Source organism: Carettochelys insculpta, chromosome 1 (assembly GCF_033958435.1).
Source record: "Carettochelys insculpta isolate YL-2023 chromosome 1, ASM3395843v1, whole genome shotgun sequence".
NCBI lineage: Eukaryota > Metazoa > Chordata > Testudines > Carettochelyidae > Carettochelys > Carettochelys insculpta.
In genome coordinates this window covers 10,742,078-10,811,920 of record NC_134137.1, presented here as the reverse complement: position 1 = coordinate 10,811,920, position 69,843 = coordinate 10,742,078, and the positions used below count along the sequence as shown (strand labels likewise).

Genomic DNA, 69,843 nt, shown 5'->3' with positions numbered 1-69,843 from the left:
GAGTTAGGGTGCAGCAGAGGGCTCAATGTTAAAATGTGGGGCTGAGGAGGGAGAGATGATTTGGGAGGGGGCTCAGGGCTGGGGCAGTGGATTGGGGTTCAAGGTGCTCACCTGGGGCAGCTCCTGGCTGTTGTTGGGGAATGGGTGGCTCTGCGTGGTCCGTGCTGGTCCATGCTCACCTGCAAGCATCACCTCCCACAGCTCCCCTTGGCCATGATTGCCAGCAAATGGGAGCTGTGGAAAGCGGGAGGGGGAGCCTCTACGGAAGGGCAGTGCAGGAACAGAGCTTCTTGGTAATTGAGGTGAGCCAGCTCCTGCCCTTTAGGGGGTGCAGGGGGGTGAGAAATGGCAGTGTGCATAGCTGTGGGCTTCTCCAGGAAGGGTTGGCCCAGAACATAGGGGCTTTACAGACTTCAGCCCAGAGCCCCAGGCTAAGGGGTCCCTGTTACCCTGGGTTCCTGGGGTGCAGCTCCTAAAGGCCCTTTCTTAGACCTGGGGTGAGATGCTCCCTCTGGCCCCAGGAGGGAGCTGCCAAAGCCAGGGGAGAGGAGCGCTCCTCCGTTCCCAGCAGGCCAGCAGGGAACTGCCAGGAGAAAGATGTTCTAACTATCCTTTGGACTGACCTTCTGTATAACTCAGGGCACAGACCTTCTTCCAGGGACCCTGCTCTAAGCAGTTCGTCCCAGTGGTTAATCACCCGCACTTGTAAAGAGGAGTGCCTAATTTCCAATTTGAATTTGTCTGGCTTTAACTTCCAGCTTATGATTGTCGTTCTGCCAATGGATTAAAAAGTCCTCTGCTACCTGGACTTTCCAACCCATGAAGATATAAACCCTTAGTCAAGGCATCTCTTGATAAGCTGCACAGATTGTGCGCTCTTTACTTCTCTCACTTTCAGGCGTTTTCCCAACCCTCACATCATTTTTCAGGTTCTTTTCTGCACCTCTCTGATTTTTCAACATTTCTTTAAAATGTGGACACCAGAACCAGCTGGCAGTGTTCTAGTGTCAGTCTTCCTAGTGCTGTATACACCAGTAGAGTCACTGTCCTGATCCACATACTAATACCCTGTGCAAACAGACAAAGATCACGTTAATCCTGTTTGTTCCAGGGTGGACCACGATGCTAAGCCGTGCTGGGAAGTACCCCTACTCTGTCTTTGCCGGAAGCTGGACGTGGCTCCCAGGGGATGGGTCACTCATTGGTTGCCTTTTCTGCTCATTCGCTCTGAAGCACCTGCCACGGGCCACAGTCAGAAGACAGGACACTGGGTTAGATGGACCCAGTGTGGCTGTTCTGATATTCCTGTTTCTCATAATGGCATCCAAATCCACATTCCTTGTGTTGGGTGTTTCTGTGGACAAAAGTTCTCATTTGTGTGCTGCTGTCTCAGCAGTATCCCACCCTTAATGACAATGCTGAACTGTAAAAACAACAAGAAGTCCTGTGGCACTTTATAGACTAATGAATATTTTGGAGCATAAGCTGTCAGATGATGAAGCAGGTCTTTTCCCACGAAAGTTGATGCTCCAAAGTATCTGTTAGTCTATAAGGTGCCATAGGACTTCTCGCTGGTTTTGTGGATATGGACTAACACAGATACCTCTCTGATACCCCCCCCCACCACTTTACAACACTGCAGTGCTGAGTTGTTAGCAGACCTCAGATAGAGTTTACCTTTATCACCCGGTACCCCTACCCTTTCTGACTTCCTCAAGAGGCTGTAACCAGTGTTCTGAACATTCCCGTGGCATAAACCGTCCCAGAACATATCAGGAACGGAAATGAATCCCACGTCTTCTCAGCCATGACATCCCAGACCCCTTGTGCAAGGAAAACGTTTACTTCCATTTCACTCATCCCGGCACAGAGGCCTTTCTAACGAGTAGGTCTTGCCTCCTCTCCATCCTGTCCATTCGTATAACCCTTCACAGTCGCCTACCCGCTGGCCGTCCTTCCTCATGTCTCCGGCAGTGCTGTGCCTGGGTGTGACGTTGTAACGTCAGGGCAGACACTGCGGGAGTATTTATAATTCGTCTCCACTAGACCTCCTGGGATCTCTGCACCAGATGGAAGTCTCTGGTGACTCTGCCCTCTCCAGCCCTGCCCCTCTATGGCACTGATGGCAAAATGGTATTGACTGTAAATTCTCTCTCACCAGAGCCGTCCTGTCCATAGGACAGGTGGGGCAGCTGCCCCAGTCCCACACTTTCGGGGGCTCTGCAGCAGCTGCCCCACCTGTCTTATGGATGGCGGGGAGGGTTACCTGGGGCAGGGAACAGGTGGTGTGGGCAGGCAGAGCGGCAGCAGCCCCAGGGGATCGCCTCTCCTTGGCCTCCCCGCCTCCACATTCACCACGTGGCACGCTGCAGCACCCTCCCAGCCGACTGATTCCCACTTCTCCGTGGGCAGCTGGGAGGCCTCCGGCTGACCACAGAGAAACAGGGCTCAGTGCGCCAGAAGGGCGCAGCAGAGCATGGCGTGGTGAGTGCGAGGCAGGAGGGAGGTGGAGACTTGACTTCCTGTAGCTGGAGCTGCCCTCCACCACCTCCCCTGGTAATCTCTGGTCAGCCTGGTTAAGCAGGGTGCCTAGGGTCAGTGTGGGGGCGGAATGGGGAAGGGGTGAGGCCTGCTGCAAGGCAGGGGGCTGTCTGGGCCATTCACTTCTCAGGATGCCTGTGGTTCTCACGCTCCTGCTTTGGTGTGCTAGACCCTTGGTACAGAAGGAACTAGGACAGGGTGGGGCAAACTAAGCTAGCTGTTCCCATTAGGGGGTGGTGGTGTTGGCTGCATCTTTCTGTGTTACTTTTCCCTGGGGAAAATCTCTCTCCTGAATGTCTGTCAGGAAGGAGCCACGCACTACAGCAGGACCCACCTGAGCTCCTGTCAGCCGATGGCCGGGTAATGAGCGGTCTGTGAGCCTATTTTACATTTGAGTCTTTAGCTGCTAGAACGGCCCATCCCTTCGCAGCGGGCAGCCAAGATGTCTGACGGATGCCCCTGAGGTTCACCCGAGTCTTTAACTGCTAGGACAGACTGTCCCTTCACAGTGGGCAGCCAGTGAGGCTGACGGGTGCCCCAGGAGTCTGCTCCGTGGAGGCAGCACGACTCAGTGCCCAGCTGTTACTGCACCTTACCACTGACCAGGCTGAATAGAGCCAAACCAGCTAAGGTTCCATGTTTGTGTTTGGTCGAGTTACGGCAACTAGAAGGAGTCAGGCAGAAACTTAAACATGGTTACTATTTATTACAAAGCAGAAATGAAAATCTTAATGGTTACAGAATTATATAAAGTCTTAATGGTTACAGTTGCAGGAAAAGTTAGATAAAATCTTAATGGTTACACTGTAATTGCTCTATTTGCTTAGCTATTATATTAGAATGATACAAATGACATGTTAATTAGAGAAAGTTACCCATTTGAGGACCAGACGCCTCAGACTAAAGAGCTCTTACTATTAAATGTGCACAAAAAACATTGCAGGTATAATTCTCACCCCCGCGTCCTTCGACTCCGGCGTAGCCAAGGTCTTCGCTGAATCCCTTGGGAAGAACTGTACGAGGAAGGGGGGTCCCCTGGGACCTCGGGAGGCAATAACCATACCCGACCGGCAGGCACAGGAAATTGGAGCTCAGTTAGAGTAGGCTGCTGGGCCCCTCTTTATACCCCTTGGGACACGTAGGTTCTTCCTTATCTCAAGGTACCAATTGTTCTGGATCGTCTTTGTGACGCCGGCGCTTACAAGGCAGTTACACTTGTAAGGACAGAGATAACTAAATTCATAGAAATGAGGCAAACTTTCACATGGGCAGTAAAATTCCCCCTCCTGGGGCCAAAGTGTGGGCGGCTCAATTATCAGTACCAGCCAAGGGCAGCTTGAAGCCCCGAGGCCGACAGCGAGCCTGTTAGCCCCCTTATCTGTATTCTTCAGTCCAGCGCCATGCTGACATAGCACACCTGTGTTTGTGAGGCACCAGCAAACAGTGTGCTCTCAAAACATTCCAAGATTGTGCTGTTTCTTTGTGCCGTGTGCTCTGAGGCACTGAAGAGGGGCAGGCAAGACGGAGTAGAGCAGGGAGATTCTGTCTGGCTACAGCTCCCCGTCCAGCAGCCCGGTGTGAAAGGAAGCCCAGCACGTTACTGCTGATGGACCTCGAGCTTGGATCTCCTTGCAGTGTTCTACTGGCTGAGCCCGACAGCGACTCCTTGGAGGCCTGGCACACATCACACTCCATCACATCTACCCCTGCCCCTGCCCCTGCCCCAGAGCTTTCTTCACACACTGGAGGGGCTAAAAAGTGGAAGAGCCAAGAGCCTCCCCTGTGATATTGGCCTTTTGGGCTGGTCTGACCAGGGCCATTCATAGTGGGGGTAGTGGGGGAGGGTGCAGGCCCCAGGTCAATTCACCTGTGTTGGGGCCTTCTTTAACATTTTTATCCAGGTGAAATCTGGTTACAGTGAATTTCAAGGGCAGCTGCTGGTTTCAGGTTAAACATCGATAATGCCCAGCTGTACAGTTATCGTGTTGCAATATTGTGGCTTTTTTTATAACCATAATAAAGTTCATGTCATTAAAAAACCTCACTGATCACAATCAGTGTCACACAGCTTACACTGAAATCCACCTTTCTGGGCTTCCTTGTAGCAAGCTCTGCTATCAGATGATGGGAACCCAGGTTTGACGCTACTTTCTTCTCAATGGACAGCATGGTGAGTCCACCCAGCTTAGTTGCCTGTAGGTAGTTCTTAATGAGTGTTCATCTGGAAAAACCTTTGATCTTCTGAGCCACTGTGATGGGTAATTGTAAGCAGACCCCTGTCCGTCCTTGCTGTGTTTGGGAAGGCACTGTCAAGCGATTTAAGAAACTGAAGGGGTAGTACCTGGACCTCCACTTTCTCCCTTTGTCTCTGGGCCTGCTAGTGGTCGCTCTTGTAAGTGAGCTGGGGCATAGGTGTGTTAACATGCAGAGTTGGGGTGCAGTGGTGTAATATCATGGGTTTTCTGGGGCACACAGAGCATATCAAATCAGGGCAATTTGCTTATAGATAGGGCTACTTACAGCCCAAGGTCGAGGTCCTTCATTATAAGGCAGTGGTTCCCAACCCGTTCAGTAACATGCCACACTTCAATGAGGCAAACAATTCTGCGGTGCACCCATTTTTCTCAGCTCAATTGATTGCTCATAAACCTCACATGTACTTACAGTTCCGGTCTTACTAGAGAAGTTTGCAACACAGTTGTGCGAACAACAAGCCAAACCAGGATCAAATGCGTCAATGTTTCAGATCCACCATGGAACACAGTCTTAGGCAGTGAGCACAGACACATATTTAAAATCTGCTCCAGGGCCTGCTAGGGATGTTGAGTAGATAAGTAACCACTGAAAGCAGCTTCCCTCCCAGCCAGCCCACTGAAGCCTGGATGTGGCATTTAAACGGTGTCACAGCTCCAACAGGCTTCTGCCCTCCCTTTTTCCCCCTTGCCACAGAAGGGAGTGGCGGCGTGCTCCCTTCCAGGTTGTTCAGGCCAGGAAGCAGCATTTCAGCTGCCCCCCCGGCCCCAGCATGAATGGGGTCCTGTGAGGTCATCAATCTCCCCCTCCTCCCCAGCGGGGGCTCTGCAAAGAGCCACAGTGAGGGGAAATGGATGACATTTCACGGCATACTTGGGCACTTCTCGTGGCACACTGGGGTGCCGCGGCACGCTGGTTGAAAACCACTGCTCTAAGGCTCACCGTATCAGTCACAAAGAGCACGTCTATTTGCCATACTGGCTATCAGGAAGTTACATGAGCAACCCCTTCAGACAGTGCAGTTTCTTCTGCCGCATCCAGTACCCCTCCTTACTCAGATGAGAGGCTATGAAAACCAGTCTCACCAAATCTGAGCACATTCTTCCAATCCCAAAGGACCAGCCACTTTCCCAGGTCAATTTAGCCTTCAGATCTTACCTAAAAGAGCACGCTGTGCCAATCCTACTTCATCTAACATCTAAAGATTTATTAACAAGAAAGAACAGCTTGAGCATGAAATGGTTAAAGATATTGCATTACGTACACTAATGTAAGTTTCTTTGTGCAGGCTTGCAGACGAGATGGAACAGACCAATAGCTTGAAAGTCTCCAGAGTACATCCTTCGTTTGGAAGGGTCATCGGTCCTTTTGGGCTACATTCACAGCAAAGATGCTCCTGATGTGATGACCTGGAATGAAGACCAAGATGGAGGAAACCCAGGGCCTTTTTTCTTATCTTGCCCATGTAGAGGGAATTCCTTTGTTCTCACTGTTGGCAGGTACCTCCCAGAATGGAGCTTGTTAAATGAGAAAGTCACCTGTCCAAGTCCTTTTTAGGTAATCAGTCCTCGCCTACTGGCTGGTATGGCTGTTCGCAGTGAAGTCCCTCATACGTGGATTGTCTTCAACTAAGGTCAAGTACTCCGCTTAACTAATTACCCTTTCACAATAGGTGGGCACAGCCTCCTGCTGAGGTCTCCCAGAAGCAAACATTTGACATATAAGTACAGCACCAATACTTGTAACTTCAAATACAAAAATGATCCATGCAAATGAGCAGCATGCACAGAAATGGCCTATCATCAGCTTTCAACAGACACCTCACTTGGTCCACTTTGCACAAGATTCGGTAAAATATAAAACAGTGGTTGTAACAATGTTTGGAATGTTCATCTCAAAATCCGACAACGTCACAACTGGGGGGTGCAGCAGAGCACAGGAACAAAGCGTTCAGGGGACTGGGGGTGCCCTGGAAGAGCTAGGTGGTGCTATGGCTTCCTCACTTGAACCCCAAATCTTTCCCCCTCCCTCCCACCCATTTCCAGTGATCTCCCTCCCCACAAATCTCTCCCCCTTGCTACACACCACTCTCCCTCTAATTTCTCCATCCTCTGACTCCTAATAGAAGAACATACGAACAACTACACTGGGTCAGACCAAAGGTCCTTCTAGCCCAGAATCCTGTTCTGCCGAGAGTGACCAATACCAGGTGCCCCAGAGGGAGTGAACCAAACAGGTAACAATCTCTCTTGCCGTCCATCTCCAGCTTGTGACAAACAGAGGCCACGGACACCATTCCTCACCCATCCTGGCTCATAGCCATTGATGGACCTCACCTCCATGAATTTATCTAGCACTTTTTGAAACCTTGTTATAGTTCTAGCCTTCACAGCCTCCTCTGGCAAGGAGTTCCACAAGTGGGCTGTGTGCTGGGGGAAGAGGAATACTGGTCCCTGCTTAGGAAGGTTTCACACATCTTGTTCCCCCACCCTAAGACTGATTACATTCTCATCAAAATCAGAGTGCCACCACCCAGGAGCCACAAACTGTAGCACCCTGCAGGCATCTCTTGCAAAACTCCTTCTGTCCAATGGGGCTGTGATTGACTTATCCTTCATTACGTTAACGGGCGGTGGGGTGCATTTGTACCATCTATCTCTAGGCCCACCGATGGGGTGGGACACAGAGGGCAACTGCCTGAGGGCTCAGTAATTCAAAAGTGCCCGGGACTCCCTGTCACTGTCACAGGCCCTGTACATCGTTGTTGGAGCACGATGTGGCATGTGAGGTCACCGAGGTAAGGGAGAGGTCCCCCGCACTGCAAACTGTCATCCTCCATATGCCATGTGAGGTCACACTGCTGGAGGCAGAGCCACTCAGGTGAGGGGGAAGGAGAATGCAGGTGGTGCTGCGTCAGTGGCCAAGCCTGGATACTGGATTATGCTAAGATCTTTCTTCGGCCCATGAGTTTAAAGACCTGTTCCCGGATCTGCCTGGTCTTCATGCCATAAATGACTGGGTTTAACATGGGGGGGATGATGAGGTACAAGTCAGCCAGCAAGACTTGGGTGTGTCGAGTAAAGCCCATGTCAAACACGTGCTGGTACATAGAAAGGAGCCCTCCCACGTAGAAGAGCAGGATGACGCAGATATGGGAGCCGCAGGTGCTGAAGGCCTTGAGACGCGCCTCGTGGGACGAAAGCCGTAAGACAGAGCGGAGGATCATGGCGTAAGAGAAGGCGATGCAGATGGAGTCTGCTCCCACTAAGGCCGTGGCCACGACAACGCTGTACCGGTCACTGACTGCCGAATCTGTGCGGGCCAGCTCTACCACGGCCATGTGCTCACAGTATGAATGAGGGATGACATTTGTTTTACAGTAGGTCAAATTGGTTAGGAAGCAGATTAAAGATGTTATGACCCCCACCCCTCTGGCAAGGGACATCAGCCCGATTAAGGCAATCTTTGTGTTGGTTAAGATCGTCTTGTATCTCAAAGGGCTGCAGATAGCCACATAGCGGTCGTACGACATGGCCAAGAGCACCCCCGACTCCATCACAGTGAAGGTGTGAATGAAGAACATCTGGATGAAGCAGGACTCATAGCTGATCTCTTTGGAATCCAGCCAGAGGATGCTCAGCATTTTGGGGACAACGGCAGTGGAGAAGACCAGGTCAATGAGAGCCAGCATGGAGAGGAAATAGTACATGGGCTCGTGGAGGGTCTCATCCTTGTTTACAACGTAGAGCACAGCACCATTTCCTAGCAGAGCAATCACATACATGATGCAGAATGGGATGGCGATCCAGACATGCTGAGATTCCAGGCCGGGGATGCCAGTCAGCAGGAAGGTATCAGGGTTAGGGCAGGACTGATTGAAGGCTGACATGACCTACAGCTGATGCAGAGTCACAGAATTTCTTTCCCTGCAACACAATAAAGAAAGGTCTGGGACTTTTTTGGGGTCTTTGGACATTGTTCAAACTCTACATGAGCTCATTTGTTTTATTCAGAGCATGTTTTCAAAGCCTGGGGCTTAAGTAACTCTCCCAAACTGGAAGCATGCTCTGGAGAGACAGAGTAGTCTGGTGGGAGGCACTGGACAGAGAGTGAGGAGACTTGAGTGCTGTCCCGTGCTCTGCCACTGATCTACTGGGTCACCTTAGGCCTGTCACTTCTCCTGCTCAATGCCTCAACTTCCCCTCCCTTCCTTTGTCTTGTTTACATCCTTTGTAAGTTATTCTGGGCATGGATTCTCTGGCATTCATCTTTGTGTGTACAGCTCCTAGCCTGGTGAGACCTTCATCTCAACGGGTCTCAACAGATGGGGCATGTAGGACACAGAGAGTTCCATGCCCTGCCCTCTTTCCTCAGCCACCTCCTGGAACAAAGTGCAATCGGGAAACAGAGGCACTGTATTTATGTCCTGCCTTATATGCAGAAATAAGGGGAGGAAGATGAGGGCTGAGATCACAGAGTAACGACCTGGAGACAGAAGACAGTGCTGGTGCTCCTTGATCAGCCTGTGTTATTGCACAGCTATTATAGTGCACTCTACCAGGGCTGAATCTAACCTCATATGTATACAGGCAAATGAACCATGATTATTGTCAATTACAGCCAGTGCCTTCAGAGCTGTGAGTTGACATCATTGAGGATGTGAGCAATGAAAAGTTTGAGATCAATCTATCTATCTATCATTTTGGCTGACCTCCTGTATAACACGGAGCATAAAGTTGCTCCCAGCTATCCTGCACTGACAGTTTTCCCATCAGATCTTGTGTGCAGCAAGATGCCCTCTGTTGAAGATCCAAAGGTGTGCTTCAGGAGGAGTGTGAAGAAGATCCCGAACAATGTTGGAGCAAGCACGCATCCTTGTTTGACGCTGCTCCTGATTCTGAAAGCATCCGATAATGCACCGTCATATTGGATGGTTCCTCTCATGTCTTTGTGGAACGACTGGATCATCTTGAGTAACCGTGAAGGACAACCTATCTTGTGGAGCAGTTTGAACAGACCATCCCTGCTGACCAAGTCAAAGGCCTTGGTCAGGTCGATGAAGGCTATGTAGAGTGGCTTCCTCTGCTCCCTGCTCTTCTCCTGCAGCTGCCTTAGAGAGAAGACCATGTCAACGGTAGACCTCTCTGCGCGGAATCTGCACTGCGATTCAGGGTACACCCTCTCAGCAATCTTCTGGAGTCTGCCAAGTATGACATGAGCGAACAGTTTACCAGTGACGCCAAGGCTGAAAGCTAAGTCTAAGGTGCAGGAAGTCCTCATCAGAGACATGCTGTTCACAGACGATGCTGCTGTAGTGTCTCACACAGAAGACCAGCTTCAAAAACTGCTGGATCAGTTCTCCAAAGCATGCAAGGACTTTGGGCTTACCATCAGCCTAAAGAAGACAAACGTACTCAGTCAGGATGTTGCTGAATCCCCATCAATCAACATTGACAACTATACGTTAGAGGTCGTCCACGAGTTCGTTTACGTCGGGTCCGCTATCACTGACACCCTGTCGTTGGACATTGAGCCATATGGAAGGATTGGAAAAGTGGCCACAACTCTGTCCAGACTCAGCAAGAGAGTGTGGAATAACAACAAGCTGTACACTCACACCAAAATGCAAGTCTACAGAGCCTGCATCCTCAGCACCCTCCTTTATGGCAGTGAGACTTGGACCCTGTATGCCCGCCAGGAAAAGAGGCTGAACGTCTTCCACTTGCGCTGCCTCAGGTGCATCCTTGGAATATCATGGAAGGACAGAGTGACCAAAACTGCCATCCTCGAGCAAGCTGGAATCCCAACCATGCACACCCTCCTCAGGCAGTGTCGGCTCCACTGGCTTGGGCACGTCCACAGGATGAATGATGGAAGGATTCCAAAAGACATCCTGTATGGTGAGCTAGCCTCTGGCAAAAGACCTCCCGGACGCCCCCAGTGGTGCTACAAAGGTGTCCGCAAGAAAGACCTCAGAGAGGTAGACATCGAGCTGGACAACTGGGAAGAACTAGCAGACGACCGCAGCAGATGGAGGCAGGGGTTACACAAGGGCCTTCAGAAGGGTGAGATGAGGATCAGACAGCTAGCAGAGGAGAAGCAAGCACACGGAAAGCACACTAAGGACTTGCCAGACACCCACCACATCTGCAAGAGATGCAGCAAGGACTGTCACTCTCGTGTGGGTCTTCATAGTCACAGTTGATGCTGTAAATGAAGTCCTCAATTGAAACTATAAAGGGTGCGATCTGTAGTCTATGCAGACTGAAGGATGCCTACTACTACTACTATCCTGAACTGACCCCAATAGCGTGAAACTGACTAAAGTAACTTCCAGAAAAAAGGCCACTCCTGAACTGAAGACCTTAAGAGATTCAGGACCCAGCACTTCCCTGGTGGTCTGGGTCCCAATGGTTGATCTCTTGCATGTGTGAAAACACATGCCTAATTTCCCATTAGCATTTGTGTGGCTTTAACTTCCAGCCCGTGGCTCTTATTCTGCCAGGAAATTAAAATGTTCTTTTCTACCTGGAATTTTCCCCCCATAAACCTTAGTCAAGTCATCTCTTGATAATCATGCTAAGCTACACAGTCAGAGCTCTCTTTCAGTTTCTCAGTGTCAGGTATTTCCCCAAGCCTCGAATAATTTTTGTTGTTCTTCTCTACACCTCTCTGACTTTTCAACCTCTCTTTTCATCACCCGGCTGGCAGTTTTCCAGTGCTGGACTCACCAGTGCTCTATAGAACCGTAGAGTCGCTCTCCTGCGCCACTCACTCATCCCCCATGTAAACAGCCAAGGATCTCCTATGATCCTGTTTGTTCCAGGAAGGGTAGGGTTGCTAAGCCACGCTCAGCAGTGCCCCTGCTCTGCGTTAGCCATAAGCTGGGAATGGACGACAGGGGATGGGTGACTCACTGGTTGCTTGTTCCATACATTCTTTCTGGGCACTGACCTTGGCCACTGTCAGCATGTCTAGCATGACACTGTGTAGGCGGGTGGTTGGTTTGGCCCATTGCAGCTGCACTTATGGTCCTATCCATCATGACAATGTCCACATTCACATTGCTTGTGTTGGGTGCTTTACTGTATGGAGGTTCCCACCTGTCTGGTGTGTAATGCGGCCCCAGCAGTAATCCTGTCCTGGACTTGATTAGTGACAACACTGAACAATGTTCCCTCTAATCTTTTCCACCCATGGACAGATTTTTCCATCCAGGAGTGGAGTATATTTTTTTATCTGCACCGAGTCATGTGCCAATGTGCACCACCTATAGAAACAAAAAAAAAAGCTGTGGGTGCTCTGCTAATCAGCTGGACAGCATTGTAATTTCTCTTGAGTGTCTGCACAAGTGCTTGGCTTACAGGGAACACACCTCAGGGCCCCCTCGTGCTGAGTTATTAGCCACTTTAAATACAGGGAACAGCATTTTTACCACATGGACAACCAGTGTTCTGAACATTCCCAGCATGCACCTGTTCCAACAAGTGTCAGTGATGGAAATGACAGCACATAACTTCTCAGCAATAAGAAATTCCAAATCCTTGGGTTTATTGCCAGGACAATGAGCACTGAGGTAAAAGCATTGAAAAAACTCGTTAACCTTTCGGTCATCCTGAAATGAAGGCCTTTCTAATGAGCATCTTTCCCTCTGCCACACCCCTTCACAAAACCCTATGCAGTCACTTACCCTCTTGCAGGTCTCCTGGCTGTCCTTCCTCATGTCTGGCAGTGCTGTGCCTGGGTGTGTGTGACTCTGAAATGTCAGGGCAAACACTTTTAATTTTTCCCAGTTACATCTCCTGGGATTGCCGCACCATCTGGGAGTCTCTGGTGACTATGGCTTCTCCAATTGTGCTGTTGACAGATATAGTAAACCCTTGAGATATGTAACAGAGAGGTAGCCATGTTAGGCCGTGCTCCAACAAAACAAAGCAGCAGAAATGACTAACAAAATGATTTATTCAGTGATGAGCTTTTATGGGACAGGCCCACTTCATCTGATCAATTTCATTTCCAGTACAGACTGACATATATAAGTACAAAGTACCAAAAAAAAAATTGCAATAAAAACTGACACATCCAATAGGATTAAAAAAGGGGGTGGGGTGTCAATTGTCCTGTCTAAGAACATAAGAACATAAGAATGGCCATACTGGGTCAGACCAAAGGTCCATCGAGCCCAGCATCCCATCTGCCAACGGTGGCCAATGCCAGGTGCCGCAGAGAAGGAGAACAGAAGACAATGATCAAGTGATTTATCTCCTGCCATCCATCTCCTGCCCTTGTTCTGAAGGCTAGGGCACCATACTTTATCCCTGGCTAATAGCCATTTAAGGACCTAACCTGCAAAAATTTATCAAGCTCTTTTTTAAACCCTAATAGAGTCCTGGCCTTCACAGCCTCCTCGGGCAAGGAGTTCCACAGGTTGACTGTGCGCTGTGTGAAGAAAAATTTCCTTTTATTAGTTTTGAACCTACTACCCATCAATTTCATTTGGTGTCCCCTAGTTCTTGTATTATGGGAAAAGGTAAATAATTTTTCTATATTCACTTTCTCCACACCATTCATGATTTTATATACCTCTATCATATCGCCCCTCAATCGCCTTTTTTCCAAACTGAAAAGTCCCAGTCTCTCTAGCCTCTCCCCATATGGGACCCTTTCCAAGCCCCTAATCATCTTAGTCGCCCTTTTCTGAACCTTTTCTAATGCCAATATATCTTTTTTGAGGTGAGGAGACCACATCTGCACGCAGTACTCGAGATGTGGGCGTACCATAGTTTTATATAGGGGAAGTATGATATCTTTTGTCTTATTATCGATCCCTTTTTTAATAATTCCTAACATCCTATTTGCCTTACTAACTGCCGCTGCACACTGCGTGGATGTCTTCAGAGAACTATCCACTATAACTCCAAGATCCCTTTCCTGATCTGTCGTAGCTAAATTTGACCCCATCATGTAGTACGTGTAATTTGGGTTATTTTTTCCAACATGCATTACCTTACACTTACCCACATTAAATTTCATTTGCCATTTTGCTGCCCAATCACTCAGTTTGCTGAGATCTTTTTGTAGTTCTTCACAATCCCTTTTGCTTTTGACTGTCCTGAACAACTTGGTGTCATCTGCAAACTTTGCCACCTCACTGCTTACCTCATTTTCATTGTCTGAGATAATTACGAGCATCAAAGAAAGGGAAGCAGTCCTTGTAATGAGTGAGGTAACTGATGTCTCTGTTCATACCACATGTTAATGCATCGAATTTAAATATGAACTCTAACTCACAAATCTCTCTCTCTAATCTGTTGTTAAATTCTTTTTGTTCCAGGACGCAAATTGTGGAACTCCTTGCCCGAGGAGGCTGTGAAGGCCAGGACTCTATTAGGGTTTAAAAAAGAGCTTGATAAATTTTTGCAGGTTAGGTCCATAAATGGCTATTAGCCAGGGATAAAGTATGGTGCCCTAGCCTTCATAACAAGGGCAGGAGATGGATGGCAGGAGATAAATCACTTGATCATTGTCTTCTGTTCTCCTTCTCTGGGGCACCTGGCATTGGCCACCGTCGGCAGATGGGATGCTGGGCTTGATGGACCTTTGGTCTGACCCAGTATGGCCATTCTTATGTTCTTATGTTCTTATGTAAATTCACAGGTCTTTAACAGAATGGCCCACTCCATTAAAGTGTTCACTGACCAGCTTATGTGTGTTGAGTTTCTTGATGTCTGCTCTGCTTCCATTTACTCTTCGGCCAAGGTTTTGCCCAGTCTGTCCAATGTACATAGTGTCATGGAATTGTTGGCAGATAATAGCATATATAATGTTGCTGGAAGTTCACGAGAACATGCCTTTGATCTCGTAACTAACACGGTTAGGTCTGGTGATGATATCCCCAGAACAAATACATGGACAAAGTTGGCAGCGGGGTTTGTTGCTTCAGGATTAGTATTACTGTGCTGCAGGCTGTGATTGCTGGTGAGAATCTTTCTCGGGTGAGGAGGTGCTCTATAGGAAAGGACAGGCCTGTCACCTAGGACTGTGTACCCCCAGTGGGGAGAAGCCAGGGGCCGCATGGCTGCTCTCCCACTTCCCCCAGCTGCCCACTCCCCCAACTCCCCCAACTTACGTAAAATTCAATTTATGCAGAGGTTGCCCATGACACAACCCCCACACAAACTGAGGGGTTACTGTATTTTCCGACAGAATCTCTGTCAACAGAACGTGTCCACGCCTAATGGAGGCTCCTCCTGTCAATGCCCTCTGTTGACAGAGCACGTCCACACACCATGACCACTCCTCAGCAGAGCGGGCTCCAGTGACCCAGAAGTGGGGGGGGGGGATGAGGGGTCCCTGCCAGGGGGAACCTTGGGGAGCAGGGTCAGAGGTGTGAGGGGGGCAATGAGAAGGCGGGGAAGCCCTGTCCCTAGGGCACCATGCCATGCCACCCTCTCATAGCCTTGCTGCATGGCGGATGACCTCACGGGAAGGGGCCTGAAGGGCTGGGGGTGAGGAGCTGAAGGGGGTGGGGAATGCCCTGGAGCCAAGGGCCCAACTTCACCAGTCCCTCACCCATGTGTCCCACCTCCTCCACACGGGTCGTGAGGGCCATCAACACCCTCCTGCTGCAGAGGCTCGCCTGCTTGGATTTGAGGCCCTGGGGTTCCCTAGCTGCTTTGGGGCCATCAGCGGAACCCACACCCCCATCCGTGCCCCTGAGCACAGCGTGTCTAAGTTCGTCAGTAGGAAGGGGTTCCATTCAATCATGCTGCAGGCACTGGTGGGCCACCGTGGACACTTCATCAACATGTGTGTCAGGTGGGCTGGCCTGGCTCATGATGCAAGGGTGTTCCTTGACTCTGGCCTTTTCCGGAGGATGGAACTTTCATCCCCCACTGGGACCTGACCATTGGGGAGGTGGACATACCTCTGTGCATGGTGGGAGATGCCGCCTATCCCCTGACACCCTGGATCATGTGGCCCTATACCGGACACCTGGACCCCACTCAGGAATTCATTAATGTGTGACCCAACCGGGTCTGCATGCTTGTGGAGAATGCCTTCAGCCATCTGAAGGCCTGGCTCTGCGGCTTACTGGCGTGCTTGGAGATTGGGGAGGGCAATGTACCCTGAGTTGTGGGGGCATTCTGTGCCCTCCACAATCTTCTGGATGGGAAGGGAGAGGCCTTGCTCCCAGCAGGCGCAGCCCCCATCCACCAGACCCACCGAGACGGGCTGCGGATCCAGGATGCCCTGAGGGAGTGATTTACCCAGGGACCCCAATAACCCTCCCCCTACTCTCGGGCACCCCGTGGGGGTTTCTGGCCTGCTGCCTCACCCCGTCCCCACCTGAGTCCCTCCCTTGGCCCACCCATCCCCCAAGGTTGCTCCCCAATAACAAAGGACATGGAGGTTGTGAACAAATAAACCACAATTTATTAGCAAAACAGGGGGCTCTTTCTCTGGTTTCCTCTCCTGTGTCTTAGGTCAGAGTTGCAGGTGCACGCAGGTGCTTTGATGTCAGCTTCGTAAATCAAGGAATCTGTCCTGTGCAATTTGAATCAACCCAGAAATCCATGTTACAGCCATGAGATGGGGCCTTAGTTGTATCTGTGAAAAGGAGCCTGTTTCTGATCCCAGATTACTCCCACCAGCAGTTGGAAGTTGACATTTGTGAGCAGACACTGCTGTCAACCTCACAGGCTGGATCTCTGCCATTTGCTTGTATTCAGCTTAACCCGTGGGTAGGATGCCATTGTTTTGTAGTCCTTGCCCCTCTATCACACAATCTAATGCACACAAAGGCAAAGCAGACAAGGCGCAGACCCTCGGGGCATTTAAAGGAGGCTGTGGAGGAAGCCCTAAAGGTGAGGAGACCCAGGAGTTTTGGAAGCAACGGGGTTGGGTTGGAGTTTGACCGCAGAATCCTGCAGTGGTGAGAGAGAGGGAGCCAATGGGGGAAGAGAGGACATGGTTGGATAGGATGGTGTGGAGACAGCAGCAGCAGCAATAGAGGGACTTGGTGGGCTAATACACATGATTGGAATATTGGTATAGCAGGGTGCAACTTGCTCAGGAAGAATAAGCAGAGGAAAAAAGGAGGAGGTAATAATAATAAATGGAGATGTACATCTCATAGGGCTGGAAGGGATCTTAGGAGGTCATGGACTCTATTACCCTGCCTTCCTAGGAGGACTGAACACCATCCCTTTTGCATCTATTTACTGCTGGTTCCTGAATGGTCCCCTGAGGGGATTGAGCTCACAAACCCAGGTTTAGCAGGTCAATGCCTCTGTGAGGTGTTTGATATTCAAAATGTATATACATGGCCTGAGGTTGAGCTGGATCTAGAGACAGACATTGAGAGTCTCTGGATTAGGTTAAAAGGAGTAAAAACCAAGGGAAAAAGGGAGATCTCATGCTAGGGGTCTACTATAGATCACCTAACCAGGCAGAAGGGGTGGATGAGGCTTTTTTGAAACAACTAACAATATCATCCAAAGCTCAGAACTTGGTGGTGATGGTGGTCCTCCAGTCTCCATACCTCTGTTGGGAAAATTACACATCAGGGCACAGATTATCCAATGAGTTCTTGGAATGCTTCAGAGACAAATTTTTTATTTCAGAAGTTTAAGAAATCTGCTGGGGGGAAGCTGTTCGAGATTTGATTTTAACAAATAGGGAGGAACTCGTTGAGAATTGAAAGTGGAAGACAGCTTGGGGGAAAGGGGTCATGAAATGATAGTTAATGATTCTAAGGAATGGTAGAAGGGAGAATATTAAGTAAAGACAATGGGTTTCAGGAAGGCATTCATAAATAAATTCAGAGAGCTGGTAGGTAAGATCCCGTGGGAAGCAAGATTAAGAGGAAAGAATGAAAGGTAGCTGGCAGTTTTTCAAAGTGACATTATTAAGAGTGCAAGAGCAAACTATTCCACTGTGTGGGCAAGACAGGAAGTGTGACAAGAGGCCATCTTAACTTAACCAGGAGATTTTTTAAATGAGCTAAAAAATCAAAAAGGAATTATGCAAAAAGCGGAAACTAGGTCAAAGTGCAAAGGCTGAACATAAGCAAATAACACATGTAAGGGCAAAATTAGAAATATGAATCACAAAACAAACTCAACGTAGCTAGAGACATAAAGGGCAACCAGACAACATTCCACAAATACATTAGAAGGAAGAGGAAGAACAAGGACAGGGGATGCGCATTGCCCAAAGAAGAAGGAGAAACAATAAGGGTGCATATACACTTGAATTCCTCTTTTGAAAGAAGTGTGCAAATGAGGCAAATCAAAATGCAAATGAGGCATAAATTTGCGTATCTGGCACCTAATTTGCATGTTCTAATTTTGAAAGAGCTTCTTTTGAAAGAAGGAAGCCAGTGTAGACACTGCTATTTCGAAAGTAAATCCATCTTCGAAGGAATCCTTCTTCTTCTTTCAAAATTAGCACATGCAAACGAGGCACCAGATACGCAAATTTATGCCTCATTTGCATTTTCGATTTGCCTCATTTACATACCACTTTCAAAAGAAGAATACAAGTGTAGACATACCCTAACAGAAAATGGCCGTGTCTACACTAGCCCCAAACTTTGAAACAGCCATGCAAATGGCCATTTCGAAGTTTACTAATGAAGCGCTGAAATACATATTCAGTTCCTCATTAGCATGTGGGTGGCTTCAGCACTTCGAAATTGACGTGGCTCACTGCCGCCCGGCTCATCCAGATGGGGCTCCTTTTTGAAAGGACCCTGGCTACATCGAAGTTCCCTTATTCCCATCTGCTCATAGGAATAAGGGGACTTCGAAGTAGCCAGGGTCCTTTTGAAAAGGAGCCCCATCTGGACGAGCCGTGCAGTGGCGTGCCACGTCAATTTTGAAGTGCTGCAGCCACCCGCATGCTAATGAGGTGCTGAATATGTATTTCAGCGCTTCATTAGTAAACTTCGAAATGGCCATTTGTACGGCCATTTCGAAGTTTGGGGCTAGTGTAGACACGGCCAATGTGAAAATGGCAGAGGTGCTTACTGACTTCTTTGTTTCGTTTTTCACCAAGAAGCTGGTGGTGATTAGATGCCCAGCACAGTGAAGGCTAGTGGAAATGGGATGGGTTTAGAAGTTAAAATAGGAATATTGCAAGTTAAAAATTACTTAGAAAAGTTAGATGTCTTCAAGTCACCAGAAGTGCATTCCAGAATACTCAGAGAGCTGATAGAGGAGGTATCTGAGCCATGAGCTATCATCTCTGAAAAATTATGAAAGTCAGGAGCGATTCCTGAAGACTGCAAAAGGGCAAATATAGTGCCCTTCTGTAAAAAGCGAAATAAGAACAACTGAGGAAACTACAGACCAGTCAGCTTAATAGGAGTTTTGTGAGAAAGACATGAGAAGTAATTCTTCCGCTTTACTCTACTCTAATTAGGCCTCTGCTAGAATATTGTGTCCAGTTCTGGGCACCACGTTTCAAGAAAGATGTGGAGAAATTGGAGATGCTCCAGAGAAAAGCAACAAAATGATTAAAGGTCTAGAAAACATCACCTCTGAATGAAGGCTGAAAAAGGTGGATTTATTTAGTCTAGAAAAGAGAAGGTTGAGAGGGGACTTGAAAGCAGCTTTGAAGTATCTAAAAGGGTGTTACAAGAAGGAGGGAGGAAAACTATTTTCCTTAGCCTCCGTGGATAGGACAAGAAGCCATGGGCTTCAATTTCAGCAAGGGAGGTTTAGGTTGGACATGAGGAAAAACATCCTGTCAGGTTGGTTAAATACTTGAATAAATTTGAACGTTTATATAAATAAATAAACATTGGAATAAACTGGTGGATCTCCAACATTGGAGATATTCTGCCAGAGATATCTAGAGCAGTGTTTCTTAAACTATGTTCCACAGAACACTGGTCCTGTGAGCATTTGATACTTCTTTGATATCATACACTGAAGGTATCTATTTTCTATTTTTAAAACTAGATGCAGTGCTACTTCTTCATAGCTATGATACCTGATTAAATTACTTTGTTTTGTTTTTGCTGTATATGTTGCTGCTTGGTTTGGATTTGTTTTGGATTTTTTTTGGTCTGACAATTTTTTTGAAGGAAACTTTCATAGGTGTTCTGCATAAAAATATTATTGTTTGGTATTCTGAGGTCCCAAAAAGTTTAAGAAACAATGATCTGGATGGTGCTTGCTCCTGCCATGAGGGCAGTGGACTGGATTTGGTGAAGTCTCGAGGTCCCTTCCAGTTCTACCATTCTGTGATGCTATTCACTGTGTGCATGAGGTTGCACTGGTAATGGTGGGGTGGCCTGCAGGTACCGTGCATGTGAAATCACACTGCTGTGAGTGGGGACGCACCAGTGAAGGTCAGAACAATGGATGCGTTGTCCATTATTGTGGGGCTGCATCAGTGGCCACTCTAGATACTGGGTTCTGCTAAAATCTGTCTTTGACCCAAGAGCTTTAAGACACGTTGTCGGACATGCTTGGCCTTCATGCCATAGACGATGGGGTTTAACATGGGAGGAATGACGAGATACAAGTCAGCCAGCAAGACTTGGGTGTGGCGGGCAAGCCTGAGGTCAAACTTATGCAGGTACATAGAAAGGAGCCCTCCCACGTAGAAGAGCAGGATGACGCAGATATGGGAGCTGCAGGTGCTGAAGGCCTTGAGACGCGCCTCGTGGGACGAGAGCCGTACGATGGAGCGAAGGATTGTGCCATAAGAGAAAGCGATGCACATAGAGTCTGCTGCCACTAAGGCCGTGGCCACGACAACACTGTACAGGTCGCTGGCTGATGAATCTGTGTCTGCCATCCCCACCACGGCCATGTGCTCACAGTAGGAATGAGGGATGACATTCGTTTTACAGTAAGGCAGACTGGTTAGGAAGCAGATTAAAGACGTTATGACCCCCACCCCTCTGGCAAGGGACATCAGCCCGATTAAGGCAATCTTTGGGTTGGATAAGATTGTCTTGTATCTCAAAGGGTTGCAGATAGCCACATAGCGGTCATACGACATGGCCAAGAGCACCCCCGACTCTACGACGGTGAAGGTGTGAATGAAGAACATCTGGATGAAGCAGGACTCAAAGCTGATCTCTTTGGAATCCAGCCAGAAGATGCTCAGCATTTTGGGGACAGCAGCAGTGGAGAAGACCAGGTCAATGAGAGCCAGCATGGAGAGGAAATAGTACATGGGCTCATGGAGGGTCTCATCCTGCTTTACAACGTAGAGCACAGCACCATTTCCTAGCAGAGCAATCACATACATGATGCAGAATGGGATGGCGATCCAGACATGCTGAGATTCCAGGCCAGGGATGCCAGTCAGCAGGAAGGTATCAGGGTTAGGGCAGGACTGATTGAAGGCTGACATGACCTACAGCCGATGCGGAGTCACAGAATTTCTTTCCCTGCAACACAATAATTAAAAGTCTGGGATTTTTTGGGACTTGAGACATTGTTTAAATCAGGTACGAACTCATTTGGTTTAGTCAGGCCAACTGTTCAAAGCTTGTTGCTTTAAGTTATGCTCCTAAATTGGCTGTCTGGTCTGGAGAGGCAGAGTGGTCAGGTGGCAGGAACCGGACAACTAGCCAGGAGACCAGCGTACTGTCTTGGGCTCTGCCACTGAGGACCACCCTGAGCCTGTCACTTCCTCTCTGCATGCCTCAGCTTCCCCTCTCTCCCTTTCTCTTGTCTCTGTCCTTTGTAAGTTCTGCTGGGCATAGATTCTGTCTCACAGACGTGTCTTTACAGCTCCTAGCCTGGTGAGGCCACAGTCGCAATTGTACTGGTAGATGGGATGTGTAAGACAGGGAGATGTCCATGCCCCGTCCTCTTTCCCCAGCCACCTCCATAAAACAAGTGGTATCGGGAGGCCTAGGAGCTACTTACAATATTCCTGCCCTGTTCCCGTACTCAGAGACAAGAAAAAGATGATGAGGGCTGCCGTTACAAGACAATGACCTGGAGACAGCAGACAGGCCTGGCTCCTCCCCGAGCAGCCCATGTTATTGTACGGTTATTACAGTGGGTTGTGCCAGGGCTGAATCTAACCTCATATACGTCCACAGGAAAATGAACCTAAGAGTATTGCAGCTGTTTGATCATTGTTAATCACAGCCGGTGTCTCCAGACCTCATCAAGGATGTGAACAATGAAAAGTTCTCCTGGCTTCCCCCTTGTTTTGGCTGACCTCCTGTTTAACACTGTGCATAAAACTTCACCCAGTTACCCTGTACTCAGCCCAATATCATGAGTCTGACTAAAGTAACTTCCAGAAAGGCCTCCATTCCTGAACCGAAGGCCTCAAGAGATTCAGGACCCAGCACTTCCCTGGTAGCGTGTTCCAATGGTGAATCTCTAGCACGTGTGAAAGCCTGATTTGGAATTAGGATATGTCTGCCTTTAACTTCCAGCCTGTGGTTCTCATACTGACAGGAGATTAAAGTGTTTTTCTCTACCTGGAATTTTCCCCCCATAAACCTTAGTCAAGTCATTTCTTGACAATCATGATAAGGCTATGCACCTTGAGCTCTCTTTAAGTCTCTCAACTTCAGGTATTTTCTCAGCCCTCAAGTAATTTTTATGTCTGTTGTCTGCACACCTCTGACTTTTCAACAGCTCTTTAAAATGTGGACACTGGACTCGGCTGGCTGTGTTCTAGTGTTGGTCTCACCATGGCTGCATAGAGCCATGAAGTCGCTCTCCTGCTCCACTTACCCATCCCTTGTGTAAATAGCCAAGGATCACATTGCTCCAATTTGTGTCAGGATGGGCAGGGGTGCTAAGCCACGCTCTGAAGCGCCCCTAGTCTGTGTTAGCCAGAAGCTGGGAATGGGGAGCAGGGGATCAGTCACCCAGTAGTTGCCTGTTCCATATATTCTCGCTGGGCACCTGGCCTTGGCCACTCTCAGAAGACAGGACACAGGGTTAGATGGGCGGTTGGTTTGGCCCATCATAACAATGTCCAAATTCACATTCCTTGAGTTGGCTGATTTTGTGCAAGGAAGTTCTCACTTGCGTGGTGTGTAAAGTGGCTCCCGCAGCACCCCCATCCAGGACTTTGTTGGGGAGCTCATTGATCCGGATTCACTCATCCCTGTGGCGCTGAGTTATTAGCAACTCCAGTTACGAGGAACAGTGTCTTTACCATGGGAGGGGGGAACTTTTCTTACGTCCTCAGCAGTTTTTAACCAGTATTTTGAACATTCCCCGTTTGCTAACTGTCCTGCCAGGTATCTGTAATGCCAATGATAGCACATACCTCCTCTGTAGTAAGACGTCCCAATTCCTTGTGCTTATTGCCACGGTTCCTAGTATTGGTGTATAAGCAATGAAAACATTGACTGGCCTTTCTAATGAGCAGCCCACTTTCCCTGTGCCTTCAAATAACCCTGCACAGTCACCTACCTCCTTGCAGGTCTTGTGGCTGTCATTTCTCATGTCTCCAGCAGTGCTGTGCCTGAGTGTGTGTGTGTGTGTCTGAAACGTCAATGCAAATGTTGCAGGAGTCTTTATAATTCTTACCTGTTAAACCTCCTGGGCTCTCCTCATCAGATAGGAGTCTCTGGAGGCTATGGGTTCTCTAACTCTGCCAGGCTGAGGCACTGAAGGTGGCGTTGACCCTAAATTAGCTTTTACTGTACTGCTTTGATGTGCTACCCTCAGGGTGCAGAATGCACGAGGATGAGGTGGGACGAATTACTTTAGCTGTCCCTTTGGGGATAGTGGTGTGGGTTCCTCTTTCTGCATCACTTCCCTGGAGGAAGCCTCTCTCCCGAATGTCTGTCAGGAAGGATCACTCTGGAGCAGGACCTACTAGAGCTTCCCGTCCAGCGGTTGGATGGGAAAGAAAGCCCTGCATGTTACTGCTGGTGGACCACAGCTGTGGATCTCCTTGTACTAGGGAATTAATAACCCTGAAAATAACCTTCTCTGAGCCCCGGCTTCCATCATATCTTCTCCCCACCCTGCGCTTTCGTCACAAAGTAGAAGGGCTAAAATGCCGGATGAGCTGAAAGTGTCTCCTTTGATTCTGGACTTTTGGGCTGCTCTGGCAGCACAAAGGAAACAACAAGTCAGTAATTGGAAATGGGGGGAGACAAAGAGCCAGTGCAGCCAGTGCCTATGCCTGGCCTGTTTCCCAGCCTTGGGATGGGCGCACTGGGGACTGGACAGGAGGAAAGCAGCAGGTTGATAATGTCACTGTGCTCCAGCAATCCCTGGCAAGAGGCCTGGGCCTTTGGGGTTGCATCCTGCTGGCAGTGTTTAGGGTAGCCCTGAGGCTGCTCTGAACTGTGCTGGACTGAGGAAATATTAATGGGTCCCTTGTAGTGCTCTTTACTAGTTTGTTGCATTCCAGGCGTCCTATCACACTCAGCACCATAGGCTCTGGATTGCTTCCTGTAGCACATCGTGTTAACATCTGCCACACGCTAGTTCTCATCTTCGATGCGGGAGGAGGAGGCTGTGTGTGGAATAGTGTTTTAGCTGGGTCATGTTTTTAAGTGCACGTTTATGTTAGAGGAGGCCATCGGAGCAGTACATTGTGTGCTTGGATTGGAAGGCAGAGAGTTTTGGGATGGTTCCTAGCTCTGGAGAGTCTGTTTCACAGTCTCAGGCTGGGCCCCAAGAAAGCTCCGTGTCCCCCACTAATGTGCTTTACCGAGCATTTCACTGGGCCAAGGAGTTGAATTGTTGTCATGTACTTTGCAGAGGACCAGCCCAATTTCAAGCCTACAGGCTGGACGGTTTCTGAATGATCTGCCTCCCCATCGCCAAAGTGAAGCTGAGCCTTATGTTTTGCTAATGGAAACCTTCATTCATGTTGTGCAAATGGCTCAAAGCTCACATGTGGTTGCACGATTGTCATTTAAACTCTGCATTACCAAACCCTCTCAAGGCAGATGTTTGTCATGGCAAATTACAGGCAAATGTTTCCTAACATTAGAATAATAGAGTGATAGGGTTGCCCAGCCAGGGCTTTGTCAAGCTGGGACTCAGAAACCTCTAGGGAAGGAGATTCCAACGCCTTTCTAGGTAACACATTCCAGTGCTTCCTCACCCCCCCCAGTGAATAGTTTTTCCTAATATCCAACCTCAGACCTCCCTCACTGTGACATGAGCCCATTGCTCCTTGTTCTGTCTTCTGTCACCCCTGAGAACAGCCTCTCTCCAGCCTCTTTAGAAGCCCCCTTCAGGAAGCTGCAGGCTGCTATCAAATCACCTCTCAGTCTTCTCTTCTGCAAACTAAGAAGCCCAAATCCCTCGGCCTCCTCTCATGTCCTGTGCTCCAGCCCTCTCATCACTTCTGTTGCCCTCCACTGGAATCTCTCCAATGGGACCACATCCTTTCTGTCATGCAGGCCCCAGAACTGGACACAATATTCCAGATGTGATGGTCACGATGAGCAAACTGTCTGACGACCTTAACGAGAGGAGTATAAACAAACTGTCAGATCAACTGAATGGGACAGATCCGCATTGCCCTGGATTCCAAACTGAATTTACACCATGCAGGTAATTGTTATTAATGATTCTCGTAGGAGCAGAGACCAGAGCTCAGGGCTTGGTGATACTGACCGTACATGTTTAGGAGCAGACACAGGATGGGTTTCTGTCATTTGCCTGGATTTGATTGAACTCGTGTCTGTGAGGTCATTGTTTTGCATGGTGCTTTGCAGACAGGGTCCTTGCCCCTAGAAACACACAGTCTGATGCACAGAGGGCAAAGCAGACAAGGCGCAGACCCTCAGGGCAGACCAGGGAGGCTGAGGAGAGAACTTTAAAGGTGAGGAGACCAGGGATTTCTGGAAGAAATGGGCTTGGTTGGGGTTTGACCCCAGTATCCTTCAGCCCCACAGTACACGGCTCTACCATCTCAGCAAAAGGAGCACTTTAACCCAGCAGCAGCAATAGCAGACAGTTTGAGACGGCCTTGGTCCCAGAGAGGCTGAGACACATGCCTCACACCAACCTCACCGCTTGGCTAGGGGAGAGGGGTGAAGATGTGGGGCTGAGAGCTGCACGGTGAGAGGAGAGGAGAGGAGGGAGAAGAGCCACAGGCCTGGGGTGGGGGGAAGGCAAGTGGCTACGACGCGGTGAGAGAGAGGGAGCTGGTGGTGGAGGAGAGGAGACAGTTGGATGGGACGGGGACTTCAGTGACCAACGTGTGAAGAGAGCAGCGGTCAGTGCAGCGGGGCTGGGCCTGAGGGCTTGAGGCCCTGGGCGAGGGTGACACAGCAAGTGGGGAGGCAGATGGCTCAAGGACAGGGAGAGGAACACAGAGGTTACAAACTGTCGAGTAGGGGACAGAGGACAAGGGACTCGGAGGCGGGGTGCAGATGAATGTAGCCAGCCCGGCCGTGCGGCGGGGGAGCTCTCAGAGAGGTGACACCACATGTTGTCCCCCTGTGGATGGGTGGATGCTGGAGCCATTCGCATCCCCTAAGTCAACTGCAGACACAGGGGCGGGAGGGCAGTAGGTTGCTGGGGCCGTGTTAGCTGAGCAAGCCACCATGGTGGGCGGGATCCTCTAAGAGTGCCCCAGTGTAGGGCCCTGCTCACCAGGTCCCTTGAAGGCAGCACAAGGTGTGCAGCTGAGACCATGGGTCACTTCTGAGGACATCAGCCTGGAGCGCTAAGTTCTCCTGGCCATGATCTCCCCGTACTGTGGCGTCTCACGCCCCAGTGCAGAATGGCCAGTCCTTCCGCCATGAGCCCTGGCTGAGCAGGGGCTAGCCAGCCTGGCCTGCTGTCACCTGGGCTCCGATTGGCGGTTTTCCCCCGGGAGGTGAGGGAATGGGGAGAGCAGAGGAGGGTTTCCACTGGGCAAGGCTGGAAATCCTGTGGCTGGCGATGAAATGGCAAAATGATGTGATTGAGTTGGCGGAGTGGGGAGCTGTTCCCCAAGCCCTGATTGGCTGGAGATCTGGCCAGCCTGCCTCCCATCGGAAGAGGAACGCCACACCCGAGCAGGATTTCGTTTGGAAGGGCACCTAGTTCGCGCAGGGCCAGCCAACGGGGCTAGAGAGAAGGCCACATGGCTTACGGAGAACAAACACAAGCTGCTGTTGTGGGGAGACAGGCCCTGATGCAGCCAGAACTTGGGGTTGCAGGAACTAAAGGATCTATCCAGTGAACAGCCTTGAACACTCTTGGAGCTGGGCTGAGACTGTGGCCCCGATGGAGTAGAGCATCTAAGACCAGCCTGGAGGTCACAGACATAGGCACCAGACAGTGCTGCTGAGAAAGGGACTTGTCACTCTGAGCTTGGACTTGGGCTAAGGAATGGGAGGTGCCACGTTTTGGGAGTCAGAGGCTGGCGGGGTCAGCTGCATCTGGCACGTGAAAACGTGGGGCACCAGTTTGCAGCTATGTGCTTGTATGTCTAAGCATGGTCCTATAACCTCTGCCACAGCCTTCTTAGCTCCCCCCTGCCCTTTCCTCCAACCACTCTCTCCTGCCGGCAGCAGCAGGGCTGCTCTTCTTCCAACCCCCATCTCTGCCATGTCACTGGCCACTAGTGAGGCCTGTTTCCTGCCAGGCTGGGAGCACAGAACAGCCCTCAGCCTCTGTGACTCTGCTCCTGGAGGCTTGGGTCAGGGCAGGGAGCGCTTTGGCCTCTTGGAATATATCTCCACTAATCCCAGGATTAGTGGAATTTGAGTCAGCTGACCCATGTTAGGGAACCCTTGGCTGAAGCATTGACATGGTGTTTAAACTCTACATTAGCCCATGCTCTAACCTATGGTTCCGGTGTGCACAGTACAGTGCAGAAGGCCAAGTCAAAATAACCATGTCCAGGGCCAGATTTAGGGGCATGTGACCCAGGAGAGCACCTGGGGTGCCAGGCTGTGGGAGGGCTTAGGGCTTTGTTGTTTGCAACCAAAAGGAAATGGAATGTTTGAGGTGAAATGATTCAAATATTTATTTTTCACTGTCCTCCCAGAATCCTCTGGACCTTTCTAGAATCTCATGGAACCTTCCAGACTTTCTGAGAACTGTCTGAGAGCTACATCTTCATTGAACCCTCTCAAATGTTCTCAGCCAGGCTGTCGGGGGTATATAAGGGGTGCGGTGTTGCCAGTCATTCAGTAAGATGTAAGAATGAAGTGAAATGAGAGCCCAGCTGCAATACAGTGAACCTTGTTTTATGCTGTAGTTGTGAAAGTGCACGTGTTTGAAGACTTGAAGAGTGAGCCTAAGGCTACTGAGGTACCACATAATTGTGGTTATACAGCTGCTCGAAGGAACTGGTGTTGCTGAGTAAAGCCAGGGCCAGAACCATGAGAGGCCAGAAGGCAAGGTGTAAAGCCAGACAAATCAGATCACCGACTAAAATTCTGGTCTTAATTTTTGTTTGGTATCAGAACCATCCTTACCCATATGCTGAATATGGAGTTGCTTGAAGATTTGGGCGACACTGGGTCTTAATGTTCATCCATCACCTGCCTCCTTCTATCCCTGTTCTGTATCTCTGCTTCTTCCAGAGAGGATCTAGTTAACTTAAGCGTGAAAAGGTGTGCTCAACCTGTGAGTAGAACTGGAGAAAGAGCCATTAAAGTTGTAATGAAGCCATTTAACAGTCAGTTTCTGAGTTTATTGTGTTTGTGGGCAGAACTTTAGTTTAAAATTCACTTTAAAAATACTTCATTAATGAGTTGCTGAAGATTGTAAAATGACATCTCTAAAAATATGCCATTGTACATAGGGGCACCAGTTTACTAGTACAGTGTAAGGCCATCCAAATCCTAAGGATGGCCCTGTTTGGCATGAAGTCCTGTTCTAAGTCAGCATTGTAAGGAAAGTATTACAATCTCAGTCAGTGGACATTGCAACTGCTATAACTTTGATGAGAAGCTGCCTCACTTTCACTGTGGCCCTCAGACACAGGGATTTGAAGATGTCACCATGTTGCTAAAGAAATGGTGGAAAATGTGGGACTTGAACTTATCTTTAAGGAAGCTCCTACTTATGGGAGGAAGAGACAATTTGATTATGAGGGCGGAGATGAGGTGATGGGAAACTTGGAAGAAAAATTCAAGAGGGAATTTTCTGTGCTTAAGGCTACAGTTATATTACCTAGTTATTTTGAAACAACATAGCTGTCATCTATACTATGCACACTATTTTGAAATAAGTTGATAATCCTCAAAGGCTACGTCTATACTAGCAAGTTCTTTTGAAAAAAACCTGGGCCTTTTTCAAAAGAACCTGCAGAGCACCTACACACAAGATGTGTTCTTTCAATCTGAAATCGGAAGAATGCAGCCCTTATTCTGGTTGCCCTCTTCCTCTCCCAGATGAGGATGTTTTCCCTTTTCTGAAAGATTCTTTCTGAAAAAAACATGTGTAGACTCCCCCCGGGCCCTCTTTTCAAAAGAGCAGCCCTCATGGCCCTGGCTTTTTCAACCTTTGTCCTGTTCTTTTGAAAGAACGGCGGCTGTGTGGATGCTCTTTATCAAAAGAGTGGATCTGTATTTTTCTATCCGCCTTTTTGTGTGTGGAAGTGCTCTTTAAAAGAAGCTTTCTCGGAAGAGATCTTCCAGAAGAATTTCTTTTGAAGGATTGCTGTAGTGTTGACATAGCCAAAGTGAGAGGAATAATGCTTATTTCAAAATTACTACTTTGAAATAGGAGATATCAAGACACGGAGTAGCTCTCTTTTGAAATCAGCCACAATGGGCTCCAGCAGCACTATTTTGAAATAGCGCTATGTGTCCAGAAATGCTTTTTTGCAATAGGTGGGTGCTATTTCCAAATACATTTGGTGTGTAGTTGTGTTCTTTCAAAAGAAGATAGTTTGAAATAGCTGCTTTGAATTATCTTAGTTTGAAATAGGGCTGCGGTGTAGCGATAACCTTACTGACACTGCTTGTGTGTCCATAGAAGAAAGGTTTGGACAAATGGAGTATCATGAAAAGACCCGAATGGTTTTGTATGACCCTCTTAGCTGCCAGAGGGTAGGAAAAAATCTCTTGAAAAATGGTATGGCTCTTCACTGGATGCCGACGCTTGGGCAATGATTGGACATCAATGATAAAGACCCGAATACTGAATGGGAGAATATCCACCACATTTTGGATCGGAAAGCAATCTCCTTTCCATAAATGCGAGGAAGACCAAAAAAAGGGATCAAAACATTTGAGATAAAGTGACAGTAAAAGTGGAAGAAGGAGACTGTTAAGATATTGTCATGAATGTTTACCATAGCTTTTGAGTACCGTGCAACACTGAAAGTCACTAAAAACACTCCCTAGCCAATGTGAGGGAGCATTTCAGTGCTGTTCTTTAGCCTTCTCTCTCAAAAGACCCAAGTGAACTTTTTCCATAACTGCTTGTGGAAAATCACAATATTTGGTGGAGAGACACCATATACATTCAGGGGAGAATACTGCACTAAAACACATGCACAGATTTTAATTGGAGGCAGTAGAAACCACATGTGGGCATCCATTCAAGGGTAAGGGATAGTTATGCAGATTGATGGTAGATGGTTGGAAAGGGGGATGAGTGGAAAGCTGGAGGGATAGGTCTATGAGTAGAATTTGTCCTTGCATGTAGGAAGACTCTTTTATCATGTGCTGTTGGGAAGCAAAACGCTGGTGGTACTGATGTTCAGTGTTAAGGAGGAAATAGTGATATGGGTAAACTAAGCAATAATCTAAAAACTTTCATCCCAAAGTTGAGGTCAGATTGAGCTTCTCCCACAAAAAAAAAAAATTACTCATGTTCACGGTGATTCTGTTGTTCCAGATGTTAGCCAGGATTGTTGAGCTGGCTGGAAGGAAAGAGGCACCCAGATGGCGATGAGAGAGCAACTTCTGGGATTTCCAGCACGAGAGTCTCCAAGGTTTCTTTTGGATCAGGATCTGAAGCTCTGGCTGAGGATCTGAACCTTCGGCAGCTCACTCATTGCCTTTCAGCATCTGAAACTAGCGGGGTCAAATCCCAGCCTGGATTCTCTTTGGATGTAAAAGCCTTATCAGCTGCTCCCTGATCTGCTTGGTCTTCATGCCATAAATGACAGGGTTCATCATGGGTGGCACCAAGAGGTAGAGGTCTGCCAGCAGGATGCGGACCTGCAGAGGGAGGTTCTGGCTCCAACGCTGGGTGTAGAAGGAGAACAGCCCCGGGGTGTAGAAGACCACGATGATGCACACATGGGACCCGCAGGTGCTGAAAGATTTCTGGCGTGCTTCCTTGGAGGAGAGGCTCAGGACAGCTCTGAGGATGAGGATGTAGGAGACGGCGATGAAGATGGAGTCGGAGCCCACCACCAAAGTCGCGGCAGTTATCCCGTAGATATCGTTGAGTGTGATGCTCCCACAGGCCAGCTTTGCCACAGCCATGTGCTCACAGTAGGAGTGGGGGATGACCTGGGGCCCACAGTAGGGCAGGCGGCTCACCAGGCACGTCAAGGGAGTCATGAGGACAATGCCCCGCAGAAAGGCAGCTGACCCAATCTTGGTGATGCTGGCATTGGTAAGGATGGTGGAGTAGTGCAGAGGCTTGCAGATGGCGATGTAGCGGTCAAAGGCCATGGCCAGCAGCACCCCCGACTCCACAGCGGAGAAGCCATGGATGAAGAACATCTGGACCATGCACCACTCAAAGCCAATTTCATGGGAGTGGAACCAGAAGATGCTCAGGATCTTGGGCACAGTGGAGGTGGTGAGCACCAGGTCAATGCCTGCCAGCATGCAGAGGAAATGATACATGGGCAAGTGCAGGTTTGGCTCCATCTTGATCACAAAGAGGAGTGTGAAGTTGCCCAGCAGGGCCACAAAGTACATGGCACAGAAGGGGAAGGCGAGCCAGAAGTGGGTGGCCTCCAGCCCTGGAATGCCCATTAGGAAAAAGGTGGAAGGGTTGGAGTGATTGTAGAACAACATGGCGCACGGTTGGTTTCCAGAACCATTTTGGAGGCTGTAAGGGAAGCAACATGTCAGGTTATTGTCGACAATGAAAAAGCTCTGTTACTATGGTCGTCCATGGCCTTCCCGAGTCACAGGTGTTTGGAGCCCAGCACCTACAGAATACCCCAGCAGCCATCCCCCACATGGAGAATTGCAGCTCTGCCACCCAGTCCTCTGCCAACTCCAGGACATCTCCAGCTTCATTCACTATTCAAAATGGCCCTCCTTTCTACAGCTCTCCCAGGGCATGCTCAAGGTGAGTACTTGGGTGTTTTGTCTTTTCTCAGTGCTGCTTCCCTTCAGAGCTGGAACATAGCCCTAGGTCCAGTTTTGGGGAGCTGGAAGAACAACTAGCTCAGTGGCTAAATAACATTAGTCAAGAGCCCAGAAGTGTTTAAATGCAAGAGAAATAGAACTCTGAGATGGGGTCATAACCCTGCTGGCTCAGAGAGATGTTAAAGAATTGCTTCCCTCCTGGTGGCTTCTGGGACTACTTGGTCCAAGGAGAAGACATTAATGATGCCTAGAAATTTAATCTCTGCATCCTGCCGTGTATCCTGTCCTGTGTCCCTGTCCCTAGTCAAAGAGGGGCAGGGGAGCAGAAATCTCCCATTATTGTTGAGTTTTCTGTGTGTGTAGCTTCTCTGTGTTCTCCCAGGGCCTTTCACATTTCCTGTCACCATCCCAGTGGGGTCAGTCGTATTCTTATGGCTGTTTTGTTGTTCAGGCATAGAACTCCCATCCACAGAGATTTGATGGTGCTGTTTGATTTCATTTACTTTTTACTATACTCGACTCTATGCTTTCGTTCACACTCCATCAGCACAACTGCTTAGTCATTCCAATATGTTTTGGGTCCAGGTATTAACGTGTGCCAATATTTTCCCTAATCATTTCCATCCCTGTCTGGAATAAATTTTATGTGCCTCAAACATGTGCGACTGTGCACTACCAGCAGAAACAAACACTCTAGCTGTGGGTGCTGTGCTAATCAGCCGAGCAGCATTTAAATCTCTCCTGAGTGGCTAAACTTGTGCTCAGCTTACAGGGAATAATAGCGAGCGTCATGGTTAACATTTTACCCTCTGGTGCTATGGTCCATTCACCGTCCTGGAATCCAGCAGCGCTGCAAGACAAGTTGTGCTGAGGGTATTTCTGGGTTGGGAAATATCGGACAGAACACCCCTCCCTGCCCCTCCATGTTATACACTCATCCCTCGTTAAACGAGTACTTTACTTACGAGTGCTCGCAGAAACAAGGGACACATATACCTACCTTTGCTGAAGGAACTTCCCCCGGCTAATATGAGCCTTACTCCCCTCCCCGTGGACTCAACCTGATGCAGCCTGACCCCTCCGCCAGCTCCTCAGACCCAAACCACCTCAGCCTGAACCTCCCCCGCGGACCCAACCCACCACCAGGTTTTAACCCTCCCTTCCTCTCAGCCCCAACCTTTAACCCTCTCCAGCCCCCTCAACCCCAAGGTTCGCTTACCTTTCAAAAGTGGTGCCACATGGTGCCACTCCTTCACCAAACTGAGAGCACTTGGAACGAATAAGAGACTTTTACATGTATTTTATTGGGAATTTAGTGTCCTTCTTACGAGTTTTCGCCTACAAGCAGAAAGTTGGGAAGCAATTGTGCTCGTATAGCGAGGGATGAATGTAGTTTCTAAAGTCCACACCAGCGAGGGGCAGATAATGGCCTGAATGCTGGTCAGTATCATAGCAGGAAGGCAGCACCACTAGCTGAAAAGAAATCAGGGCTGCTGCTGTCATGCATTTAAAAGCAGACCTTGCAGAGAGGTGAATTTATACAAAAAGTTCAAATCACAAAAGAGATGCCGGCTGCACTGTTGTGACAACAAAAGTAATACAGAGGGAACCTCTCTAGTCCAGCGGCCTTGGGACCTGACCGGTGCGGGACGAGAGAATTTTCCAGCTCATGCGAGGTCAATATTGTCTAGCACATCACCAACCCTTCCAGTGCTTACTGGGCTCTGAGAAGACATTTAGGGGGTAAATTAGGCTAAATAACAGCACGGAACACTGAGAACCAGGGCTGGTGGTGGTAAACAAACTTTATGGAACCACAGGAAACTTGGCCACACCCATGATAAAAGGTTGTCTACTAACCACAATCTTGCCACATTGCAGATGCAGGTGGACGAAAGAGTGCTGAATTAGAGAGTTTCACACTGTACAAGTATTACAATTTGCTGCCATGTGCCTCTGTTGCTAAAGCTGTAGAAAGGAATACTTGTGGTTGTGTTAAACGAGGAATAATTGGCAAGCAGATCATTGTGGACTAATGAATTCATATAAAGGGTCAGAATTCAGGTTTTATTATTGTTGGCCTTTCTTGACTTCTGAGATCTTCATGTTCTTGTGATGTCTTTTTTCTATGTGTATTCATTGCGAGCCGAATTCTGATCAGTTACACTGGTGTAAATCTGGAGTTGCTCTGCTGGACCCAGTGGGATTATTTTATGTTTGCACCAGCATGACTGGGAATAGGATTTGGCCAAAGTTTTCTGGTGCATTTCAAAATTATGTATTAAAGGGCCCCTGGTTAAATTCATGCTACCCCAACTCACCGGGATCTGACTCTGTCCTCTTCACCTTCTGTAAATGCTACAGTCACAGGCAATCAGCATGACTCTCCAGTCTGTGAGGACAAGCTGCGTGGGGATATTTATACCTCTTAAAGAAATCCTCTGCCTTTACTACACCAGCTGGGAATTCAGAGCCTTCATTATGGAGGAAAATCTGCCATCAGGCATAGGGAATAGCCATGAATAGTAACAGTAAGTTAACCCATTCTTATTCTGCAGCCCCCTGGCTTAATAGCTGCATCTCTAGTCAACAAAAAGCAGTCAAGTAGCACATTAAAGATTAGCAAAATAATTTATTAGGTGAGCGTTCGTGGGACAGACCCACTTCTTCAGACCATCCCACGAAAGCTCACCTAATAAATTATTTTGCTCATCTTTAAAGAGCTACTTGACTGCTTTTCGTTTTGGTAGTGTATAGACTAGCACAGCTCCCTGTCTGTCTCTAGTCAACAGTGTGGGACTGAGCTTCAAGAAAGCATGAGCTAGGATGTAGGTGTGACCAATTTAAGGGCAAAAATACCCCGAAAGTCATCTCTGCCTGAGGTGATCTGCACAACGAAGGGAGGGGGAGCATTTGCGCAAGCGCAGAGGGCATCTGAAGACTTGTCCCTGCACATTCAGGGCTCTACTTAGGTTTGAATCAGAAATCAGCAGCAGCTTTTCCGCTACCTTTTTCCATTCATGGGTGAAATACATTTTGTTACGTGTGCCCCCGCCTGCAAGGCCAATGGATGTATATTGTGTGGAATATTGTGTCCACTTTTAGGCCCCCCAGTATAAAAAGGATGTGGATGGGCTGGAGCAGGTTCAGCAGAGAACAACAAAAATGATGAAGGGGCTGGAGCACATGACCTGTGAGGAGAGGCTGAGGGATTTGGGCCTATTTAGTTCATGGAAGAGAAGACTGAAGGGTGATTTAATAGCAGCCTTCAACTTCCTGAAGGGGAGCTCTAAAAAGGATGGAGAGAAACTGTTCTCAGTGGTGTCAGACAGCAGAACAAGGGACAATGGTCTGAAGTTACAGAAGCAGAGGAGTAGGTTGGATATTAGGAAAAACTACTTCCCCAGGAGGGTGGTGAAGCACTGGAATGCACTGGAACTATGGTACGCCCACATCTCGAGTACTGCGTGCAGATGTGGTCTCCTCACCTCAAAAAAGATATATTGGCATTAGAAAAGGTTCAGAAAAGGGCGACTAAGATGATTAGGGGCTTGGAAAGGGTCCCATATGGGGAGAGGCTAGAGAGACTGGGACTTTTCAGTTTGGAAAAAAGGCGATTGAGGGGCGATATGATAGAGGTATATAAAATCATGAATGGTGTGGAGAAAGTGAATATAGAAAAATTATTTACCTTTTCCCATAATACAAGAACTAGGGGACACCAAATGAAATTGATGGGTAGCAAGTTCAAAACTAATAAAAGGAAATTTTTCTTCACACAGCGCACAGTCAACCTGTGGAACTCCTTGCTGGAGGAGGCTGTGAAGGCCAGGACTCTATTAGGGTTTAAAAAAGAGCTTGATAAATTTTTGCAGGTTAGGTCCATAAATGGCTATTAGCCAGGGATAAAGTATGGTGCCCTAGCCTTCAGAACAAGGGCAGGAGATGGATGGCAGGAGATAAATCACTTGATCATTGTCTTCTGTTCTCCTTCTCTGGGGCACCTGGCATTGGCCACCGTCGGCAGATGGGATGCTGGGCTGGATGGACCTTTGGTCTGACCCAGTATGGCCATTCTTATGTTCTTATTGCCTAGAGAGTTGGTGGATCCTCCATCCCTAGAGGTTTTTAAGTCCCAGCTTGACAAGGTCCTGGCTGGGATGACATAGTTGGGGCTGATCCTTCTTGAAGCAGGTGGCTGGACTAGATGACCTCCTGAGGTCTCTTCCAGCCCTGTGATTCTATGATGGAGAGGGTTGGCAGTGGGGGAAATGAACCTGTGACCTTAGAAGCTAAAGCAACACACTTTACCACCCAGTCTGACAGTATGGTGGCTTTCAGCCCACCCAATAAAGCACCTACCTTTCATCCCTAAGGTCATAGGTTCATTTTCTCCAGCTGGTGACCTAGGTCCATCATATGCACTAGGGCATGGATGGCTGTACATCATGCTTTGCTAATCAGCTGGGTGGTACCTGAATCTCTCCTGGGCAGCTGCCCCAGGGCTCACATTACAGGGAACATTGCTCATCAGTACCCTTTTTGGTTAAGAGGACATTTCCCAGGGTTTTCTGAAACCCAAATGATCGTAACTTAACCATTGGTCTCCAGCAGTGCTAGGGCTAAATCAGTGGGAACACAATGCATCCAGTGGATGGAAGATGGATACAAGTAAGTCTGCACTGATCTAAACCAACCACTTATTAGATTCACACACACACACATGCAAGCAAAAGGTTCGGCAAACCCAAAGTAATTATCTAAATCTGAGATGGTATTCAGTCATTAGCAGCAGTTCAGCAATGACCGGTCACTTTGCACACCGGGGAGAAGGGCATCAGGGAAATGTCTCCAAGGGTAGCCTCAGAGCACCGCTCCAAAGTACACTCTTGTGCATCCCCGGCACGGGTGCTGAATCTGCATGTGAGATGGGAGCTAAGCCCCACTCCTCCTCCCCCATGCAGCTGGGAGCTTGCTCAAAGCCATTCTGCCCATGGCTTAACAAAAGGCCGGCTAATGCTACCTACCACCACCTAAATGGTAAAGCTCTGCATCTTAATTTCTTTATGACCGAAGCTGTTGTAAGGAGGACTATTAATGACTAAAGAAGTATCACTGGCACTCCATCAGTACATAGAGGTCAAAAGGTCAAATTACGGCACGCCACCTTGGTAAGGTTGCTGACCCCTGCATTATTGTCGGGCCTTTTTATAACTAATTTTTACAGTGTTCATGGCTCAGAGTGACCCTTACTGGGTCATCACTTCCTAACTTCAATCATCTACTTACCACAAAACATTCCTAGCAATCTGAGCCATAGCAATCATCTACGTCAAAGATGCCCAAACTCAAGGGCCACGTCGACACCAGCGAGTTCTTTCAGGAAATCAGGGCCTTTTTTGAAAGAACACTGGGAGTGTCCAGATAGAACATAACAGCAACGAAGGGTCCTGTGGCACCTTATAGACTAACAGAAAAGTTTTGAGCATGAGCTTCCGTGAGCACAGACTCACTTCATCAGATGATGAAGTGAGTCTGTGCTCACGAAAGCTCATGCTCAAAACTTTTCTGTTAGTCTATAAGGTGCCACAGGACCCTTCGTTGCTGTTACAGATCCAGACTAACACGGCTACCCCTCAGAAGAACGTGTGATCAGAAATCGAAAGAATGTGGCTCTTCTTCTGGAAGCCCTCTTCAGCACCCCGACCAGGAAGAGCACCTCCTTTCAAAAGCTTCTTTAGATAGAATGTGTGTGTAGATGCTCAGTGGGCCCTTTTTTCAAAAGAGCCGTCCTCATGGTGCCAGATTTTTCAATCCCGGACCCCTTCTTTCAGAAGAGTGGGTTCTGTGTGGACGCTCTCTGTTGAAAGAGCAGATTGCTCTTTTGATCTATTTTTTTGTGTGTGCATGTCCTTTTTCGAAAGAAGACCTTCCTGAAGATCATCTTTTGAGAGATCCCTGTAGTGTAGATGTGGCCTATCTGGGTATGTCCACACTACAGAGCCATTCCAGAATAGCTTATTCTGGAGATATTATTGTAAAATAAGCCATTCCGGAATAATGCATCCACACTACAGGGAAGCCCCAAAATAAGCAAAACCTATTCCTAAATAGTGTGTCCACACACAGTAGAGCCTGTTTCGGATTAGAGCCCCTGGAAGCACTGCTTATCATAGGCAACAAGTTTCGGTAGCATCTGCTGTGCAGTAGCTAACACAACTCAAGGCCAGCAAGACCAGGGCTGAGATATGCCCAGCGCTTGGAGTGAATTGCAGCTAGGATTATTCCATGCCAGCAGCCTCAGGTCTCCCAAGTAAGGAACATGAGAGTGGGGGTGTGTCTACACTAGGAACTAACTTCGCAGTTACCTACTTGGAAGTTAGGCACTACTTGGAAGTAGCCAGCAGAGAGTCTACACACATTTTTTTCCCTAACTTCAGTATTAACTTCAAAGTAGGGAGCCCAGCTTTGAAGTCCTTACTCCATACCCCGGAATGGAGTCGTGCCCAACTTCGAAATTTAACTTCCAAGTAGTGTGTGTAGAAGCTCAACTTCGAAGTTGTACTTCAAAATAAGTAACTTGGAAGTTCTTTTTGTAGTGTAGACACAGCCTGGATGTGACAATCTTCTCCACCTTCCGTGTTAATCTGGCCAGACGACAGCAGCAGAGAGGCAGCGGCTGACCAGTTCGAGGACTCCCATGTTGTCTAGTGGAATTTCCATTAGGGCTAAAAAAATCCCCTCACATCTTTGCCTGTTTTTTTAAATCAACCACCTGTTTTTGAAGGGTTTGAAAAGCTGAGGAGACTCCACTCCACCAAGCTGTTTTTTTGTTTTCACGGCAGTGTATCCAACAGGGCCAGCAGCCTCCACAGGCACTGGGCAAGGTGGGAGGGAGGCCTAGGAAAGTCATCCTAGTGCTGCCCAGATTGCAGGGATGACCTCCGACCACAGCCATGTGGAGCTGTGCTGCTGCGGCATGTCATAGGGCCCTGCAGTGCACGTGGCCAGAGCTCTGGGCCTCTTGGGAATGCTGTGTCCTTGTGCAACTCCCTCCCTTGTCCCCCCCCCCCTTTGGTGGGCCTGAGATCATCCATTTTGGGGTTCACCAGCAAGAAATAGAAGAGGAAGGGCTGGTGGACCGGGATTCAGGAGTGCTGGCGCAGCCATGAAACTGCTTCTTCTCCGACTTCGCCTTGTTTTTGCGGATACAGACTAACACGGCTGCTCCTCTGATACTCCTTCTCCGGGTACATCTACACAAGAAACCCCCACACACACCTCAGGGAGCAAATCTCAGCTGCTGGGTGAAATGACTTGGCCTCAGGACTAAACACAGCCACGTAGACAGTCCCGCTGGGGCTCTGACACCCAGTGAAGGAAGACATCCGGATTTTGGCCCCAGTGGGAACACATATGCTGCTTTATTGACCACCACATCATCCTCCCCATAATGCAGAGCCCATTGACCTTGCCTCTGAGGCTCTGTCAGGTTTACTTTTGTTCTTTCCTCTGCGTCCATGTCTTTGCAATCAGGTAGATCCACTAGTTGAACATCTAACAATTTACCTAGTGTTTTACCTGAGAGAGCTGTGAGGCTGAAATGAGGTACGGTTTCTTCTCCTCAGGAGGTTTATTGCAGCTGGGGACTGAAACATCTAAACAGATTTGAAACCCTTTGTGGCCTCTTCTCATTCACACATGTACAGCCCCTAGCACATAAGGGCTTGGTTACAAGGAGGAGCCCAGCAAGTATCACTGCCCTGAGGCAGACCAGAACCTGGGACCTCTAGAGCTTAGTGCAGATGTCTCTCAGTTTGCACTAACAGCTGGCTACCCTCCAACCTAACCTCTAGAGGATACTTAGTCTTTCTCTGAGACACCATCTAGGTGCTATTACATGGCACAGTGACTCACACACTGGTGTGTAGGTTACTTCATCACTATCACAATATAAGCTAAAAATAATAACATATGGAGGCTGGAGGCAGAGTAAAAATCTATGAGGCTGTATTGCCTTTCCTAAGCCTTAAGGCCTCTCTCGTTGAGGGGCTTCCAGCTGCAAGTGTTTGCTGCACACTGTTAAATATTCAGCCAGATAGCAGCTGAAGTTGATGCGCTGGCTGGGATGACCCTCTTGTACAGCCGGAGGAAATAATCTGGGCAGGAACGGAGTCCACAGGGTGGATACAGCTGCCTAAGGGAAGTAATGGAGGATTCGTTGCCTGCCTTAGTTAAAATGAATCTGGGCAAAGCCTGTGGGGAAAGCTACAGCAGTGCTCAGTTCTGCTGTGACTGTGGGAACAAGGCCTAGAAGGGCTTTTCTATCCCTTGGTTCCAGGACATAGCAACAGTCTCTTCCCTTCCAGGTCTGAATAGAAAGAGTTAACTCTGTCTCCCAGAACCAGCTCAGGAGCACAAAGCAGAAGCCAAGATTTTTTGGCCTTCCTAATTATATTTTTACACCTCACTTGGCAGAGTTGATGTTCCTTTCTATTTTCCTCACTCGGATTTAGCTTCCATTTTTTAAATAGTAACAGAGAGAAAGTCGTGCTAGTCTATGTACTATCAAAACAAAAAAGCAGTCCAGTAGCACTTTAAAGACTAACAAAATAATTGATTAGGTGATGAGCCTGAGGTCTGTCCCACGAAAGCTGATCACCTAATCAATTCTTTTGTTAGTCTTTAAAGTGCTCCTGGACTGCTTTTTTCATTTTTAAGGGCTGTCTTTTTGTCTCTCACTCCCTCTCTGACTTTATTGTTTAACCACAGTGGCACTTTCTTGGTTCTCTTTCTACGTTTTCTAAATCGGCGGATACATTTAAGTTGAGCCTCTATTATGGTGTCTGTAAACAGTTTCCATGCAGCTGGCAGGGATTTCACTTTAGGTATTGTACCTTTTACTTTCCTTTTAACTAACTTCCTCATTTTTGTGTAGTCTTCCTTTCTGAAATTAAATACTACAGTCTTGGGCCACTGAAGTATTTTCCCAGCCACAGGAAAGTTAAATTTAATTATATTATGGTCACTGTTTTTCAGAGGTCCAGACATATTCACCTAGCCCGGGAGCACAAAGCAGAAGCCATGATTCCCAGCTGGCCTGTGAGATCCTCCCAGCCGGCGAGGAAGTGGGTTCTGTCACCATGGCTATAAATCCGCCCAAAGCTGGCATCTGCAGATGAGTCTGTGGACCTCATGCGGTCTGGAAGGACGACTGAGGCCCTCGAAAAGGAAGGGAGTGCTGCAGGGTTCTGGTGAGCTCTCCCACAGAATCTAATTCATGCGGGCAAAGGAACAGTTCTGTAGCTATTGATGGGTTTGAACCACATTCTGGCCAAGCTCAGAGATTGAACCAAATTCTGCTGCTCTATCTCTGAATGGCCTGTTTCTTTTGTGGGTTCATATTGCATCCCACATGATCACCCTGAAGTGTCTGGCATATCTAGACTCGTCAATGAGTGAGCTGGTTTTCTGTGGGAGGGGTGGGTGTTTGGCAGCCCCTAAAAATCAAGCTCTGTGCCCAAGTGTGGATGAAGGCAAATATTTGTAACCCCCAGCCTGAGACTGTGGACCCGAGTGGCTCTTCAGTGCTTCTCAGGCAGATTTTCCTTCTTGACTTCACCATCAGTCTTAATTCCTTTCTGTCAAGGTGCCTGGATTCTGAAAGAGGAGGGAAAAGTGCCTGCAAAGTTATATGAGCAAAAACGCAGATGCTTTCACTTCCGGATACTTGAGTACAATCGAGATGTGATGTGATGCGCGTATGTGTGTGTGTTGGTGTGTGTGTATACTTTTATTCAAGTAGTTTTCCAGAAGGACACCAGTGACTTGTACTAAACTACAGCCCCCCAAACAGCTGTAATTTTACTCAAGCAACTTTTGGGGTACTTTTCCCACCTCTGTGGAATGCAGTTGAAGAGAAAGGAGTTATGCAGATTATATTTGAGGGTTAATTTTTTAAACTCACCTTCCTCTTTGAAGGCCTAATTTGCGCCTGGAAACAACTGACCCCCGCCCCCAGATCGGGATGTGAAGATGCCTCTGTGCTCACATTTAGGTCATCAGACCATTGGAGCTATGGACAAAGGTGAATGATGGGCTGGAGCAGGAAGCCACATGTGAAAATTTCTCCACCAAATGACTGGGAAGTTTGGGGTGACTTTGGACATTCTCTAGATATTGAGAATTATTGACCGTCAGAGACCACCCACAGCGTGCAAGGCATAGTGCATACAATACAGTTTTCTTCATCAAGATTAAGCCCTCTGCACCATATGGAGGGAAAGATAAAGGGATATACACCAAAATACATACCATTTTTTCCTACTGTGCTATGTATTTGCTGTGTAAAATATATGCACATCAACCAATAGACCGAGTCAGCTCTGGCTTGCTGAATAGACCTAGTCAGCTCTGGCTTTCCTTTCTTCTGGGACCCCACTGTTTAACTACCCCTCTGAAACCACCCCTCCCACTCATGCATCTGATGAAGCAGGTCCCTGCCCACGGAAGCTTATGCTCCAAAATATCTGTTAGTCTGTAAGGTGCCGCGGGACTTCTTGTTGTTGTGATTGTCCATCGTTGCTTGGTCAGGTGGGTTTGAGGTGGGTGTGAACAAGGAGAGGGGAGCACTGGGATAGGCTGATTTAGGGATGCAGTTCTCAACCAAGAAGGCAGCATCGGAGAAGCAGATAGGTGTGTGTGTGTGTGTGTGTGTGTGTGGAGTCCATCAGTGGCAAACGGCAGGGGACAGAGGACAACAGCAGAAGAGAAAAGAGAGGATATGTCAGGAGACAGAGCTTCGAAGGGCCCTCAGGATGAGGACGAGAATCCTGTGGAGGGATTTAGTGCTTTGGCTGGGTGAGAAGGGATGTGAGGACCAACATGGAGGAGGTGGCTGGAACTCAGGCTGGAGGTCACAAGGGGCTGGAGGTGGAAGAGAGTTTTTGCTGTGTGGATAGAAAGGGCAGATCTTAGGAACATGACAGGGAGCCATATGCCGGTCCGTGGGGTCAAAGACACCTGCCACACTGCAGCCCTGAGGGGCTACGAGGCTGGAGGTGTTGTCAGGAGTGACAGAGATTGGAGTGAGGAGATGGTTTGGCAATAGAGCCAATAGAATCATAGAATCCTAGGGCTGGAGGGTCACGAGGTCATCAAATCCAACCCCCTGCCCTGCATGCAGTAATCCTTGGGTGGGCTTTTTGTCCTGTGATCTTCAGGACCAATTCCATCTAAACTGTCCCAGCAAGGGCTTTGTCAAGCTGGACTTTAAAAGCCTCTAGGGATGGAGATTCCACCACCTCTCTAGGCAACGCATTGCAGTGCTCCACCACCCTCCTGGGGAAACACTTTTTCCTAATATTCAACCTACACCTCCCCCACTGCAACCTGAGACCATTGTTCCTTGTTCTGTCATCTGTCACCACAGAGAACAGCCTCTCTTCACCCTCTTTAGAATTGCCCTTCAGGTAGTTGAAGGGCACTATCAAATCCTGTCTCGCTCTTCTCTTCTGCAAACTAAATAAGCCCGTATCCCTCAGCATCTCCTCATAATTGATGGGCTCCTGGCCCCTCATCATTTTTGTTGCCCTCCACTGGCCTCTTTCCAATGTGTCCACATCCTTTCTGTAATGGGGTGGGGCCCAGAACTGGAGAGGTACCTTCACCAGTGTTGAATAAAGGGGAATAATCACTTTTCTAGATCTGCTGGCAATGCTGCTTAGTAATGCAGCCCAATATGCCGTTGGCCTCCATGGATATAAGGACAGATTTTTGACTAAGCTTATCATCCACTTTAATGCCCAGGTCCTGTTCTGCAGAAATAAGACCCTCCCCCTTCCCCACTACTCCCCAGCTGAAGACAGAGGAGACTGGGGTTAGTTTGGGTCTTTTTGGAATTCAGTTCCTACCCAGCCTTAGTCGGAAATACCCTAACCATGTCGCAAAGCCCATATCTACTGTCCCAGCCTCTCACGTGGGGAAGTGTAGGAGTCATCGTGTGGGAGGGAAGGGTTTTGTTCATTTCTAGATTATCTGGTTTCTGCTGATTTGCTTGGTATGTTCTGTGGCTTAGAGACCATCTGGGGTGACCTTGGACAAGTGCCTAATGCTCCAAAGTAGAAACTAATTGTATAGCAAACTAAATCTTTTGAAATCTTAAAACAGATGTAGATGGAGTACAAAATTCATTGTGTCTCCCTCAGTTGCTCAAGTACAATGGCAATGGCACCAAAAGAAATGCGGGAAAACTGGAAGGCAAGGGTTGGAGTCAGATCTGGTGCGTGGAGCCAACACCAGACCTGACATAATGGACCTGTTGAAATAATAGTGTTGGATTTTCAAAGCCAGAATAGTCCATTGTGGCCATGTAGCCTCACATTCTGCAGATCACAGGACAAAAAGCCCACCCAAGGATTCCTGCATGCAGCTTTGTAGCGTGTGGTTGAACCAGAACACCCCTCTGAGATTATCTATTCTCTACCAAAAGACCCCAAGCCATGGAGAAATGACTACCACCATTGATAGTTCACTGGAGCTGGTCAATTCCATCTTAGTTCCCATAGCATGGTGGTATCTTATTCACAACTTGAACTCTGAAAACTTCCCAGAGCTGGAACCTGTTATGCCTGGGTCTGCTGGATTAAAAAGCTGTCCTGTAGCTAATGTCACATGACTTTGTGCTTACACCCCGATCCAGACTTTTGTTAGTTTGACCTCCTCATTATTTACCACCCAATCTATTTTTCTATTTGCTACAGACCTTGTCATCCTTTTCCAGTGATACTCCCCGAAGCCGGAGAGGCGTGTGGCATCTCACATGTGGGCAATACGTAGCGTTTATTCAGCACATTACTTCTGTTTTATTGACAGGACAGATGTGAAACTTGCAGAGGATGCTCCCGCAGGACATCGTGTTCGCTTCCAACAGCACAGGCTCTGATCTGTCCGTGTTCTTCCTGATGGGAATCCCGGGGCTGGAAGATCTGCACCTCTGGATTTCCATCCCCTTCTGCTCAGTGTTCTCTGTGGCCCTGATAGGAAACTGCACCCTCTTGTATGTTATTAAGACAGAGTCCTCCTTGCACAAGCCCATGTTCTATTTCCTTGCCATGCTGGCTGTCATTGACCTGGTTTTATCTACAACCACTGTGCCCAAAATACTGAGCATCTTCTGGTTTAATTCCAGGGAAATCAGCTTTAATGCCTGCCTGATGCAGATGTTTTTCCTTCACTCCTTTTCCATCATGGAGTCTGCTCTATTGTTGGCCATGGCTTTTGACAGGTACGTGGCCATCTGCAACCCCCTGAGATACACCACCATCTTGACCAATTCAGTAATCGTGAAGATAGGGCTAGCAGCTTTGTTTCGGGCTGTTCTGCTCATGGTCCCTCTGCCCTTCCTCCTCCGGCGGCTGCCCTACTGCCAGTCCCATGTCATCTCCCATTGCTACTGTGAGCACATGGCTGTGGTGAAGCTGGCTTGTGCTGACACCACATTCAATAACATCTATGGGATCATTGTAGCTCTCTTCATCGTGGGACTGGATCTGTTGTTCATCGTCCTGTCATACATCAAGATCCTCCGGGCTGTCTTAAGCCTGGCGTCCAAGGAAGAGCAGCTCAAGGCTTTCGGCACCTGTGGCTCCCACATCTCAGCCATCTTAGTGTTCTACATCCCTGTGGTCCTCTCCTCAACTGTGCACAGGTTTGGCCGCGTTGTTGCCCCACATGTTCATATCCTGATGGCCAATTTCTACCTCCTCTTTCCTCCCATGATGAACCCCATTGTGTACGGTGTGAGAACGAAACAGATCCGTGTCCGGGTGCTTCTCTGGTTCCAAGGCAAAAGCTTCTAGGGGTTTGCTGAGCAATCAAGAAGCAGGAGACATTTTCTGAGTGTATTAAAGAGCATTCTTGTGGGGGCTTTTTGTACGTAGGGATGGATGCTGCACCTCCTATTAACAGGGAGCAATACACTGTCCCTGACGTGATCTGAGCACTGCTCGCTGGAAGGTTATCTTGGACTTGACCTTGTCCTCACTCTGCCCCATGTGTGCAGCACTGGGGACAAAGCTGAGTGTGAAGGCTTCTTGCCCCTTCTCTTGCTTTACTGCAACATCTGTCCTTTATTCCCTATACGCACACCCGCAGCTATGCACACGCATGGAGCCGCTGTTTTATCTGCCCCCGATGTTCAGTCAGCTCTGAGATGTAGCAACACACCGGGGCCATTTAGGAACTAGAAGAAGTATTGAGTTCTCTTCTCTTCTGGCCCAACCTTGCCATCCCAGAAGGTACTGGGTGCCAACCTTTGCACTTTTTAAAAAAAGTCTTCCCTTGTGTTGGCTTATCGTTAGTGAATCTGTTTCCAGTTGTTTCACATTACCATACAGTAGCACAAAGCACCAGAATGAGTGGTAGTGGTAGTGGTGGTGGTGGGAGAGGGGGGCAAGGAAGGGTGTATTTGCCTTAAAGTATACTCTGAAAGTCCCCAGATCCTCACCTGAGTGATCTCAGACATCAAATATTCCAAGTTTTCTTTCTGATACTAACAATAAATAAAGAAAACAGTAGTCTCTCTCACTCTCTCTTCCCGCCCCCTGCCCCCTGTATGGGTGTGTGGCAATAAAATACTAGGGAAAAAGTCTTGCTCTCATTTTCTATCACTATGGCCCTGCCAAATTCACTGTCCATTATGGCCAATTTCATGGTCACAGGATTTTAAAAATGGTAAATTCCATGATTTTATATATTTACATGTGAAATGTCACAGCAGTGTAATTGGAAGCATCCTGACTCAAAAAGGAGTTCGGGGTCAGGGGTCACAGGGTGGTTGTATGGAGACTGTGGTATTGCTATACTTACTTCTGAGCAGCTGCTGCCAGCAGCGCTGCTTTCAGAGCTGGGCAGGTGGAGAGCAGCAGCTGCTGGCCAGGAACCCAGGTCTAAGGCAGAGCTACCACCAGCAGCAGCACAGAAGTAAGGATGGCCTGTTATGGTGTTGCCACCCTTACTTCTGTGCTGCCGCCTGCAAAGCTGCTACTCTCTGACCATCCAGCTCTGAAAGCAGCAATACAGAAACCAGGGCAACATGGGTATGGTACTGACACCTTTATGTCTGCACTGCTTCTGGCAGGTGCTGCCTTCAGAGCTGGGCTCCCAGCCAACATTATGCTGAAGACAGGTAGAATAGGGGAGAGTAATACCAGCACTGCCGAGAACTGCTGTGGGCCCCGGGCAAGGTGGGAGGTGGGGCCTGTCTCCATGCCCTGGAGAGGTGGGACCAATGGCAGGAGGAGTGGGGCTAGGACATTCAGCCCTCAGCACCACTGGGACCATTGTGTTGGGCCCTGCCGCGGCAACCTCCAAGCTGTGCACCACCAGAGCTGCACTGCTGTGGCAGTTCAAAGGGGCCCAGAGCTCCAGCCACTGCTATTTTGGCAATGATGGCAACTGAAGCTCCAGGTCCCTTAGAAAGGATGGGCCTGGGGAAACTGCACCTTTTGTTCACCCCTTCCCTGGTCGGTGGGCCTAGGTAATACCACGACACTCCTAAAACAACCTCATGATCCCCCTACCACTCCTTTTTAGCTCAGCACCCCCAGTTTGAGAAATGCTGGTCTACCCCCGTGAAATCTGTGGCGCACAGGGTAAAAGCGCACAAAAGGCCAGAGTTCACACGAGGACTCCAGAGTCCACGGGCCGTGACATGTTTTGCACGGTTGTAAATTCGGTAAGGCCTGAAGTGTCACGTTGATTTCTGTTTATTACTATATTCTGGCTTGCATATAATGAGAGATCTGATTAGTAACATGTTTTAATGACACCACATACATACTGGCATGTATGAATTACCAATAACATTAACCACAAGTATTGTGACAAGGGCAAGTCCCACCTCCCTCCCTGGTTACACAGGAGCAGGAAGCACTCACCTGTGTGCCTGGTGACATTAAAAAAGACCCTGAGTAGCCCACTGCTGAAGCTGGGTAGGTCAGAATCCTCTATCCACCCCTCTGCTGCCGTCCCTTACTCCGAAAGGAATTTAAACACGGCAGAGTCTTGCTCTAGTTGGTCCCTGTATGCGCTCATTGGTGGGCCTTGGACCTCCCGGAATAAACCCATGCTAATCCTCCTCCTCATCTGTGGCATGGCTCTGACTCAAAAATACCAGTTACAGGAGTCCCTCGAGTTGTGTTCCCACACACCCTCGCGTCACTCGAATTTCACCCCACTGTGCCCTGATTCCCTCCTGCCACTTGCCCTGCTGTGTGGTTCTATGACAGGTACGAGGTCAGCTCCTCCCAGCCCAGCTCTGCAGGCAGCAGGTGAGTTCCAGGGGACCGGGAATGAGCAATGGGGGTTGGCTAAAGAAACAGAGAACGGGGGGTAAAGGTAAGAAAGAGGGCTAGGCCTTACAGCTAGAGGTAGGGTGAGGGGTATGGCCTCAGGGAAAGAGTTGGGGCAGGGTTGTTTGGTTTTCAGGGGTTAGAAATTTGGCAACCCTTCACAATGAGCGCAAGGTACACAGCAGGCTGTGGAAAAGGAGCATATTGGTAGGATCTGGTTGTGGCATCTGCCTGGTCTCTTCACCTTCTTGTTGGCCTGTGTTCCTACTAAGGCAAGAGGCTACACATGATCTGCGGTGCCTCTGTCCTTTGTGGGTCTCCCTAGAATAGATGTGGGGGATAACTGTGGGTAAAAGACCCTGCCCACATGTACGATGTTCTTATCCTGGAATCATAGAATCCTAGGGCTGGAAGAGACCTCAGGAGGTCTTCTCCCAAACCAGTGTTCAGTGTCTTCATACTCAAGATCACACGGCGCTGTAACTCATGTGGTCAAGTCTGCCGCAGCGTGTGTGTACTTTTGCACCCGCCCAGTGTGGGTCTGGAAATCCCCTCGTTCACACGTCAGGTCGGGGAGATTGCACATTTTCAGGGTATGTGAAATATGTTCTGCATATTCATGGGCTCTGTCAAGGGTTTGGCCCATGGATTTTCATGCAAATGTTGATACTCACACCTGCCCAGGAGAAAGACAGGGTTAATCACTAGTCACCACTTACTGTGACTCCTTGGGCTCCAAAGCAAACCTGCCTCTCTAGTGACACATGAGTCTGAACTCCCACCTGGGGAGTTAAGTCCATCAGGCAGTATAAATACTCTCCCTGAACTGATCCTGGCTAAGTGCAGTCATGTAGCTTCGTTGTGACTGTAGCGTGAGCTGAGGATGAAGAAGACACAGCCAGGGTTCAGGTGAGCTGGAGTAGGCAGCTTAGTTCCATACCTGGTAAGTTAACGGAGCAAATTATTCAGCAGTCAGCTTGCAACCACCTGGAAGATAATACGGTGATCAGTCACAGTCAGCATGGACTCGATACAAACAAATCTTGTCAAACCAACCTGATGCAAACAAACCATTGAGTATTCCAAAAATCAGGGGTGTTAGGATTGGTCTACAGCTGTAGTTCTCTCCCCCTTGAACAAATGCATTGTGGGAGACTCTTTATTGTGTCCCTGTGTTTTTGTGGGAGAGTTCAGTCTGGGGGACATATTTTGCAGAGAGGCAAATCAGGATGAGGACAGGGCAGTGTTGTGACCTGATCCTAATTGCTTGCTAAACTGGGCTTACCTGAGCAATGGACAGGTAATTGCAACTCATTGCAAGGTCATGCATCCAGGCACCAAAAGTGCAGATCACATTTACGGGATGGGAGACTATGTTTTGGAATGAATTGTCTCCAGAAAAATACTTGAAGTCATGATGTAACCAGAGTCACATTGGGCGCCAGTGTAGTGTGGCAATGGAAAGAACAAATGTTCTCCTGGAATTTATAAGCAGGAGAGCATTGAGTGGAAACAGAGAGGTGTACAGCCTGGAGAGCCCATCACTGGACAAGTATCAGAGAGGTAACTGTGTTAGTCTGTAGCTTCGAGAACAACAAGAAGTCTTGTGGCACCTAACAGACAAACAGATATTTTGGAGCATAAGCTTTGGTGGTCAAAGACCCACTTCATCAGATGCTTTTACAAGACTTCTTGTTCTCATCATTGGACACAGTTTCTAGGGCTGGTGTTCCTACTTCACCATGTTTTTTGACAAATTGAAAAGGGTTTAGAAAAGAGCTACAAGAAAGAGTTCAGATCTGGAGAACGTGGCTTATAGCTGGAAGCTAAAAAAGCTCAATCTATTTAATTTATCCAAGAGAAACTTAAGAGGTGACTTGATCATTGTCTTTAAGCCCATACATGGGAAGAGATTTCTGCCAGTAAAAGGTTTTTTCAACCTAGCAGACAAAGGCAGAATAAGTCAATGGCTAGGAGCCGAGAGAGGGCAAACTGGTGCTAAAACCAAGGCACCCATTCCTAGAACAAGGTGGGCTAACACTTGGAACAACTTACCGAGGCGTGTTTTTGGACTGCTATCACCAGAAGCCTTTAAATCAAGATTTGATGCCTTTCCCAAGGACTGGCTCAAATCCAAGGGAAATTATGGGATAGATGCAGAAATCACAAGATGAAATTCTGTGGCCTGGGTTAATCAACAGGTCAGAGTAGGGAATAAAAATGGTCCGTTCTTGCGTTAAAATCAATGAATCCTGGATTACTAGTTCACAATTTTTCTCAGTTAATGAAATAACTACTAGCTGTGGTATGTAACCTCGCTGTTTTTCCCCTACAACCTTAGATAAATATGGCTCAAAAGTCTTGGCATTTCTGCTGATCTGGACATTTTATACCTAGAGATTTTGTCTCTGTGAAGTCTGAGTTGAATACGTATGTCCCACAGTCACATACTACACTGCAGCCCACTTGCTGTAATGTAAATAGCATGCAGGCGTTCATGTGAATCTCCCAGCTCCTGGGGATGACAATACATACACCTTTATGGTAGCATGTGAAGCGGTGACTTTGCATGTTGGGGTAACATGGGTGTAAATGGCAGTGTTGATGGACAGCCACTGCTTAGGCAAGTAGAGTATAGACATACCATAATGTTAAGGCACACACCCATCACAGGTCACAACGCACCCACACAGTCCTTCCATATCTACCTTGTAATGTCCCACTGCCTCCTTGACAATAGGATTGAAGCACAAGATTCTCGCCATGAAACTGACTAGTTTTGAGGCCTCTGACAAGTATCACACAACGTTACATGAGATCTCGTATACATGGTGAGACCATTGGTCTAGCTAGCCCAGTGTCCTGTCTTCTGACAGTGGCCGATGCCAGGTATCTCAGAGGCAATGAATGGGACAAGGCAACTATTGATTGATCCACCCCCTGTCTTCCAGTCCCAGGTTCTGGCAACAAAAGCTTAGATAAGACGCCCAGATCACGACCCAGACCATCTGAGCTAACAGCCAAAGAGGGACCTATACTCCAGGAACTCATTGAATTCTTTGTTGAACCCAGTAAGTCTTTTGATTTTCATAAGCAACAAGAAGTCCTGTGGCACCTTATAGACTAAGATATTTTGGAGCATAAGCTTTCGTGAGCAAAGACCCGCTGCATCGGATGCATGAGTGAGGGAGTTTCAGTTTTCTTGGAGTCCCTGGTAACAAGTTTCCCAGGTTGAACGTGCATTGTTTGATGTAATACTTCCTCATGTTGTTTTAAACTTGCTGCCTTTTAATTCCTTGGGTGATCCCTGGTTCTTATGTAATGTGAATGAGTAAATAATGCTACCTGTTTGCTTTCTCCACACCTGTCATGATTTTATTGACCTCTGTCATATCTCCCTTACTCATAATTTCTTTTTTCTGAACCTTTTCCAATTCAAATATCTATCTATCTATGTATCTATGTATCTATCTATCTATCTATCTTTTGAGATGTGATGACCTAAACTGCAGACAGTATTCACGGCATGGGTGTAACATGAGTTTTTATATTTTCGGGTGTATGATTCATTCCTTTCCTGATGACTCCTATCATTTTGTTAGATTTTATGACTGATGTTGTATGGTGCGTGGACATTTTCAGAGCACTGTCCACAGGGACTCCATGATCTCCAGCATCTCTCAAGTGGTAACAGCTAATTTAGACCCATATATTCTACTTTGAGATGTATAGTTGCCAATGTGCATTATTTTTCATTTATCAACACTGATTTTTATCTGGTGTTTGGTTGTCCAGTCACCTAGTTTTATGAAATCCCTTGTAATGTTTCAAAGTCTTCTTTGGACTTAAGACTTCCTCAATAGTAACTTTATATCATCTGCTCATGTTGCCACATCACTTTACTCTTTTAATTTACTCTTTTAGTTTCCTCTTTTTTTAGGCCATATATGAATATGTTGGACAGCACTGGTCCTGGTACAGATCCCCGGGAATCACTGTTCTTTATCCTTCTCTTTTCAGAAAAATTGATCATTTATTCATACTTTTGTTTCCTATATTTTAACCAGGTGCTCAAGTAGGAGAGGACCTCCTCTCTTATCCCATAACAGTTTACTTTTCTGAAGAGGCCTGGTGAGGGACTTGGTCAAAAACTTTTTGAGAGTTCAAGAACACAAAGCCACTGGATTCCCCTTGTCCTCATGTTTGTCGATGTCCTCAAAGAATTCTGCTAGATTGGTGACACCTGATGACCATTTGAAAAAGCCAGACTGATTCCCGACACGTCTCGTTTATCTATATACTCAGTAATCCTGTTCTTTATTATCATTTCAACTAATCTGCCTGGTTTGGATGTTAGGCTTACAGGCCTCTAATTGCCAGGATCACCCCGGTGCCATTTTTAAAAATTAGCATCATACTACCTACCCTCCAGTGATCTGGGGCAGAGTCTGATTTAAGCGATAGGTTACATACTGCAGCCAGTAGTTCTGCAATGTAGTGTCTGAGCTCCTTACGAACTCTTGAGCGAATCCTATCTGGCCCTGGTGACTTAGTACTGTGTAATTGATCAGTTTGTTCCAAAATTTCTTCTAGTGACACATGGGACAGTTCCTCAGGAAAGGGATCTTGGAATTATAGTGGATAGTTCTCTGAAAACATTCACGCAGTGTGCAGCGGCAGTCAGTAAAGCAAATAGGATGTTAGGAATAATTAAAAAAGGGGTAGAAAATAGTAGTAGTAGGCATCCTTCAGTCTGCATAGACTATGGATCACGCCCTTTATAGTTTCAATTGAGGACTTCATTTACAGCGTCTACGGTGACTATGAAGACCCACACGAGAGTGACAGTCCTTGCTGCATCTCTTGCAGATGTGGTGGGTGTCTGGCAAGTGCTTAGTGTGCTTTCTGTGCGCTCGCTTCTCCTCTGCTAGCTGTCTGATCCTCACCTCACCCTTCTGAAGGCCCTTGTGTAACCCCTGCCTCCATCTGCTGCGGTCGTCTGCTAGTTCTTCCCAGTTGTCCAGCTCGATGTCTACCTCTCTGAGGTCTCTCTTGCAGACATCTTTGTAGCTCAACTGGGGGCGTCCGGGAGGTCTTTTGCCAGAGGCTAGCTCACCATACAGGATGTCTTTTGGAATCCTTCCATCATTCATCCTGTGGACGTGCCCAAGCCAGCGGAGCCGACACTGCCTGAGGAGGGTGTGCCTGGTTGGGATTCCAGCTTGCTCGAGGACGGCGGTGTTGGTCACTCTGTCCTTCCATGATATTCCAAGAATGCGCCTGAGGCAGCATAAGTGGAAGACGTTCAGCCTCTTTTCCTGGCGGGCATACAGGGTCCAAGTCTCGCTGCCGTAAAGGAGGGTGCTGAGGATGCAGGCTCTGTAGACTTGCATTTTGGTGTGAGTGTACAGCTTGTTGTTATTCCACACTCTCTTGCTGAGTCTGGGCAGAGTTGTGGCCACTTTTCTGATCCTCCTGTTTAGCTCAGTGTCCAACGACAGGGTAAGGGATAGAAAATAAGACGAAGAATATCTTACTTCCCCTTTATAAAACTATGGTATGCCCACATCTTGAGTACTGCGTGCAAATGTGGTCTCCTCACCTTAGAAAAGATATATTGACATTAGAAAAGGTTCAGAAATGGGCAACTAAAATGATTAAGGGTTTGGAACGGGTCCCATAAAAGGAAAGGCTAGAGAGACTGGGACTTTTTAGTCTAGAAAAGAGGAGACTGAGGGGCGATATGATAGAGGTATATAAAATCATGAATGGTGTGGAGCAAGTGAATACAGAAAAGTTATTTACTTGTTCCCATAATATAAGAACTAGAGGACACGAAATGAAATTAATGGGTAGTAGGTTCAAAACTAATAAAAGAAAATTTTTCTTCACACAGCGCACAGTCAACCTGTGGAACTCCTTGCCAGAGGACATTGTGAAGGCCAGGACTCTAACAGAGTTTAAAAAAGATCTCAATAAATGTTTGGAGGTTAGGTCCATAGATGGCTATTAGTAAGGGGTAAGGTATGGTGCCCCTAGCCTTTTGTCGAAGGCGGGAGATGGATGGCAGGAGACAAATCGCTTGATTGTTGTCTTCGGTTCACCTCCTCTGGTGCACCTGGCACTGGCTACTGTTGGCAGACAGGATACTGGGCTATATGGACCTTTGGTCTGACCCATTATGGCCGTTCTTATGTTCTTATGCTCTCAGATTTGTCACCTACAAAGAACAGCTCCGTAATCCCAGATGTTAGTGGGGAGTTCCTCCCAGGACTAGAATGGGGACGCGACATTGTCTCATGGGCTCTTTGCATGTGTCTGTGCAGGGAGCAGCAGTTAGCTTCACAGATCTAGTTGACAGACATAGCCTGACACTTCTTGGGGCTCCATGCTCAGGATCACTCTGCAGATGCTGAGGCTCAGGCTCTGAAGCTGGTGGCCTGGAGCCCCAACCGGAGTCACAGCATCTACAGGGATAGTAGATCTGAGCCGATCTGAGCTCTGAGAAGTGCTGCCATGGCTGCCACTTGCTGGGTGGCTGGATCCTGGGTCATCACAGGGATCAAAATAGTCCCACTCATGTATGTCCCCCGATGTCCTACGTACATCCAGGCGGAGTATCAGAGCATGCTGCTGAATATACCAGGCGCATCTTGCTCCATGTGGCTCAACAGCCTGGTATTTCTGGGCTGAAAGCATGTGCCATGAGACCAGCTGTACCAGCTGCCTCTTAGCAGAGTGCACTGTAAGTAAGGTGCACCTCCCAGCTCCAAGGTCCACAAGGTAGGATACATGTGAGGTGACTTGCAATGACACCATAAAATGTCGAAGTGATTTTTCACAGAAAATCATAAGGGTTTCCATGAGTTGTGTTATGGGAACATGACTGATGAGCTCCTCAAAAGGTCAACTCACTTATTCCAGAGCTGGCACTGGCCCTAATATGTATTTCATCTATATGTCTGTTCATCCCTTGTGTTATGTTTTAGTGAAAGTCATTGAGGTGAGACCTGCCAAAGATGCTGCAAGAAGACAACAGCACAGGCTCTGACCTGTCCGTGTTCTTCTTGACGGGAATCCCGGGGCTGGAAGATCTGCACCTCTGGATTTCCATCCCCTTCTGCACAGTGTTCTTTGTGACCTTGCTGGGAAACTGCACCCTCCTGTATGTTATCAAGACAGAGCCCTCCTTGCACAAACCCATGTTCTATTTCCTTGCCATGCTGGCCGTCATCAACCTGGTTTTATCTACAGCCACTGTGCCGAAAATACTGAGCATCTTCTGGTTTAACGCTAGGGAGATCAGCTTTAATGCCTGCCTGGTGCAGATGTTCTTCATTCACTCATTCTCCATGATGGAATCTGCTCTGTTGCTGGCCATGGCTTTTGACAGGTATGTGGCCATCTGCAACCCCCTGAGATACGCCACCATCCTGACCCATTCAGTGATCGTGCAGATTGGGCTGGTGGCATTGGCCCGGGCTGTTCTGCTAATGACCCCTCTGCCCTTCCTCGTCAGGAGGCTGCCGTTCTGCCAGTCCCGTGTCATCTCCCATTGCAGCTGCGATCACATGGCCGTGGTGAAGCTGGCCTGTGCCGACACCAGGATCAATAGCATCTATGGGCTTATTGTTGCTTTCTTCATTGTGGGCCTAGATCTGTTGTTCATCACCCTATCCTACATCAAGATCCTAAGGACTGTCCTAAGCCTGGCATCTAAGGAAGAGCAGCTGAAGGCTTTCGGCACCTGTGTGTCTCATCTTTTTGCCATCTTAGTTGTCTACATACCAGGTGTTCTCTCCTCAGTACTTCACAGGTTCGGCCATGAAATTGCACCCCATGTGCACATCCTGATGGGTACTTTCTACCTCCTTTTTCCTCCCATGATGAACCCCATCGTGTACGGTGTGAAAACCCAACAGATTCGTGACCGAGTTTGTCGTATTTGCCGAGGTAAAAGCTTCTAGGCTGCATCTAGTGTGGAGTCTAGTGCCGGGAAATCCATCAGCAGGTTCCCCGCATGCATGAATGCACAAGGATCATTAATGCTGATGGATCTTTCTGCAGCTTCTAGAACATTCGCAGGGGTGCAGCAGATGGTTCTGAGGCTCTCCCAGAGCTGAGATGGTTACCAGGAAAGTTACACTTGGATGTGGTCATGCCTCATTTGTCCATCACTAGCAAGAGGGTTAGGCTGGCTCTGATAATTCCTTGCCTGTAGGGAGATAAAGTGTCTTACCTAACATCACCCAGCAGCCCAATGACAACTGGGATTTGATTCTAGGTCTTTGGCATCCCAACCCCATTCAATTCAGTTTTAATGACATGATTTTTTGGGTGGTAATATGTGCGACTTGACATTTCTCTTGTACCCAGTTCTCTACCTCTTATCTTTCAATCGAACTGACAAATCTTGAACAGAACTGCAGGACAATCCAGCACCTACTTTTTGGCAGAAATCAAGACCAGCTGAATGGCTGTGAAATCAGAGCCCTGAGGAAGATCTCGATATAGCTCAAAAACTTTCACTAATGGAAAACTGATCCAATAAAAGATATTGTCTTGTGCACTTTGCCTCTCTGGGTTAATGGCACTCCATCCGTTCACCCCAATGGGCTCACATCAGTAATGGGTGTGAATTAGCATCACCTTTTCACTGCTTTCACCCAGAAGAATCATAAAGTTCTGTGGGACTAGTCCTCAGAGGTGGTGGACTCCCACAATTGTCACTGGCTACAGTAGAAAAAATGAGGAGTCCTGTGGCACCTTCAGGGTGAACCGATTCATTTGGGCGAAAGGTTTAGGGGGCTGGATTTATACCCAAATAAATCAGTTCATCTTTAAGGTGCCCTAGGGCTCCGCGTTGATTTTGCTGAAACAGAATAACATAATGACAGGGCTGCCGATGGTGGGAAGGCCAAAGGGGACAATTGCCCTGGACTCATCCTTTCAAGGGGACCCAGAGCTGCCAGTTAAGCATTGGTGGCTGGAACGCTGGGCTCCTTTGAGGTGCAGGGAGCCCAGCGCCACGGTCCCTAAGGGTTACTGCCCTTGGCCGTGTCCTGTCCACTCTTGGCCACGCCCCTTCTGGAGAACAGAGCCGGGCCCCCCTCCCACTTTGCCCCAGGCTGTGCGGTGGCTGTCGGCCCCGCTGCCCAGCTCCCCCTCTGAGATTTGTCAGTGGTGAGAGTGGGAGTTCAGTGGCCCCCATCTGTCAGCATCAGACCTCAGATTAGGGCAGGCTACCTTAGAACGGGGTTCTCACAAAGATTTTTTGATGTCCTCAGAGTGTGGCCACCATCCCTTCCTGGGCCTGCCCGGACACTTTCCCTAAAATACTGAGTTAATGTTAGGAAAAACAATTACATACGTACAGGTACATGTGCACATAGACCTGCCCAGCCACACATAGACCTGTGCCAGCAATGCCTCTCTGCTGTGTATGCTGGGCAAACCAGCCAGTCTCTGAGCCAAAGGATGAAAGGACATAAATCCAACAGCAGGAACTGGAAGGCACATAACCCTGTCGGGGAGCACTTTACCCTCCCTGGACATTCAACAATGGACTTGAAGCACAGTCCTACTTCACTTAATTTACTTCTTCTACTGGTCCTATTAGTGACAGATGACCCCTGCCCCCCAGCCCTGTGTCTCCCCCCCATCTCCGGCTATATAAAGCTGGGATTCCAATTGTCTACTCCAAATCTGAAGAAGGGGGTCTTAAATAAAGGTGTTAATCTTTAAGGTGCTATAGAACTGCTTAAACACTGAGAAGTCCTGTGGCACCTTATGGACTAACAGACTGCGGATCCAGACTAACACAGCTGCCCCTCTGATACAGAACTGCTTGTTATTTGTGAAGCTACAGACTGACCCGGTGATCCCTCTGAGTCTACGTGTGTCATTGTAATTTATAGTAGTAGGGTCTTTTGGCAGACTCTGTACTAAAAATAATGCTGCCTTCCCCTTTTCCTGCCCATCCAGGGCTTAATGTTTCCTGGGGCTTGCTGTGAAACGTGATGTTTGTATGTTCGTTAATATCACACAAATTTGACTCCATTAACCAAGGATTAAACAGAGACTGGGAGTGGCCCACATCTTATAAAAGCAGCTTCTCTGCCCTGGGTGTTAATATCTCCCCATTAGACTCTGAGAAAGGCTCACATCCCCCTGTCTGATCTGACTTGTTTTTTCCTCTTTTGATATGTACTATTGATAATGGGCCATTTCCACACTGCTGAATAGACCTTGTCAGCTCTGGCCCTCCCTCTTACTGGGACCCCACTCTTTAAATACCCCGCTGGAACCACCCCCCCCCACTCATGCATCTGATGAAGCGGGTCTCAGCCCATGAAAGCTTATGCTCCAAAATATCTGTTAGTCTATGTTGATTAATGTGAACAAAACTCCATGACACATACACATACACCACAACATAAATGTTTACATAACTACACTTTGTAACACAAAGAGTTAAGAACTTGAACTAAAGCTTTCACAGTTGGGCAGTTTCTTCAAGGTCTTATAATCTGGGCTTTTGTCCAAGGAGCTGTATCTCACAGCCAGATACAAAACTACTCCAATATTCCTTTGTCTCTTTTAGTTTACAAGCAGTTCTCTGCTTACAGAGCTGCAACCGTGGTTCCTCTGATTGTCCCCAGTTCTTTTCCAACATTTCCTCATCCCATTTAGGGTCGCCCCATCCTTCCTGGGTGAATTCCTTCTCTATGTTGGGGAAATCCATGTTGTTTATCATGACTGGTTTCATTTTGTCACTGTGGTACAGCCTGTGTCACAACCCTGCTCGCTGCGCCAATTCTGTTAGCCGGTGGCCAGGTAATGTGCGGTGAGGTACTCCCCTGGGTCCTAAACAACCCAGTTTTTTACTGTTAGAGCAGGCAGCTCCTAGCACTCTCACCCACAGCCAGGCTGTGGTAACCAAACGGTTAAAGTTCTTTTGTTGTGCCGGCTGTGTTGCAGTGACAAAAGGGTTAACAAAATAGTTAGGCTTGGATCTTAACTAGTTACAAGTTTATTTAAGCTACAGTTATAAGCCTGCGGTTACAAAAGGCTATTGTTTACTTCTTATATGCTAGCAAAGTACAGGTGTTTACAAGTTACATTACAATCCAATACAAAGATATCTGTTACCATCTAACACAATGATATCTTGATACTAGTTACAGAGCTCTAATTCTTTAGCTGTGCACAAAAAAAGTCAGAGACCTAGCATGGGTGTATCTTACCCTCTCTGCGTCTCTCGATACCAGCGTAGCCAAGCCGGATCGGTCACTCAATTCCGCGGAAAGACGAATACGAGGTTGGGCGTCCCCAGTAGCGGACCTCGGGAGGCAATCACCTGACCCGACCAGCAGGTAGTTGGTGGAGATGCACTCAAAGTTAGAGTTCTGCTGGACCCATCTTTTATACCCCTTTTGGGTTACGTATTCTCTTTCTTATCTATGGTGCCAGATCATACTGGTCTGTCTTTGTGATGCCAGTTTGTTACAAGGATATTTCTACTTAGTTTGCACTTGTAAGACAAGAGATAAGCAATTTAGGAGTACAGGACATTCTTTTGTGCGGGTGGGGCACGTCCCCTTCTGGGTGATTGTGTGTGTGCATCATATTGATCAATGCCAGCTGGGGTGATTTCTGAGGGTCCCCCCGCCCCCTCTCATGTTGACAGTCTGGCCTGTTAGCCTTCTAGCTGTACTTTCTGCTTCTCAGGGTCACGATAAGCCAGCATATCTGGGCCTCAATGAGGGCATCAAAGACTGTGCTGTCAGCAGCCATTTCCGTGCCCTGTGTGCTCCTCGGTGGTGGGGGCAACGAGCAAGCTGGCTTGTAAGGGGGAGACTTTGTCTGGCTACAGTCTATAAGGTGCCACAAGACTTCTTGTTGTTCACACTCAGTAGTTACCTGGGAGGCTATAAAAGGTGATCAGTGATATTGACAAACCTGCGTGTCTCCTTGCACAGATAGCTAGTAAGGCTGATGTGAAAAGTGACATTTGCATGTTTGTTAAAGTCACGTTTCTGGGCCAGCCCCAGGACCTATTAAACTCTGGATGGGACAGCTGACTGGGGAGACAGTAGAGGCCAGAGGCAATGGGTGGGATGCATGTGGGACCTGGAAGGTAGCAGGGGCCCAGGGTAGTGGGGTGATAGAGCTGAGGCCAGGAAGGCAGAGAGGCCCAGAGAGGAAATGGAGTAAGGAGCTGGAGACAGGGGTGTGTTAGGCAGCAGGGGCTGGGCGGTGGGTTGTGAGTCCCAGTGCCTGTGGCCAGAGCCCAGAGCAGGGGTGGCTGGACCAGGACCACATGTCTGCAGCTGTAGGACAGCTTCCCGAACCGTGCCTGCTGCTGCATGGCTGGGGGTCAGCCCCCATGGCCAGCTCCTGCCTTTGCGTCACCAGGCCTGGCAATGGAGTGTGGGTCAGCACCTGGTGCTGCACAGCTTCGGTGCGGAATCAAGGCCAAGGCCAGGGGCCGCACAGGCAGAGCTGTGGTTGGCATCTGGTGACGTACAGCTGCCGAATGCTGGGGGGGAGTCAACTTGAGAGGCTGATAACATGTGGCTAGAGCCTAGAGGAGCACCTGGAACTGGGAGCCGGGGGTAACTCAAGCCACAGCACCTGCTGCTCCATAGCCAGAGTGAATGGTTGGTGTCCAGAGCCTTGTGGTTGGTGGAAGCTGCCGTGGGGCTGGCACTGGGCTGGCACCTGGGGACAGCACATGACCCTGCAGAACTGGAGCCTGGGATTGGAGCCAGGGACCAGTGCCTGGGATCAGGAGCCAGAGATTTAAGCCATGCAGCTTGCATGGCCGGAGCTGGGTGTGTGTCAGTACCCACTGCCCACAAAGCCAGGTGCCTGAAGTCCTGCCATGGGGGGCTGCCACCCACCCCCTCCCCCTCAGCACAGGTCAGGCACCCCGCCTCCTCCTGCAGCAGGGCAGGTCTCCAGAGGCAGGCTGCGTCCGGAGGCAACAAGGAGAGCACGGGAGGGGACAATGCTTTGCTCCTCCTGCACTTCCCAGGAGTCTTTTGGAGCTGCATGAAAAGCGCCTGGTGACCGCAGGTGTCACGGTGATCACGTTTGAGAAACGTTGCCCTAGAAAACCTTTGCCGGTGTAGCTGTGCCAGCAGAACCATCCTGAGGCAATGCAGTGCATGCCAGCAGGAGGAGACCTCTCGCTGGGACAGGCAAACGGCCTTCCTGAGTGATAGAAGCCAGGGCTTTTCAACCAGTGTGCCGTGGCACACCGCTGTGCCACGAGAGCTGCTCAAGTGTGCCATGAAATTTCCTCAGTTTCCCTTGATGTGATTCTTGCACCAAGCGGACAGGGGAGAATTGATGACCCTGCACCAGCTGGAGTTCAAGTGACAAGGCTGCCTGAGCCCCAATTGGCAAGGGGTTCGTCAATTTCTCTCCCTACCCCCCCCACTGGGGTGGCTGTTTGAAGAGCTGCTGGGAGGGGAAATGCTGACCCCACAGGACCCTGTTCACACCAGGTGGCAGCTGAAATGCAGCTTCCCAGCCCATATAAGATGGCAGGGAGCTCGCCTTCTGCCCTTCTGGAGCTGAGGGGAAGGCAGGAAGTGGTTGGAGCTGGGACGCGGTTTAAATGCCATATCCTGGCTCCAATGGGCTGGTGGGAGGGCAGCCTGATTTCAGTGGTTACTCATTTACTCAGCATCCCTAGCAGTGCGTTGAGCAGATTTTGGAAAGGTGCCTCTGCTCGCTGTCTAAGATGGTGCGTTCTGCGGTGGCTTTGAAACGTTAATGTATTTGATCCTGGTTTACCTTGTTGTGTGCACTGCTCTTTGGGGGCTGCGCTGAATGGGGGAACTGGCAGTGGAGTGTGGCTGGACCCAGCCAGACAGTTTGGGAAGAAGTTGCCTTCCCTGGCCTCTTATATCCACCACCCATGGGATAAGGTCACCATAACTACGCTCAGTCCCTTCTGCAGGCAGAGGTGGGAGCAGGTAGGGGGAGAGCAGCAGGCTGCTGGAAGGAGCTGGGGAGTCGACAGCCATGACAGAGCCATTCCTCCAGACGTGGGATGGTGCTTTATTTGTTCTTTTTGGGCAGCGTTAAGCTATTATTTATTCTCAGCCAGGAAGAGACGAGAGCTGTTCCACCAACGCAGCTCTGCCCTGCCAAACTCAAGTGTAGCCGTTACTCCTCCGGAAACGAGACCCTACGCTGCGGCCAGTGGGAGGCGAAAGTTCTGCTGATTTCAAAGCCCTGTGCCAGAGACCGGTGGCTCCCTTAGACCTTCCTGAAGTTCCTCCAGTTTCTGCTGAGCAACAAGGCTCTTGGGAATCTGCAATGTCTGCGTGGCTTCTGCAGGATCCTCTGGGGAGGGCAGGGAGAGAGGACTGGCTTAGTCACGCTGATCCTTGGTCCCCTGTTGTTGCCCCTCCAGCAGTGGTTATTGGATGGAAGGGAAACTCCAGGGGCTGGCTACTTGCAGCTGTGACCTCCATCTGGTTTGCTTGGGGCACAAGGCATGTGGGGAATTGTCTGGGTTGTCAAGTCACGTCCTGGATTAGCTAAGGGAGCAATGCGCTATCACTTCTGTTTAGAACGACTCTGCAGCTGGGAGTTGGGAGGGTGAAGAAGAGGCCCATCAGTGTGTAGTTCTTTGGAACAGCCTCACGATCCTTTGGCGGATCTGCTTGGTTTTCACCCCATACACAATCGGGTTGAGCATGGGAGGCACCATCAAGTGCACATTGGCCATAACAACGTGGATGCTGGAGCCGTGTAGGTTCCCAAACCTGTGCACCATGGACAGGCCGATGAAGGGCACGTAGAACAGGAAGACGGCACAGACATGGGAGAAGCAGGTGCCCAGCGCCTTGAGTCGGGCTTCTTGGCTTAGACTCAATGCAGCCCTGAGAATGAAGATGTAAGAGAGGGAGATCAGTAGGGAGTCCAACCCAATGACAGAGAGGATAACGATCAAACCGTAGATGACATTGACCTTTATATCGGCACAGGCCAGCTTCATCACGTCCTGGTGCAAGCAGTAGGAATGGGAGAGGATTCGGGACCTGCAGAAGGGCAACCTTTTAATAAAAATGGGCAAGGGGGCCATCACGGCAGCACCTCTCATGACTGCAGCCAGCCCAATTTTGGCTATGCTGGGGCTGGGGAGGATGGCTGCATGCCGCAGGGGACAGCAGATGGCCACGTAGCGATCAAAAGCCATGGCCAACAAGATGGTGGACTCCATGCCGGACAGAGAGTGGATGCAGAACATCTGGACCAGGCAGGCATCAAACTCGATGGCGGTGGAGTTGAACCAGAAGAGGTCCATCATTCTGGGCAGGGTGGAGGAGGAGATTAGGATGTCGATGGCGGCAAGCATGCAGAGGAAAAGGTACATGGGCTCATGGAGGCTTTGCTCAGCTCTGACGATATAAATAATAGCGCCATTCCCCAGCACGGTGAAGAGATACAAGAAGCACAGAAGGAAAGCCAGCCAGAAATGAGCTGCTTCCAGCCCTGGGATGCCAATCAAGATGAAGGTGGAAGCACCTAAGCTGTTGTTGGTTGGAGCTGACATGGGTGTGCCGTGCTTCTGTTGTCCGGACACGTCTTTACAGAAGCCTGGAATAAACGCAAGGATCATTATCAACATCATGAGTCCACTTCTGATGTCACTACTGCTGGCCTCACACTTATAGTGGATGTACACTGGTTTGAGTGTGATCAGAAGCAGCTCTTCCAGGTCTCCAAGGGCTGTACAGTTTGCAAATATCCCCCAGTGTAGTGCACCTGTCCTGGCAGCTACCGGCTTTCACATGGGAACATCCAGTAATAAGTTTACAGCTTGCAAGGACTCATGGTGGGATAGATTACACATTCTTCTTTGGCTTGTCACTGCCAAGAAAATTGTCATTATCGGGAAATCTGAGATCCGGAAAGGCCAAGGCAAAGGTTTTCTATTGTCCATAAATCGGGGGACATCAGACATTGGGTACCCGACTCATAGCAGTTAGGGCCAGAGAGGTCCATAGCTGTTATCTATGTATAGCCCACACTCCTAGGTGGGGTTCATTATTCCAGGTAGTGGCACCTAGATCACTTACACAGAGAAAAAACAAGTCTCCTCTATAGCCCTAGTTGAGGGGGAGGTGGCCTTCAGCTCCAACTGTAGAGGCAGCTGCACTGAGGTCCCAGCCCACCTGTGGGTGGTTACAAGGGGGGAATCATCACATGTAATCACTCCCACGAGTGTGGGTTACACACTTCCCCTAGCTGAGGAAGCATGCCCCAGGCTTCAAAGAGCCAGCTGAAATCCTAGACAAGCTCCTACTTGCAGGGCTTGAACTTGGGCTTTCCCATACTTAGTGCAGGAGCCTCTACAACTAAGGCTATAGAGGAGATGCCTTCTCTCCCCTGCTGAAGTGGTCTAATTGCCACTACACAGGACAGCGAACCACAGCGGGGTGTGTGAGTTACGTGTGCAGAATGTAAAACACAGGCTGGAGAATTTCCCTCCGTGAATTCTAGTGCTGAGCCCTGCAACCTGTGGCTGAACTGGAAACTATCATTTGAACTAGGTGCTCAGTATCACCCAGCCAAATTCCCACCCCCTGCACCGTAAGATCGGTATGAAATAACGAGGTTTTAAAATGCTCTACAGTGTGGTTTGTTTTCTTGTGCCTTTCGTGTCTTCTCCTTTGCAGGCCCCTGCTTCAGGTTTTAAACTTTTCTGCTGCTCACTTAAAAATAAGGTGACCATATTTCCCTCGGCTAAGTACAGCACACCCTGGGGGTGAGGGGTGACACCTTCCTGCACCTAAAATTGGGGACTGTCCTAGCCTAAACAGTATGGACGGTCATCCCTACTCAGGCAGGGATTGGTGTGTGCAATTTAGCTCTGTCCCCCATTATTATAGAGTCGGAGCACCTCATAATCTGTAACATTTATTGGTAGAAGACTTCACTAGGGCAAGGCTGTCAATGCCATTGGGCAGATCCCAAGGCCAGAAGGCACCACTGTGATCATTTAGAGTGACTGTCTGTATAGCACAGGCCAGAGACCTGCCCCACCATAACTCCTGGAGCAGAGCTGTTAGAACAATTACCCTCATTGCTAAGAAGGTACACCTGAGCGCCGGTCTGAACAGCCATTGGACCCTGTTATAACTTTCTCTGCTAGACTGAAGAGGCCATTGTTACACCTTTCTTCCCCATGCAGCTACTTCCAGACTCTGATCACCAGCCCCTCGCCTTCTTTGTTAAGCTGCTCTAGGGCATGTTTTTCAATCCTTTAGTCATTCCCATGACTCTTCCCCGCCCCTTCCAATGCACCAGTGTCCCTCTTGAACTGCAGACACCAAAAATGTACACAACCTTCCAGCTGTGCTCACACCAGGGCCAAACACAGAGGGAAAATAACCCCTCTGCTCCCACTCTAGAGCCTCTGGTTGCAAACCCCTGATCACACTCACTTTTTTAACCATAGCCTTGCACTGGGACCCCATGATCCACTATGACCCCTAGTCTTTTCCAGAGTCATTGTTTCCCAGGATCAGGCCACCAGCTGGTAAGGGAGGCTGGCATCCCTTGTTCCTAGGCATCACCTTTACACTGACCCATATTCAAACACATACAGCTGAGGTACAGAGGGACTAAGGGAGTCACCCATGGTCACAGGAGAAGTCTGTGGAAGAGCCTGGAACTGAAGCCAGTTCTGCCAAGTCCCAGGACAGCACTTTAACCTCTGAACCACCTTTTCTGTCTGGGGCTAGGGGCTGGGATGGGGCAGCTGCAGCTCAGCTTGCTGAGATTAGCAGAGCACAGGGAATTACACTCCTGTGACATCACTAACCAGGAGCCCAAGAACAATGCCTTTGCTAGACAATAACACTGAGTCATGCTTTCTCCTGAGTCTACTGAGGAACAAATCCACCAGCCTGGCCCCAATGCTGGGTCCTAGTGGGCAGAAAACTCCACATGGGCACTCAGAGTCATGCAAAATTAGCAAATGTGACTCATTGGGACAGGCCTGCAAGGGACCTGCTGGGGCAGTGAGCCCAGGATATCATCTGGTGCATGAACTTATCCAGCTCCATCTTCAATTAACCGGGTTGTTTGCCCCTCCCCTCCGCTCCCCTTGTGCAGCTGTTCCAGAGCCTCCCTTCTCGGATGGGCAGAAACCTCCTTTTCCTTCCCTGCCTCAGTTCACTTCTGTCCTGTTTCTCCCCATTTGCTCTTGGGCCGTCATTGTCCTTTAGTGTCTGGAGTCATCTCCCTGCCTGGTGCCCCCTCCTGAGCCCCCGGATGTATTTATAGAAAACTCAGGGCCAGACTGTGACTTGTGAGCCACTTGCTCAGTCATGCCTTCGTTCTCTGTCTGCCAAACAGAGCGGGTGGTGCGGGGGAGTAGCCTGAGGCTTCTACTCTGCTCTGGGGGAGTGGGAGTAGAGGCTTCTGCCCTGTATGTAGGGAGATCTGGGAGCCGCCCAACATGGTAGGTTGCACATGTCTTATGGCTTTCAAACTTCCGAAGATTGTAATAAGTGGCTCTGAGTTTGGCCGTTACTGTGACTGAGCAACCTGAGCCCGGCTCAGCCTGCTTTGCATTAGGCTAAACCGGCCAAGCTCTTTCACTCTCCGTGACAGCTAGGTCCCCCATACTCCTGACCATCCGAGGAGCCCATCTCTGCACCTCTTCCAGCCTGAATTCTCCTTTCTGGAACAACAGTGACCAGTTTTTTACACAGTTTGCCAGAGGAGGTCTCCCCACTGCCTGGCATAAGGGCATTGACTCTATCTCCACCCCCCACATTCTAGGACCTCATTTGCCTTGTTCACAGCTGCTTCACATTGGTGGCTTACCCTCACCCTCAAATGACCAATACGCTCAGGTCTTTCTCCTCCCCTGTTGTTTTCAACCTACCCTTGGATGTATAAGGAACGGGTGAGTGAGTAGAAGTTGGGAAGTGATCACACGTCTGTCTATGGCATTGGTGCAACAAAGGCTGGCATAGTGTGCCTAGGTGCAGAGCCTATAGATTAAGAACTTGGAGAGAGCGCAGAGCAGAACCACAGGAATGATTGAAGGGCTGGAGAAATTGCCTGACAGTGAGACAGTCAAAGGCTGTGTTGACACTACCTCAGAAGATCGACCTGCTCAGGGGAGATCTTCTGGGGTTCAATTTCACACATCTAATATGGATGCGTTAAATTGACCTCTGAGGGGTCACGGTCGACCCCTGGATTCCTCATGAGATGCGAGGAGTAAGGGAGGTTGATGGGAGAAACTCTCCCGTCGACCTTGTTCAATAGGGATGGGCCAACCAAGCTGAAGTCCCGTGGCGCCTTATAGACTAACAGATATTTTGGAGCAGAAGCTTTCGTGGGCAAAGCTTCAAGTGGGTCTTTGCCCACGAAAGCTTCTGCTCCAAAATATCTGTTAGTCTACAAGGTGCCACGGGACTTCTTGTTTTTGAGGACACAGACTAACTCGGCGACCTCGCTGATACAGGTAAACTGAGCGCAGATAGGTCATTTCTAGCTAAAACTGCACATCTGTGGTCAACTTACTTTACCTAATGTGGACAAAAAAGCAGTCCTGTAGCACCTTAAAGACTAACAATTTTATTTATTAGGTGATGAGCTTTCGGGTTTGTTTGCTCGTTCTCTCTCTTTTTTTTTTTGGTGACCATGAGATACTTGAAGAGGTGAACTTGCCAACTTGGTCATCATCCTCACAGGGGCAAAAAGCCAGCTCCTCTCTTAAATCTAGCGGGGAAAGTTATAACAAGAGCCCCACAAGGGCTGTAAAGGGAAGCCAGATGAACAGCTAGGGCACCTAGGGGCAAGTTAGTTAAACATTGGTCAGAGATGATGTAGCTGGTGTTTGGTCCTGCTGGAAGTGCAGGGGCCTGGACTCAGTGACCTCCCAAGGTCCCTTCCAGTTCTAGGATTCTGTTCTATTCTCAGTTTGGAAAGGAGGCGCCCACTGTTAACAGCGGAACAAACTGCAGCGGGAGGTGGGGGACAGCGTTCCCTGCAAGCTGAACGCTTGGGCAGCCACCCAGGAGAGAGTCAGGTGCCAGCCAGCTGATTAGCAGAGAGCCCCCAGCCTCCATTTCTACTGGTGGTGCACATCTGCATTCACCTCAGGACACATAACAAAATTTATTCTGCACATAGATGGAGAAAATAGCGGTGACCTTGGTAGATTCTCGTGTGATCTCCAACCCCAGACTGAATGGCTTCCTAGAGGCCATGCTATAGAGGAATACACGTTATACATTAGTCAAAACTAGTCATTGGGTGGAACACAGGGGTAAGTGGGTGAAATTCAACAGCCTGTGTTCCACAGGAGATCAGACTAGATGGCCTATTGATCTCTTCTGGCCTTGAACACTATGAACCTCTCTCTGGAGCAGCTCGTGATCCTGGATGCAACTTGAAGAAGTTGCTAGCCTGAATCACTGTTCCTTATAAGCTGTCTGCTTGAGCAGGCGCTCAGGAGAGATTCCAATGCTGCCCAGCTGGTTAGCAGAGCGCCTGCAGCTGGGGTTTTGTTTCTACTGGTGGTGCACACTTTTCACACACCTTGGTGCACATGGAAAAATTTATTCCACCCATGGATGGAAAACATCCTCTCATGGATGGGAAAGGTTAGAGGGAACATTGCTCTGAATACCTATAGGCACTCAACACAAACCCACAGACCAAGCACAGTTCCCTCAAGAGTATCTGAGCCTCAGAGTATCTGCTTTCCAGCACTTTGAGAATCTCCTGTGCTCACCCCTTGCAACCCTGTCTGTGCTAGGAGACCAAGTCTGCACACAAATCCCGGCTCTTGCTGACGCTGAGGAGCGAAGGGTGTTCAGCAGATCCCAGGACTCTCATCATCTTGTGGGAGGTGGACAGTTTCCTACACTGACCATGAGCCCAGGAGGCAGACTATGGCTTGCAAAACAACTGAGCTCAGTTTAAGAACATTTCAGCCAGTGTTGTGTAAACTCACCAGTGACAGATGCCGAGAATTCTCATTGCTCCACCAGCTAGGAAAACTCAGTGGATGCTGCCAACCGCCTAGGTTTGCAATCTGCCAGACTTACTGCCTGGGGTTATTTATCAGACTTCTGAACCTCCTCACCAGGGAATGGCTTGGTCAGCTGGGAATTCCATTCTGAGCCAGCGTACCTTGCAGATAAATGCACTGCCTCTCTGTCCTTCTCTCGCTAACTGAGACCCACACCATGGGAATTATTGTGCTTTACATCTGCATGACACCAGTCACCAGGAAAGATCCTAACGTCCATTACATACCAACTAGAGACGTGCGTAGGACTTGTCTTTTCTCATCAAACTGCAACCACCTCCTGGGACAGATCTCCATTTTCAGTACAGCAAATATCAACACAGTAGTGCTGGAGACGAAGCCCAGTGGAGGTTGCCTCTCTCTCCTTTGGATCGAAAGTTTTATTGAACAAAGAGGTAAAGGAGAAACAA

The 69,843-nt window shown here is 48.6% G+C and overlaps 6 protein-coding genes across 7 annotated transcripts; 2 read left to right on the top strand and 4 right to left on the bottom strand.

Moving 5' to 3' along the window:
• Positions 1 to 7,732: 7,732 nt before the first annotated feature.
• LOC142021170 (olfactory receptor 52K2-like) lies at positions 7,733 to 8,683 on the bottom strand. Its single transcript, XM_075010089.1, has one exon. It carries the CDS (start codon positions 8,681 to 8,683, stop codon positions 7,733 to 7,735), a length of 951 nt encoding a protein of 316 aa, XP_074866190.1.
• Positions 8,684 to 20,208: 11,525 nt separating this feature from the next.
• On the bottom strand, positions 20,209 to 21,171 carry LOC142020528 (olfactory receptor 52K2-like). Its single transcript, XM_075008879.1, has one exon. The coding sequence runs from the start codon at positions 21,169 to 21,171 to the stop codon at positions 20,209 to 20,211; it is 963 nt and encodes a 320-aa protein (XP_074864980.1).
• A 9,387-nt stretch (positions 21,172 to 30,558) lies between these two features.
• On the bottom strand, positions 30,559 to 34,322 carry LOC142003447 (olfactory receptor 52N4-like). 2 transcript variants are annotated; one of them, XM_074980413.1, is made up of 2 exons: positions 34,318 to 34,322; positions 30,559 to 31,730 (listed from the first exon to the last, which is right to left on the bottom strand). In XM_074980413.1, the coding sequence occupies exon 2, from the start codon at positions 31,694 to 31,696 to the stop codon at positions 30,746 to 30,748; it is 951 nt and encodes a 316-aa protein (XP_074836514.1). In that variant the 5' UTR covers positions 31,697 to 31,730; positions 34,318 to 34,322; the 3' UTR covers positions 30,559 to 30,745. The 2 variants fall into 2 exon arrangements, with proteins under 2 accessions (XP_074836514.1, XP_074836509.1); XM_074980408.1 differs by lacking the exon at positions 34,318 to 34,322 and adding an exon at positions 32,404 to 32,451 and having other exon boundaries at positions 30,559 to 31,678.
• A 10,570-nt stretch (positions 34,323 to 44,892) lies between these two features.
• LOC142003436 (olfactory receptor 52K1-like) lies at positions 44,893 to 45,855 on the top strand. Its single transcript, XM_074980398.1, has one exon. The coding sequence runs from the start codon at positions 44,893 to 44,895 to the stop codon at positions 45,853 to 45,855; it is 963 nt and encodes a 320-aa protein (XP_074836499.1).
• Positions 45,856 to 55,367: 9,512 nt separating this feature from the next.
• Positions 55,368 to 61,484, top strand: LOC142019892 (olfactory receptor 52K1-like). The gene is made up of 2 exons (XM_075007685.1): positions 55,368 to 56,274; positions 61,273 to 61,484. The coding sequence occupies exons 1-2, from the start codon at positions 55,368 to 55,370 to the stop codon at positions 61,482 to 61,484; spliced, it is 1,119 nt and encodes a 372-aa protein (XP_074863786.1).
• Positions 61,485 to 62,983: 1,499 nt separating this feature from the next.
• Positions 62,984 to 63,925, bottom strand: LOC142003425 (olfactory receptor 51E1-like). The gene has a single exon (XM_074980387.1). The coding sequence runs from the start codon at positions 63,923 to 63,925 to the stop codon at positions 62,984 to 62,986; it is 942 nt and encodes a 313-aa protein (XP_074836488.1).
• Positions 63,926 to 69,843: the final 5,918 nt, after the last annotated feature.

Bases quoted from the DNA above. Each gene is read 5' to 3' on its own strand.
- LOC142021170 (XM_075010089.1), bottom strand. From the start codon at position 8,683: ATGTCAGCCTTCAATCAGTCCTGCCCTAACCCTGATACCTTCCTGCTG.
- LOC142020528 (XM_075008879.1), bottom strand. From the start codon at position 21,171: ATGTCAGCCTTCAATCAGTCCTGCCCTAACCCTGATACCTTCCTGCTG.
- LOC142003447 (XM_074980408.1), bottom strand. From the start codon at position 32,451: ATGCCTGAACAACAAAACAGCCATAAGAATACGACTGACCCCACTGGG. The intron at 31,679-32,403 runs ATGGTGACAGGA...TTCTACAATCAC, and splicing joins ATACGACTGACCCCACTGGG to TCCAACCCTTCCACCTTTTT.
- LOC142003436 (XM_074980398.1), top strand. From the start codon at position 44,893: ATGCTCCCGCAGGACATCGTGTTCGCTTCCAACAGCACAGGCTCTGAT.
- LOC142019892 (XM_075007685.1), top strand. From the start codon at position 55,368: ATGCTGCAAGAAGACAACAGCACAGGCTCTGACCTGTCCGTGTTCTTC. The intron at 56,275-61,272 runs GTGACCGAGTTT...CCCTCAGCACAG, and splicing joins TGTGAAAACCCAACAGATTC to GTCAGGCACCCCGCCTCCTC.
- LOC142003425 (XM_074980387.1), bottom strand. From the start codon at position 63,925: ATGTCAGCTCCAACCAACAACAGCTTAGGTGCTTCCACCTTCATCTTG.